A 72,089-nucleotide genomic window follows, 5' to 3' on the forward strand; every position below is an offset into this window, starting at 1 on the left:
GACCCTACGGTGTATATTACTCCCCAAGGTGCACCACTCGCCATGGTCCCTATGGATCTAATCGAGAGAGAAGTGTGCGGTGTGTGGGATGATGATGCTGAAGATATCTACCTGTCCCAAGTATCGGGCCAGGACCTCTTTACTAAAACTTGGCCCGGGAATGCTCCCATTGACACCACCCCTCAAGAGCCCGAAGTTGACAATCTCACTCGGTCCGGAAGGATATACCAACAGGATATTCGCCCACCTCCCATGGACGACATCCCAGTCAGACAGACTCCTGAAAACATGCGGCACACCACCGTTGCAGAAGTCATCGAAAATCCTATCTTGAAGCAACTAAAAAGAACCAAAGCCGAGATTACCATCTGGGATCTCATGTGCACTTCAAAGGAACATCGTGAAAAACTTATTCGCTCACTTGACCACATCTCAGTCCCTACGGACATCACACCTGACTCGTTGGTTAACCACGTCACGAGAGATGTTGAGGAAAAAGCAATAGTTTTTACTGACAACGACTTACCTAAAGAAGGAGGCGCCCACAATAAGGCTCTCTATCTAGTGGTTGGATGCAAAGGACAAAACATCCCCCTAGCACTCGTAGATAACGGTTCAGCGGTAAATGTTTGCCCATTGCGAACCGCCCATTGCTTGGGGCTAGGAAATGATGACTCCCAAACCTCCACGCAAGGGGTGCGAGCCTATGATAACTCTCGAAGGCATGTGTTGGGAAAAATCAACCTCACAATACAAACCGGGCCTGTGGCACGCACCACGGAGTTTCAGATAATTGACATCAAGCCCACTTTCAACCTCCTCTTAGGGCGCCCTTGGCTCCATGACTTAGGAGGTGTGGCTTCTACCTTGCACCAGATGGTTAAACTTAACCATAACGGGGTAATTCTGGAAATACGCGCCCCTCCTCTCGATGTCAGTTGTACTATGGTCGGAACGACCGATGCTGCAGAAGACCTTTACGGTTTTCAAATGGAAGAAGAACAACATGTTCCATCCCCCACCCAACAAAACTACTCCCTTTGGTCTAGGCTATACACCAACGGAGGAAGATATTGCTGACCACTTGTCTAGGCTACGCCTTAAGCCAGCCAAGACAAAATAAACCATCTTTCTTCCCCAATACCAAAGAACCCTTAACGGTATGTTTGTTCAAGAAGGAGAAGAACACCCATGCTGCGACTTCCCTGAACCCTTTGTTCAGAATGGCCTGCTAAAACCCGGATTTGAGATTTTCCATGACTGTCATACTATGGATGAGGCACCCCACCTCACCAAGACTGAAACAGCTGAAATATTAGACAACCAAGCTCTATGGACATTGTTTAACGAATCGAGGCCTATGGAGGACGAGACTGTAATAACCATCCTAGCCCTGCAAGATGAAGGTTTCAATCCAACCCGGTTAATCACTCCTACATCAACACCAGAAGAGACCGAGAACGGATGGGTGAAGACATATCAGTGGGTCAATGCAAAGGGAATAGAATTCAAGATGAGTACAGGCGAAGGACCAAAGTTCTACGAGACTAAACCCAAGGCTTGAGCCATAGATAGCACTATAGCAAACCGCCTAGTAGTTCTTTAGATGATAGAAAAAAAAAAGCTCTAGAGATAGTCCTAAGACCCCTTAGAACATAGGCTAATTTATTTCAGTGTGTTTTCCTTACTTTCCAAATTAATAAAGGCGTAAGATTTCTCCTAAAAAAATTGCTCTAACACTAAACAAGCGCTAATCATATTTGCAAAAATAAAATCAAAAAATGTAAGGAAGCGGCCCACTTTAGGCCCAATAGCAAGACCCACTCGGTCTTGAATCCTGACATCAAAACCAATTCTCGAAATCCATAAAATAAACCGTACCTACAAGACATAAAGGTCAACCCGTGCAATCATAAAAGTCAACCCGTGCAACCCAAAGAAACCAAAGGAAATCAAATCCAAAACAAGTGCAAATGTTGCTTAAAAAGAAAATTAATAAAACGTAACCCCACCATACCCTTCATTAACAACACGCACCTCAACCCACCCAAAAGCCCTACACAAAGATCTTCACATCTTTCGCACCCTAACTCCATTTTCAAAGCCGTTTTGAGTCACGAATAGATAAAATTAATCCGGACGAAAATGGATCTCACGCTAACAGTCCAAAAAGCTTCCGAAATATTGTCAAAATTGATTTCTGACGAATAAAAAGTAAAACGAAACAAAGAAAAAGAAATAACAACAAGAAACATGTGAAAGAAAAGAAGCAACACGCCCAAAAATCACCCCAGAAATCATTTTCAGCGCCGAAATCATTAACGCCCCAGTCTGGGCGTTGAAACTCTCTGCTTGCCGAAGTTTACCCAGAAGTGCTCGTCATTTTACCCGCACATACACGGAAAAATAACAAACACTTGGGGGGTACAGCACGTATTCACGTATTCAGATATACATACCAAAAAGAAAAACAAAACATGAAAAAACAATGCGCAAAATACATGTACTCAAAAAAAATCATAAAGAAAATTTCGACTTACGGCAAAGCAGCAGATTAAAATCAACTTCGCCTATTCTACCGTTTCAAATAATATGTTTCCATCTCAGAACATACTTATCAAATTCGGTATCCTAGAATTCATTCTAGCTAGAACTACGCGCGACCTGATTCTAAGTTAAAGTTATTTAACAAGTATACGTAGGCAATCCTATTTATGGATTCGGTCCAATAAAAAAAATATAATGTGCATAAGTGTTGGAAATGAGCGAATAAAAAAGAGAAGAAAGCGAGAACAAGAAAGCAAAGAAACCAGAAAAATAAAATTACGCCTTTATTAATATTTAAAAGTAATAAGAAGGAAAACCAAAGTGCTAAGGAATGAAAAACAAACACAACTGAAATAAATAAAGGGCACCTACACCCTAGCAAGAACTACACTACTCGAGTTCTTCCGGATCATCAAATAAAGTTTTGTAGAGGGCAATGTTCGCAGGGTCCACCCCCACGGGCTTCTGCGCTGCCCCTATGTCGATCTGCATAAGAACAGGCTCGTTGACACTAACTTCCAAGGATGCCAAGGCCTTAGAAACATCTTCAGTCTGAACAGCTATAGCCCGCTCAGCCTCAAGGGCACAAACAATAGTAGGGGAAGAATTATCGACATCAATTCGATCAGCCACTGGTTCTACTGGGGGCTGAACTTTCCTAACCCATACATTATTCCGGCGACGATCTCCGCGAGAGCTTGCATTTCTTTTGGGAACAGCAGGCCCCTTTACGTTAGGTACCTTTTTAGGCCTAGAACTGGAACGAGGAGGAATTTCCTTTCGCTTTCGATCAGGACGAGCTTTCACAGTCTTAATGCCATTTTCGCGAGGGTTAGCAGGATTACGGTTTTCATACTTAGCCCTACCTCGAGGTATCAAAAGTTCAGCCGGCTCTTCATTTCGAGCCTTAGTTCTCACATCCTTATCATCGGAACTCATCCACAACTTATAATTCTCGGAAAGACCCACAAAGCCATCTGTAGTCACGGTCCAACGCGGGAGGCCACCATAGCCCACGCTTGAACCCGTGCTCGTGAAAAGACCGCTACTTTAGGTGGTACCGTATCAGCAAATGGGATAGTCTGCCTTAAGCCGTATTGTCGCATGACTCGGTAAGGAAAGATGTAAACAACCCGAGATAATCCCAACAAAGAAATATGAACTAACGTCTCGGAACCCCCCGTCATATTAGTCAAACCCCACCACGGTACCACCCACTTAATAGAGCATATGCCATGAGTAAAATAGGAGGCCCATTCGGCCTCGTCCTGGCCTTGGTGCAAATACTTTCGGTTGCCTAAGGCTATAGGGCGATAATGTTTAGGATCGGCAGGAGCTTCTAGAAGCCTAAGTCGTTCCATGAGCCAAGTCAGCGAAAAAAAACGGGTACGATCAGAAAAATAATAAGGCATGGGATGCATTTTCAACGCCCAGAACCAGGCGCCAGAAATTCCGACGCCCAGCCCTGGGCGCTGAAAATCAGCTCCAGGCAGAGGCAAACGAAAAGAAAGAATAATTATATGCACGCAAATAAACGATCAATTACCTGCAGCAATAGGGGGCTCCCCTTAAAACTTTCAGACTTGGCATCCTTCTTTAACTCATCCGCACCCAACAAGGTCTCGGCAACAATCAACGGCATAATGGAATAACAACTCTCCATCTGACTAATCAGGGGAATCAACCTTATGTCACCAAACTCACCATTGTGTTAGGTTATGATACATATGATATTACATAAATCATGCGGAAACAACCATTAACCCAGGAATACATATTGTTTACACATAATCATATAGCATAATTTAGATGCATACTCTTTGTTGCGTGCCCTCCCTAGCTGCGCCCGAACCGAACAAGAACAAGTCTTTAGGACTCCAAGTGTCGTCCCTCCGTAGATAGTCCACAGCACGTCCGGATCCGCCTTAAGATTGACCAACTAGAATCGCCCTTAAGGTACTAGAATTTTCGGCACTTTTGAGCAAGATGTGTGATTGAATTTTTCTCTCAAAAACTCACTTTGAATACTTTGAAAACTCGTTATAAATTGTGAACCCAGGCCACATATTTATAGGGGTATGGAAAGGGAATTGAAATCCTATTCAGATACAAATTAATTAAACCTAGAATCCTACAAGAACTCTAATTAATTAATTTATCAAATAGAATTAAGAATTTAATCATTAACCGAACTCTGCATGCTTTAGGAATCGTGCATGAACACAAACACCTACGCACACACACACGGCAGCCACGATGGGCCGCCCATGCGCGTGCGTGCGAGCAGCAGCCCACGCAGCGAGGCCTACGCGAGCTACAAGCCCACGTAGCTCCTGCGCGCGCTGCGCGCGCTGTGCGCGCTGCCACGGCCTGCTGGGCCTGGCCTTGCGCTGGGCCTGGCGTGGCCTTGGCTGTTCGTGTGGCGCGCTTGGCTTGCTGGGCGATGGCCTGGCTTCGTGCTGGGCCCTCGTCCGGCAGGCCTCGTCCGATGCTTATTCGTACGATACGCTTCCGATTAAATTTCCGATTTCGGAATTCATTTCCGATACGAACAATATTTAATATTTCCGATTCCGGAATTAATTTCCGTTTCGAACAAATATTTAATATTTCCGTTTCCGGAATTATTTTCCGATTCCGATAATATTTCCGATTCTGACAATATTTCCGTTTCCGGCAATATTTCCGATTCTGGCAATATTTCCATTTCCGATAATATTTTCCGATAGGTACCATGTTTCCGTTTTCGGCAACATCTACGACTTGGATAATATTTATATTTCCGATACGATCCATATTTCCGTTAAATACTTGATCCGTTTACGTACTATTTGTGTGACCCTACGGGTTCAGTCAAGAGTAAGCTGTGGATTAATATCATTAATTCCACTTGAAGTGAAGCGGCCTCTAGCTAGGCATTCAGCTCACTTGATCTCACTGAATTATTAACTTGTTAATTAATACTGAACCGCATTTATTAGACTTATCATAGAATGCATACTTGGACCAAGGGCATTATTTCCCTCAGTCTCCCACTTGTCCTTAGGGACAAGTGTGCATTTCCTAATTCCTTTGCCGCTCGATGCTTGCTCTTGAACATAAGGTAAGAGTTGTCATCCTTATTATGTCCAGAGGTGTTCCTCGGTTTCAGAGTTCAACTGATCAAAATAAACAGATAATCATAGCCTATGATTCATCCGAGCACGACCATGCATTTCACAGTTTCTAGCTCTCCGAGTGGCCTTGTACAACTTTTAAGCATCTCATCCCGATTTATGGGAGGACAATCCCAATCTTGCGATCTTGAGATTAGACTTCGTTTGATAGGTGATTACCTGAGCGTTGCCTTTATAGCCTCCTTTTACGGTGCGACGGTTGGTCAACGTCAAAGCAACCAGTTCTCAAACAAGTAATCTCAAATCACTCAGGTATTGAGGATTTAGTGTATAATAATTTAGTGAAATTTACTTATGACAGACTTTCATCTCTTACAGTAAAGTTTCATAGGTCTTGTCCGATACTAGTCTTCCCAAAGTAAGTATCTATGCAAATGATTATGACATTGCCATGTCCACATAGTTCAAGAAACAGAACTACTAGTCATCTTGCATTCTAATCGTCTAACGTTTTCTATGCGTCCAATTTTATAGAAAACTCCGATTAGGGACCATTTTCAACCTTTGACATTCAAGTTCACTTGATAGACATTTCTTAGTCACAGGACTGGTCCTGACAGTCTATCTTGAATATATCGTCAAATTGAAGGGACTCATCATTTAATAAACCACAAATTAAATGGAAAAATGAATTCTTTTCATTTATTGTGAATGATTAACCAATAATGTTTTACAAAGATTTAAACTCTAAAACTTTAAAACATTAAACAGAGACATCAAAGCCATTCTCCAATATGCTTGATTCCCATAGCTGCAGTGTGCGAGTTGTGCTTCGCTTGCGGCAGAGGTTTAGTTAATGGATCTGATATGTTGTCATCAGTTCCAATCTTGCTTATCTCGACTTCTTTTCTTTCAACGAACTCTCGTAGAAGGTGAAATCTACGAAGTACATGCTTGACTCTCTGGTGGTGTCTAGGCTCTTTTGCCTGTGCAATAGCTCCGTTATTGTCACAATACAGGGCTATTGGTCCTTTAATGGAGGGGACTACACCAAGTTCACCTATGAACTTCCTTAGCCATATAGCTTCCTTTGCTGCTTCATGTGCAGCAATGTACTCCGCTTCAGTTGTAGAATCCGCAATGGTGCTTTGCTTAGCACTTTTCCAGCTTACTGCTCCTCCGTTGAGGCAGAAGACAAACCCAGACTGTGATCTGAAATCATCTTTGTCGGTTTGGAAACTTGCGTCCGTATAGCCTTTAACAATTAATTCATCATCTCCACCATAGACCAGGAAGTCATCTTTGTACCTTTTCAGGTACTTCAGAATATTCTTGGCAGCAGTCCAATGCGCCTCTCCTAGGTCTGACTGGTATCTGCTCGTAGCACTGAGTGCGTACGCAACATCCGGGCGTGTACATATCATAGCATACATTATTGAACCAATCAATGATGCATATGGAATCCCATTCATTCGTCTACGCTCATCAAGTGTTTTTGGGCACTGAGTCTTGCTTAGAGTCATTCCATGAGACATGGGTAGGTAGCCTCGCTTGGAGTCTGCCATCTTGAACCTATCAAGCACCTTATTGATATAAGTGCTTTGACTAAGTCCAATCATCTTTTTAGATCTATCTCTGTAAATCTTGATGCCCAATATGTACTGTGCTTCTCCTAGATCCTTCATCGAAAAATATTTCCCAAGCCAAATCTTGACAGAGTTCAACATAGGAATGTCATTTCCGATAAGTAATATGTCGTCGACATATAATACTAGGAAAGCAATTTTGCTCCCACTGACCTTCTTGTATACACAAGATTCGTCTGCGTTCTTGATGAAACCAAAGTCACTGACTGCTTCATCAAAACGTATATTCCAGCTCCTGGATGCCTGCTTCAATCCGTAGATTGATTTCTTTAGCTTGCATACCTTTTTAGCATTCTTTGGATCCTCAAAACCTTCAGACTGTGTCATAAACACAGTTTCTGTTAAAACGCCGTTTTAAGAAAGCAGTTTTGACATCCATCTGCCATATTTCGTAATCGTAATATGCAGCGATTGCTAACATTATCCGAATAGACTTTAGCATTGCAACTGGTGAAAAGGTTTCACCGTAATCCACACCGTGGACTTGCCTGTAACCTTTTGCAACCAATCTAGCTTTGAAAACTTCAAGTTTCCCATCCTTGTCCTTTTTCAGTTTGAAAACCCATTTGCTTCCAATGGCTTAGTAGCCATCTGGCAAATCGACCAAATCCCATACTTGGTTTTCAGACATGGAGTCTAATTCAGATTGCATGGCTTCTTGCCATTGCTTGGAGCTAGGGCTCGTCATAGCTTGTTTGTAAGTCGCAGGTTCATCACTTTCAAGTAATAGAACGTCATAGCTCTCGTTCGTCAAAATACCTAAGTACCTTTCCGGTTGAGATCTATATCTTTGCGATCTACGCGGGGTAACATTTCTAGATTGACCATGATTCTCACCAGATTCTTCTAAAGATCTCTGAGTTTCATCCTGAATGTCATCTTGAGCATTCTCTAGAGTTTGTTGTTCGACTCGAATTTCTTCGAGGTCTACTTTTCTCCCACTTGTCATTTTGGAAATGTGATCTTTCTCCAAAAAGACACCATCTCGAGCAACAAACACCTTGTTCTCAGATGTATTGTAGAAGTAATACCCCTTTGTTTCCTTTGGATAGCCCACAAGGATACATTTGTCAGATTTTGGATGAAGTTTGTCTGAAATTAATCGTTTGACGTATACTTCACATCCCCAAATCTTAAGAAAAGACACATTTGGAGGCTTTCCAAACCATAATTCGTATGGAGTCTTTTCGACAGCTTTAGACGGAGCTCTATTTATAGTGAGTGCAGCTGTATTTAGTGCATGTCCCCAAAATTCTAATGGAAGTTCGGCCTGACCCATCATTGACCTGACCATGTCTAGCAAGGTTCTGTTCCTCCGTTCCGACACACCGTTCCATTGTGGTGTTCCAGGAGGAGTCAACTCTGATAGAATTCCACATTCTTTCAGATGGTCATCAAATTCATAGCTCAGATATTCACCGCCTCTATCAGACCGCAGTGCCTTAATCTTCTTGCCTAATTGATTCTCTACTTCACTCTGAAATTCCTTGAATTTGTCAAAGGATTCAGACTTATGCTTCATTAGGTAGAGATAACCATACCTACTGAAGTCATCAGTGAAAGTGATAAAGTAGCTGAAACCACCTCTAGCATTTGTACTCATTGGTCCACATACATCTGTATGGATTAAACCCAATAGTTCATTTGCTCTTTCTCCAACTTTAGAGAAAGGTTGCTTTGTCATTTTGCCAAGTAAACATGATTCGCATTTACCATAATCCTCTAAGTCAAATGGTTCTAGAATTCCTTCCTTTTGAAGTCTTTCTAAGCGTTTCAAGTTTATATGGCCTAATCGACAATGGCACAGATAGGTGATATCTGAATCATCATTTTTGGCCTTTTATGTTATATACTTGTTTGTCGTGATCTAATAAATAAAGTCCATTGACTAATCTAGCAGATCCATAAAACATCTCTTTAAAATAAAACGAACAACTATTGTCTTTTATTAAAAAGGAAAATCCCTTAGCATCTAAGCAAGAAACTGAAATGATGTTTTTAGTAAGACTTGGAACATGGAAACATTCTTCCAGTTCCAAAACTAGCCCGGAGGGCAACGACAAATAGTAAGTTCCTACAGCTAATGCAGCAATCCGTGCTCCATTTCCCACTCGTAGGTCGACTTCACCCTTGCTTAACTTTCTACTTCTTCTTAGTCCCTGTGGATTGGAACATAAGTGTGAGCCACAACCTGTATCTAATACCCAAGAAGTTGAATTAGCAAGTATACAGTCTATAACGAAAATACCTGAAGATGGAACGACTGTTCCGTTCTTCTGATCTTCCTTTAGCTTCAAGCAATCTCTCTTCCAATGCCCCTTCTTCTTGCAGTAGAAGCATTCGGATTCAGAAGTGGGTTGACTGACCTTCCTCTTTACAGATTTGGCGCCAGTTTGCTTAGTTGGGCTGGCCTTGTTGCCACCTTTCTTAGCATTCCTCTTCTTTCCAGATTTCTTGAACTTGCCCCCACGCACCATAAGCACATCCTGCTTATCACTTTTGAGCGTCTTTTCAGCGGTCTTCAGCATACCGTGAAGCTCAGTGAGCGTTTTGTCCAGACTATTCATACTGTAGTTCAGTTTGAACTGATCATACCCGCTATGAAGAGAATGGAGGATGGTGTCTATAGCCATTTCCTGAGAAAATTGCTGATCCAGCCGACTCATATTCTCAATGAGTCCAATCATTTTGAGAACATGTGGACTTACGGGCTCGCCTTTCTTAAGCTTGGTCTCAAGAATTTGCCTATGAGTCTCGAATCTTTCGACTCGAGCCAGATCTTGGAACATGTTCTTCAACTCACTGATGATTGTGAAAGCATCTGAGTTGATGAACGTTTTCTGCAGATCCGCACTCATGGTGGCGAGCATTAGACATTTCACATCCTTGTTGGCATCAATCCAACGATTGAGGGCTGCCTGAGTGACCCCGTCGCCTGCAGCTTCGGGCATCGCCTCATCTAGGACATACTCCTTTTCTTCCTGCATAAGAACTATTTGCAAGTTCCTTTGCCAGTCAAGGAAGTTTTTCCCGTTCAACTTCTCCTTTTCGAGAATTGATCGAATGTTGAATGAATTGTTGTTTGCCATATTAAAAACTACAATTGAAAAGAATAAACAAATAAATAACCATTCACAGTTTCTCTTAATAACCTTAAATTCTAGCATACATGCATAATTCAATGTTTATTAAGCATTTTATTTAAGTTATGTGTTCCGGCAGGTGTGAATAAAATGATTCCAAGATCCTAAAATCATTGAAGAACTAAGCACAGTTTGTCGACTTAATCCTAGAACATCTTAGGTAAGCAAAAGCCTTTTGCTAATAGTCTAGAAACTATTCTTGGTTGATAGGTACGTCTAAGAACTTATTAGGTAAACCTATCGATTTTGCCACGACATAAAAGGAATCCTTACTTATATCGTTGAGTTTCACCAAAACTAACATGTACTCACAATTGTTTGTGTACCTTGCCCCTTTAGGACCAATAAGTAACACCTCGCTGAGCGAAAACTATTACTAGATTGATGTAAAGGATATCCAAGCAAGTGTATATTTTGGCATGGCACCTTTTAACTCAATTTTTAAGTTTGGAACTTAAGGCTCTTACTATGTTGGTTAGATTTTAAGTGAACTAAAATCCTTAATCATGCAACATAATCAAGCTTTTGATCTTCATGCATTTTAAGACATATTTAAAAGCAATAAATAACTTAAACATGCATAAGATAAATGTGATCTAGTATGGCCCGACTTCATCTTGAAGCTTTGACTTCAAAGTCCGTCTTGAAAATCTCCGTGGGAGGTACCATTTTCTTCAAATAGGATAAGCTATAACTAATTACAACTATTTGATGGTTCGCAGACCATATTTGAATTGAAAAATAACTTTGGTACTTTAGACCAATTACATTCAAATTAATGGTACGCAGACCATATTTTCTATCCTATTTGGGCCATACTAGTCACTTCATAACCTGCAAAACAGTACATATACAATATATACCATTCACCCATTCATTATCATGAATGGCCCACTTAGCTGGTTAGTAAAACACATTATGCATCACGTAAACATTTGCAGCAATTAATCAAGGGCACCAATAATCTACCAATTATTCAGTCCTTATTAATTCTAATCAAGTTGTTTTAACCTTAAGGATTTGTAGACCTAATCAAGAGTTTATGACTAAAAAGCGCTCCCACTTAAACCAATAAATTCATATGCTTTACTAATTTTAAACATAAAAATGTATTTCTAGTCTAACCGGAAACATACAAATTTAATTAAAATTTAAATCTCATATAAATTTATAATTGAATCCAAAAAGTTTAATTTAATTTCAGTCGTTATTTAAATTAATTCATGATTTTAATTTTAGTAAAATAATTAGAATAAATAACATTTATTATAATTACAATATTCAAAATTAAAATCCAAGAAAATAATTTAAATTATTAATTTTAAAATTAATTAAAATTACGTAAACTGAAAAATTTCAAATTAAACATTCAAAACGATCTAATCGTAACGCAAACACCCTACGCATTGCACGCCCATGGGCCGCACGCATACAGCCATTGCTGGCCATATGCGCGCAGCCCATGCGCTCGTCGCATAGCTGCTGCTCTACCAATCGCAAGCCATCGCACGCTGTGGTGCTCGTTGCGCGCGCGCTAGCGCTCGTCGCACGCGAGCCATCGCTCGCAGTGCGCGCGAGCCATCGCTCGCTGGGCGCGCGACATCGCTCGCTGTGCGCGCGAGCAACGCTGGGCGCAGCGCTCGTGGCACGCGAGCTTGCGCTTGCTGCGCGCGAGGCTGCGCGCTCTTGCGCGAGGCAGTGCGCGTTGTGGCGCAGCTCGCTTGCTGCCCACACGCGACTGCCTTGGCTTGCGTTTCGCCCATGCCCATTTGTTCATAGCTCGTGGCCCACGACACAAGGCAGGGCTGCTGCCTTGTGCTCGTGCACTACGCCCTTGCTCATTGCATTCGTGCCGCACGGGCGACGAGCTCCCTTGCTCGTCGTCGCATGCCCGCACTATACAACACCCCTTAAGGGTAACACGAAGCGTCCATTGCTTTGTGCGTGCAAGTTTTATGAACGAATCGCATAAAAATTTAAAATTTATATTTAAAATTAATGACAAATTAATAAATAATATTAATTTCATAATTTTAGGGCGAAAAAATCGAAAATTTATTATTCAATTGATTTCCGATTTACATGGATTCAAGTCTAGGTCATAAAAATTTAAAATTTATCATAAATTTACAATTTTTATGGTGGTTTTTAATCATAGGTTTCTAATTAAATTATAATTAATTATGAAAATCAAATTAATTCTAAATTATTCTTATTTTCAACAAATTAATCATAATTACAAATTAGATTGCATAATTAACAAGGCTAGGCATTCAAACTTGTTAAACATATACAGTAGGTCAATCAAAAATTCAAGATTTATCAACAAGAATCGCAAATATTTAATTTAACATCTTAAATTTACGAAATTTTGCATTCGAAAAACTAAAACCTTCGAAAATTCATAGTTAGGCTTCGAATTTGAGAATTCTGGGTTCGGCAGAAAAATACTATTTTTGTCAAAATTTTAGAATGCCTTTTACATGCGGAATTGACACAAAAATCAATCGATTTGGATGAGTAACGAAGAAACTGCCGAAAAACTGCGTACGTATAATTAAATAAACGCAATTTGCAATTAATTAACAATTACGAAAATTAATCACCCCTTTTAATTCTTGCAAATTTGTAATATTTAACCATGTTCATGCAAATTAGATTATGAAAATAATAAGGGGCTCGTGATACCACTGTTAGGTTATGATACATATGATATTACATAAATCATGCGGAAACAACCATTAACCCAGGAATACATATTGTTTACACATAATCATATAGCATAATTTAGATGCATACTCTTTGTTGCGTGCCCTCCCTAGCTGCGCCCGAACCGAACAAGAACAAGTCTTTAGGACTCCAAGTGTCGTCCCTCCGTAGATAGTCTACAGCACGTCCGGATCCGCCTTAAGATTGACCAACTAGAATCGCCCTTAAGGTACTAGAATTTTCGGCACTTTTGAGCAAGATGTGTGATTGAATTTTTCTCTCAAAAACTCACTTTGAATACTTTGAAAACTCGTTATAAATTGTGAACCCAGGCCACATATTTATAGGGGTATGGAAAGGGAATTGGAATCCTATTCAGATACAAATTAATTAAACCTAGAATCCTACAAGAACTCTAATTAATTAATTTATCAAATAGAATTAGGAATTTAATCATTAACCGAACTCTGCATGCTTTAGGAATCGTGCATGAACACAAACACCTACGCACACACACACGGCAGCCACGATGGGCCGCCCATGCGCGTGCGTGCGAGCAGCAGCCCACGCAGCGAGGCCTACGCGAGCTACAAGCCCACGTAGCTCCTGCGGGCGCTGCGCGCGCTGTGCGCGCTGCCACGGCCTGCTGGGCCTGGCCTTGCGCTGGGCCTGGCATGGCCTTGGCTGTTCGTGTGGCGCGCTTGGCTTGCTGGGCGATGGCCTGGCTTCGTGCTGGGCCCTCGTCCGGCAGGCCTCGTCCGATGCTTATTCGTACGATACGCTTCCGATTAAATTTCCGATTCCGGAATTCATTTCCGATACGAACAATATTTAATATTTCCGATTCCGGAATTAATTTCCGTTTCGAACAAATATTTAATATTTCTGTTTCCGGAATTATTTTCCGATTCCGATAATATTTCCGATTCTGACAATATTTCCGTTTCCGGCAATATTTCCGATTCTGGCAATATTTCCATTTCCGATAATATTTTCCGATACGTACCATGTTTCCGTTTCCGGCAACATCTACGACTTGGATAATATTTATATTTCCGATACGATCCATATTTCCGTTTCCGGTAATATCATCGTTTCCGGAGTATTCATTTCTTGCCTGTGACGATCTCAGATCCCACTGAAAACAAGATCCGTCGATTCCGAATATTCATAGATGGAGTATTTAATGCCATTAAATACTTGATCCGTTTACGTACTATTTGTGTGACCCTACGGGTTCAGTCAAGAGTAAGCTGTGGATTAATATCATTAATTCCACTTGAACTGAAGCGGCCTCTAGCTAGGCATTCAGCTCACTTGATCTCACTGAATTATTAACTTGTTAATTAATACTGAACCGCATTTATTAGACTTATCATAGAATGCATACTTGGACCAAGGGCATTATTTCCTTCACATTGTTATTCGACAGTAAATAATTGTTCAACAAGCAGAATACAAGTGCCCGGATATTCAATATCTGTTCAGTCAAATTTTTACTAGGCCTAAAGTGATGTTTTGCAAGCTTCGCCAAATTAACCTTATCACCCACGATGATCTCAGCAAGCGTGTCATCATCTAGTCCTAGGAAAGCCCCTATAGGTTGTTTACCCTCTTCAACAGTGCCAGGGGTAGCAGGAGTAGCATTGGTAGGATAACCCAGGATTGCGGCAAATTCATCTGGCAAAGGGCATACCTCATTGCCCTGAAAAACAAAAACGTGGTGATCAGAATCCCAAAAGTTTAGGGCGGCATACAGAAAGTTATAATCAATGTTAATTTGTTGTAAGCCTAAAAGTGCCTCTAAGTGGTATCCTTTCAACAAAACCTTTTCTGTGGAATTAAGGGCTCTAAGCCAGCGCCTAACAACTCGTTGGAGGGAGAAAGGAGGAATAGACATGGCAAGAGTAGAAAAAAAATAAAGCTAGATAATTGTAGGAGAGAAGAAGTTGGCAGTGGTGAAAAAGAAAGACGTACTTAACCCCCTATATATACACGAAATCATCCTAATCCCATTCGGAAACGCGTTGAGAAATCTGGAAAAATAAAAAAGGCTGCTAAGGTACCATTTTCAGCGCCCGAGGCTGGGCGCCAAAATATCTAACGCCTGTCCTGGGGCGATGAAAATGCAGTCCAAGGCCCAAATCTTTCAAAACGCAAACCAGGAAAATGCCTAAAACCGTGTTAGTAGACACGGGGCCCTGTTGTAATCAAGGTCAAGCCCAAAGCACTTGTAGAGCCCAAATAGTGAAAGCAAATGTCGAAACTTAGACTCGTCTCAAAAAATAAATGTCCATTTTTCAAAGCAATATAAAGAAAAAAAAGTATAACAATCAAGGTCATTCTTCGAAAAAAAATCATTACGTCGTTGGTTTCTCTAATTAAAAGCGTTTAATTGTCAAAAAAGATCAATCCGGGCCAAAGTAAGCTCGCTGTATTAACCATTGAAAAATTGAAGCAAACTTTGTCGCCTGGAAAATGAAGTCGCACTCCACGATTTCATCAAAGTAGCATACCAATACAAAGGTCGCTCGCACTTACGAGCACGATCTCAAACACGATCAAGGACTTTTCTTGGCAACGAGCGACCACCAAGTAAGAATGCTTGGGGGCTTGAAAGAAAGAAAATATACGATAAAAGTTGAAACAACACTTTCATGCTACGTCCCGTGCTTGGACAAATTTTTTTTTTTTTTTTAAAAAAAGAAAAAAAAACGGACTCGACCTCAAAGCAAAGGTCTCCGTTAACATTCGCATATGGTCCCACCAGTCATTCCGCAAGGACCCAAGTAATGGCATAACTAGGCCAGTTCTAAACGGTGACATACATCCTATGGGCCGCAAAGACTTGTTCAAAACCATGAAAGGCAGACGGCCACGAAACGATGGTCCCGTTTAGACACGTTGCCAACCCACATTCAGGTTACAACTAAACCCGAGCATTTCTCGAGAGAACTCGCTCTTACAAGAATGAATGAAAAAATTCTCAAAAGAAATCCCAAGGATAAATGAAATAGGTTCTGGCCCACCTCGATCAGGCAGGATTGCGTCAGAACCATGAGAGTCCCAAATCAAGAAAAACGAATTCAGGTTCGCCCACCTTCAGCGGGCGGGGTCTGTGTCACTAAAACGCGCAGGTCCTCAGTTTTCGAAAACAAAAAATAATAATAAAATGAAATCTTCAAAACATAGGCTCGCCATCTTCAGCCGGCGGGGTCTATGTCACAAACCGCGTAGGTCCTTATTTTCAAAACATCAAAGCAGATTCGTCCACTTCTATCGGACGGGGCGTCCACCCTCAGCAGGACAGGCTCGCCCACCTTCAGCGGGCGGGGTCTGCGTCACTAACCGCGCAGGTCCTTAGTCGCTGCAGGGATAACTTTCCTGGTTTATCCTTTTCCAAAAATCAAAAGGTGGTTTATCTTTTTCCAAAAATCAAAAGGTGGTTTATCTTTTTCCAAAAATAAAAAGGTGGTTTATCTTTTTCCAAAAATCAAAAGATGGTTTCCCTTTTCCAAAAATCAAAGGATTGGTTTTCCGCTTTTCCAAAAAAGAGCGATGTGCTGGATTTTCCTTCGTTTTACGTCCTATAAAAACAAGGGGGTTTTCTCGTTTAGCTAACCCTGAAAATGAGAATCTTTAAAAACATTTTTACCTCGTGATTGGGCTTGGCCAGGCCTGGTTACACTTTATAACTTTAATTTCGAAAACATCTGTAGATACTTCCAATGACAAAGTGAGGGAGTTTCTATACATCTGTAGGTACTTCCAATGACAAAGTGAGGGAGTTTCTATACTTAACAAATTCCAATGACACGTGAGGAATGTGTTAACACTTCAAGTGATGACCCTTAAGTCAAATGTTATCACTCGGGGGATCGTGAGACCCTCGTAAAACAAGTCACATACACCATGTCTTGTATGACGCACTCCTTCTGATACTTTGACCATCATCTTACTCCACGACTCAGTCAAAGTGGGGGCTAACTGTAGACACCTACTTTTGTCCCCATTCCCGAAAGGGAAAGTTCGATGATGAGAACATAAATCTCCACTTGGCAACGCATCTCCTGTAAAATAACGAATCTCAATCACCCTTTCATTTCAGCCAAAACTGCTATTTATAGAAACCTGCTAAGAATAGTAACCGCCGTAAGAAGTAGTTGTTAAAAGTGGCAAAGTCATAAAAGATAAAAATCTGTCAGAATTAGGTGTTGCACTCCAACATAACTCCTAAAAGAGATAGAATTGGCAAACGGAATTCTATTCCTGTTATAATTCGAAAATAAAAGTTACGTATTAATTAAATTCCTAACGAACCTAGAGTTCGTAACGGGCCCAGACGCATTCCGTCATAAGTTAATACGCACTAAGAAACTCGGATAAGTCTCAAAAGCTCCGTGTTTAAGAGTCCAGATCTGACAAAAGGCTCGGCCCAGATCCTATTTTCAACGCCTGGGTCTGGGCGCCGAAATCTTCGGCGCCTAGCCCTGGGCGCTGAAAATACCTGGGGCCGTGTCGTCTCCGAATTCTTTTTGGATTCGTATTCTAAAAATCTATCTTTCCACAAACTCTTTCCCTATAAATACAGCCAAAAAACCGACGTGAAAGAACACACAATTCCATAACCTGAGTATTGACTCTAGCCTTAAGCCTAGCCTCACGCTGCGAAATTGATCCGGCGTTCTGTCGCAATCGACCCAAAAGTCGAACAGAACGCATCCTGTCCCTTGTAGCTGATGAATTAAGCCTAAATACTGGAACATTGCTTGGAAATCCGAGATTCGTTAAATAAAAGGAGAAATAGCAAACTCAAGTGGTTAGTTTTCTGAGAACCGTGACGCACCTCTCAAGGGTGCGTTGTAATGTGTCCCTCATATGATTTAATCGCTTTCATCACCCTTTTATAAAATTGTTAAACTATTAACTTGATTGATCTATCACGCCTAATAAGATAATACCTTGGACAATTGAATTATCATGCTAGGTACCTTAAATCAATCTAAATAAGATAATCACGATCGATTTAGTATTATGTGTTGCATATTGCTAAAATCAATTCAGAATAGTTTAATAGTTTAAACGCATGTCCCTTCAGTTATTTATGCTGAGCTAGTAAGGATAACCTGCCTCTGGAGTTATCGATGAGCACTCCTCTCGGTAGTTACAGTCCCCCGAACTCTCAATCTCTGCCCTGCGGGTGTACGTTGAACGATCCACACACCAGGGATCACAAGGAAACCTATGGCCGTCGTGGTCGAACATAATTGCACTCCCTTTATTTCACGGCAACCGGGTTTTGTCAGTTTTTCTCATTGTCGTTAAAAACTGAATGGCGACTCCTATATTACTAGTCGATTGGGTGTAAACTCACAGGAAATCTAACTACACTTGATCTGACGATGTCAGGCCCACGAGGGACGAGGTCATGCATTAGCCTCGTGCTTTTTCGACCCCCTCACACTTGGGCCTTGGGCTTAATTCCTGACCTATCTTCTCTTCATCGCTTATCTGTTATTGTTGGTTACTTGTCGCTTAACTGTTGTCGCTGGTCTTCTGTCGCCTATACCACGTCGCCTGGTGCTACGTCCGACTTATTCATCCGACACGGTGCTACCTGCGACACGACAGTACCTGGTCGACATGACATGATCAAACGTCAAAGCAGTTATATCGACAATCCAAAAAGTGGAATAACAGTTTGCCCCCAATTGTGATTTTACGAAGGTTTGTGAAGTTAAAACAACAATTTCAAATTTCAAAAAGTAAATAGCCCAACTCTTTTGGTTGTGGGAAACCACTGTGAATTAAAGCCAATAAATAAGAATCAGAGCATGCAATTAGTTTTTCACATAGGAAGCTTCGAGAATTTTTAGATCTAAAAACAAGAGAGAGAAAGCAAGAGAAAAAGAGAAGTGGAATCGTTTTCCTGTTTAATTTCGCCCAAATTCAGGTAAATTTCGACCATTTCCTTTCGTTTTTCCTGTAGAATTTTTTAGAAACAATGGTTAGATCAAAATCAGTGGCGGTTAAAGAGAAGGGAGAAGCTGGGTCTAGCCGGGTTAAGTCACTTAATCCGTTTCATTCAACTGTTGAGAGCTCGGAGGAATTTATTAAGCTTGTTGGTTCGCCGCAGTCGGCGGAGGTGGTAATTCCTGGTCTGGAGGATGAGGCTCTTCATTTCTCCTAGGGTTATGTGGTGTTGTACGAGTACCCATTTGTGATTAGATTGGGTTTTCCTTTCACGCCTCTGGCTAGATTTTTCATTGAAGTGTTTCATTTGAGTCCTAGTCAGTTAATGCCTCAGATCTGGCGATCTTTTACTGTGATGCAAAGGATTACTTCAGATTGGCAGGTGCCGTTTGACTTGGCCGATTTGATGCATACCTATGACCTGGGGCTGAAGGAATGTTGTCGGTACACTTTGGTCACTAGGAAAGGGATAGAATTTGGGTATGGGCTTAAGTGTGAACGACAGAGGGTGGCTAAGTCATTTTGTTTTTGTGAATAAGGATTCCCTGGGTGAAGTGGGAAATTTCTTGGTTGAAGGGTGGACGACGGAAGGTAAACGTATTTTTTTTCGGTTTTTGCTATTTTACTGAACGTCTCCTTACTTGGCTTTGTTTTGCAGGTTCAAGACGTCGTTGGCTAGATTGAATTCGGATTCTCACGACAAGTATCTTAAGTTTTTGGGGTATTCTATCGACGAGAGGTCATTCCGTCGTGACGGTGGTCGCCTGGAAGGTCAAGAAGGGGATCAATCAGATGATGTCGACGAGGAGGAAGTTGAAGAGGAGTCAGAGTGTTTGACTCGTCGACGAAGGAGGTTGGATTTGCTTGAAGAGGTAGTAGCGAATTCATCTTTTACCGAAAGGGAGAAAGGTGATATGGCAAACACTTCAGGTATTTGGGCTTTTGGTTTTTTTCTTTTCGTGTTTATGTTTAATTGGTGGGAGTTTTGTGGTGACATGTTTGTGCTTTTTGGTGCAGAGCACACTTTGTCGTCCAAACCAGTGGCTAGGATGTCGCAGAATGAGGTGATGGAACGTGCGAGGAAACGGTTGAGGTCGTCTGCTGCTTCTGATGGGCAAAGCTTGTCTGTCATCCCTCGGTACTCTAAGATAGGTGCATCGCCTAAGACGCCTGTCATTATTGGTGTTGAAGGTTTTCATCCCATTGCGTCGTCTTCTGCTCCGAAGCCATCACTAGAGGAAAAAACCTCAAGTGCGGGCTCATTTTAAGGGGTTTAGTGCGGGCTTTTACATGTGCAGCACATGGCCTGCCTGCACTTGATGTTTCTCAAGTGCTGCCAATATTTGTTTCAAGTGCTGCCAATTTGGAAAATGAGCGCGCACTTGACATATTTTGTGCTGCCAATTTTAGAATATGAGCCCGCACTTGATATATTTGGTGCTGCCAATTTTGAAAATGAGCCCGCACTTGACATATTTGGTGCTGCCAATATTGAAAATGAGCCCGCACTTGACATATTTGGTGCTGCCAAATATGAAAATGAGCCCGCACTTGACATAGAAATGGCCAGCACAAGAATAAAAATGAGCCGCACTTGGCCTATAAATGGGCCGCACTTGATCAAGATTTGTTGTATAACCGATTTCCCTACTACATATTACAAATGGACCACGCCACTAATTAACCTCCATACGTCATATAAAAAGTATCAAATTATATAGATAATTAAATAGTATATAATTGTAAATATAAAAGTCGATTACATTACAATCATATGAAAAACTAGCATCCACAATTTAATATTAAGTACAAGAAAAAATATCAAAGACAATCACTTGTAATGAAGTTTGCCAACATTATTTCTCGAACTTCATCTATCTCCTCAGAGGTGAAAGGCTGCTCCTTCGAATTATTGAATACCCTAAAAAGATCGACCATCAAAAAATATATATACACTTTTGTTATATTATAAATATTGAATCGTACAATAAATTAAGACTTAATTTGTTCATAACAAAGAAATAATAACCCAATAATAATAAACTTGGTTAATTTCGGTCTCAACTTTCATCTAATGAACTTAAATAAATATTTTAAAGTCCTTCCATGTTTAATAAACTTATTTTTATGTTTCAAAGACTCATTCTCACCCATTTTGATGAAGTTATGCACATTTAAGCCTCGTTAGTTCATTATCGGTCAAATTTTGACTAAAATGGCTAATTTCGGTCCCAACTTTCAACTAATGAACTTAAATGAGTATTTTAAATTCTTTCCATGTTTAATACACTTAGTTTTATGTTTCAAAGACTCCTTATCACCCATTTTAATGAAGATATGCACATTTAAACCTCGTTAGTTCATTATCGGTCACATTTTGACTAAAATGGCTAATTTTGGCCCCAACTTTCAACTAATGAACTTAAATAAGTATTTTAAAGTCTTTCCATGTTTAAAACACTTAGTTTTATGTTTCAAAGACTCAATCTCACCCATTTCGGTGAAGTTAGGCTTATTTAAGCCTCGTTAGTTCATTATCGGTCACATTTTGACTAAAATGGCTAATTTCGGTCCCAACTTTCAACTAATGAACTTAAATAAGTATTTTTAAGTCTTTACATGTTTGATACAGTAAATTTATGTTTCAAATACTAATTCTCACCCATTTTGGTGAAGTTATGCACATTTAAGACTCGTTTGATCATTATCGGCCACATTTTGACTAAAATGGCTAATTTCGGTCCCAACTTTCAACTAATGAACTTAAATGAGTGTTTTAAAGTCTTTTCATGTGTAATACACTTATTTTTATGTTTCAAATACTCATTCTCACCCTTTTGGTGAAGTTATGCACATTAAGTCTCGTTAGTTCATTATCGGTCACATTTTGACTAAAATGGCTAATTTCGGTCACAACTTTCAACTAATGAACTTAAATGAGTGTTTTAAAGTCTTTTCATGTGTAATAAACTTATTTTTATGTTTCAAATACTCATTCTCACCCTTTTGGTGAAGTTATGCACATTAAGTCTCGTTAGTTCATTATCGGTCACATTTTGACTAAAATGGCTAATTTCGGTCACAACTTTCAACTAATGAACTTAAATGAGTATTTTAAAGTCTTTCCATGTTTGTTAAATTTAGTTTTATGTTCCAAAGACTCATTCGCACCCATTTTGGTGAAGTTATGCACAATTAAGTCTCGTTAGTTCATTATCGGTCACATTTTGACTAAAATGACTAATTTCGGTCCCAACTTTCAACTAATGAACTTAAATAAGTATTTTAAAGTTTTTACATGTTTGATACAGTTATTTTATCTTTCAAATACTAATTCTCACCCATTTTGGTGAAGTTATGCACATTTAAGACTCGTTTGATCATTATCGGCCACATTTTGACTAAAATGGCTAATTTCGGTCACAACTTTCAACTAATGAACTTAAATGAATATTTTAAAGTATTTCCATGTTTAATACACTTAGTTTTATATTTTAAAGACGCATTCTCACCTATTTTGGTGAAGTTATGCACATTTAAGTCTCGTTAGTTCATTATCGGTCACATTTTTTACTAAAATGGTTAATTTAGGTCCCAACTTTCAACTGATGAACTTAAATAAGTATTTTAAAGTCTTTCCATGCTTTATAGACTTAGTTTTATGTTTCAAATACTCATTCTCACCCATTTTGGTGATGTTATGCACATTTAAGCCTCGTTAATTCATTATCGGTCACATTTTGACTAAAATGGCTAATTTTGGCCCCAACTTTCAACTAATGAACTTAAATAAGTATTTTAAAGTCTTTCCATGTTTAAAACACTTAGTTTTATGTTTCAAAGACTCAATCTCACCCATTTTGGTGAAGTTATGCTTATTTAAGCCTCGTTAGTTCATTATCGGTCACATTTTGATTAAAATGGCTAATTTCGGTCCCAACTTTCAACTAATGAACTTAAATAAGTATTTTTAAGTCTTTACATGTTTAATACAGTTATTTTATGTTTCAAATACTAATTCTCACCCATTTTGGTGAAGTTATGCACATTTAAGACTCGTTTGATCATTATCGGCCACATTTTGACTAAAATGGCTAATTTCGGTCCCAAATTTCAACTAATGAACTTAAATGAGTATTTTAAAGTCTTTCTATGTTTAATAAACTTAGTTTTATGTTTCAAAGATTCATTCTCACCATTTTGGTGAAGTTATGCACGTTTAAGCTTCGTTAGTTCATTATCGATCACGTTTTGACTAAAATGGCTAATTTCGGTCCTAACTTTCAACTACTGAACTTAAATGAGTATTTTAAACCCTTTACATGTTCATTAGACTTATTTTAATGTTTCAAAGACGCATTCTCACCTACTTTGGTCAAGTTATACACATTTAAAGCTCGTTAGATCATTATAGGTCACATTTTGACTAAAATGGCTTATTTCGGTCCCAAATTTCAACTAATGAACCTAATGAGTATTTTAAACCCTTTACATGTTTTATATACTTATTTTAATGTTTCTAAGACTCATTATCACCTACTTTGGTCAAGTTATACACATTTAAGTCTCGTTTGTTCATTATAGTTCATATTTTGACTACAATGACTTATTTTGCTCCTAACTTTCAACTAAAGAACCTAAATAAGTATTTGAAACCCCTACATGTTTATTATACTTAAATTAATGTTTCAAGATCCATTCTCACGTATGGTCAAGTTATGCATATTTAAGGCTCGTTTGATCATTATAGGTAACATTTTGACTAAACTGAATTATTTCGGTCCCAACTTTCATTTAATGAACTTAAATAATTATTTTAAACACGTTAGATGTTTATTATTCTTAGTTTTATTATTTTAATACTCAATCTCACCTAGTTTTGTTTAGTTATGCACATTTGGGTTCTTGTCTATTTGAGTTTCTTTAACACATTTTCTTCCTATTTTTGGTCATTTTGGCAAACTTGTTACTTGTGCAATACCAAAGTTCACTTTGAGAAACATTATGTAAGAAAGTCCTATCTAACAACAAGTTCCTGTTTCCAGAATTCCTCCAATCATGAAATAATTATAATATAAAAACACTAGTTATGAGTTAAAATGTTCCTTTTAACACTTCAGAGTTGATCAAAGGTTTAAGGTCTATGCAGACTATTTAAGAACAATTTACACATTGGATTTTATTGCTAATAGGTATGTTACAATGGTTCAGACTGTTAAGTTATACGAAAGTGATGCCCCATCTTCACGTGCAGAAGAAATAAACATAAGTTAAAAACGAGAAAATGCTCAAATAACTAACCTCATAAATCTAGGTTTCAAGACCTTTTTTCTGGTAGCATTGCAAACTTGCAACTGAGTGTAAAACTTGCCATAACTAGCACTCAATGTAGTGCTTTTGGAATGGACCCCCTACAACTCTACTTGATGTAGTTGCGGTAGACGATATCTGGATTCTAGGACACTGTCATCTTTAGAGCTACCTGAAGAAGTTAATGTACATCTGAGCTTGAACATTCTCTCTATTTATGCATCAAGAAGTTGGCATAGAAACACAAAATTAGGCATATTTACTTTTGACAGGATGAGATACTCCCTCTAGTCATGTCATTTGAACATCACTAATAGAATACTTAATCTAAAATATATAGTTGTAGAATGCAGAGTGTTTCACTCCATATATACTAATAAAATATTTTCACAAATCATAGAGATCCCAAAGCATTATCCTAGCAGATATTAGTAGTTATTAATGTATAGCTAGCAATTTCATTTTGACTGAACTGAAGGCTTATAGTGGCATAGTTTGCAGAGTTTCACTCCATATACAAGCTGAACATAAAAACACAAACACCAAAAAGTAGGTATAGCAGAATAGCAGCAGGTATAGCAGAATAGCAGCACAAAGAATCCTCATCATGTCAATGATTTCAGCCTTATTGACAGGATTATTGTTAAGTTGTTAACATTAGAAATAGATAATTAACGCAACTTAGTAATCCGTACTCATATTTTGATTCCTCATTAGTTTCCCTTCAATTTTTTTCAACTTAGCATAAAATAATGATCAAACTACTTTCTATGTAAAACATAGGAACATCAAAAAAGAAAACTTACTGGGCCACTTTTGCCTCTTGCCTTGTTTATGATTAGCTCACAGAAACGAAGTTTCTGTATGAAGGAAATTAGAAATGTGAGAGACACAATCAGGGGGAAAAAGGGGGAACTTGTAACATAAAAATGAGAACAAAATAACTTACATTTGGAATTATTAGATTCTCTTTTAAATATAGTAAATTTTCCATAGAAGCAGTCTGGGCATCTTGGAATTCTAGAGCAAGCTGCTGGTGAACAACTCGTAGAAATATCACCTTTGTGCACCTGCAAAAGCCAATTTATATTCAGACTCTTCAGAGAATACAAAGGGAAGTACTGAACTACTGATGCTATAAATCATAAACTGGCTGAATTCTTTTTACTAGCCTGGATTACTCGTCGATGACTTGTTCCGTCCCAGTTAGCTACAAGTAATTTCCAGAGTTCTCACTACTTTCATCTTCTTCAGTCCATTGTTGCAAATGATACTCGAGCATTCACTAAACTCTTCCTTTTTAAAAAAAATTCTAACTGAAGGTTTGCTTCCCTGCATGACAAGATAAAAGAGAACATAAGAGGCACAACTAGAAGGAAAAGAAACCACAAAGAGTCCCTTTAAGCACACTATCTTTAATACTACTCACTCTTCCAGTAGCTTCCGCCATTCCTTTTTCACTTCCTCCATAATTTTCTTCTTAATTTTTGACCTCAACAAATTCAAAACAAGATAAATGTCATGGTAAGACAACGCGAACTTCTAAAGCTTCAAGAGATGGAAAAGATTTTTAAAAGAGACCACAAAGCTCATATACCTTCTCAACATATTCCTCACTTGTAACAACGCCTGCAATTTCTTTCTTGAATGCATCCTCTAACATCTACGACAATAACAAAAAAAATAATTAGGAACATCCACATATTCATCTTACTATAAGTAGATAGTTAGTCAATACAAAAGATTGTCATAGTTTTTTCAAACTCAATTTCGACATATTTATAAGTGAGGTCAATAGTTCACATTTGCATCCAAAAAATTTCGAATTCAAATTCAACAGATTAGCAGCAATAAAATGCAGTCAGTATAGACAACACTGAACATATAAATCATATTTCATCACTTCTCCAGAATCGCCAGAATCCATCATTCAAATTATAAAAAAATAAGTAAGAAACAATTATGTGTCTCTAACCAATATGATAGAATACAGAAAATTAGGTTCAACGAAACTTCAAAATCTAATAATCACAACAACAAAAAACCCTAAAATGATTCATTTTGATACACCACACCCTTCAATCGATAAGAACCCTATAATAATACACAAACAAAGAAAAATTGAAATCACATGGACATTAATTGCAATACTACCTTGGCATTACTGGATATCCTCCTGAACTTCTTAGTGCATCTCTTAGTGCATCTCCCATTCCCGCTAAACTTCTTCGAACAAATTTAAGAAAGCTAATGATTGATGTACGGGGTGTCCTCCTGAAAATCCAATTCCAAAACAATCAACAGAAAGCCTAAATCAGAAATTACAACACATTTGATCTTAATAGTTCCAATTTATCGGGAAGTAGAGACCTAATTCACGTAATTTCTCATAAATCTAGTCCAAAAGTAACAAAAATAAAACCTAAATCTTTCAAATTAAAAAAAAAACTAATTCATCATTACAGCAACAAGCTTATCGGAAACAAGTAATTCAATTTAAATTACGAACCTATAAGACACAAGGAGGAGCGACGTGGCGGTGTGGAACATCTGGGACGCAGCGGTGGGGGAACAACACGGTGAGCGGTGGGGGAACATCTGCGGTGATGCGGCGGTGGGGGAACAACAGTGCGGTGTGTGCAGGAAGTTTGAATTTCGCGCCCAGAGAAGAAACAGAGAGGGGAAGGAGAGAAACCAGAGAGGGGAAGTGAGAGAACCAGGAAAATGAAGTTATCTTGAACCAGAGGAGAGGAAGGAGAGAGAAGGGGAAATGAAAATTTTTGGGAAATATTTTGTGCGGGCTAGTTCGTAAAATAGCCCGCATTTGAACTCAAGTGCTGCTAATTTTCTAAAATGAGCCCGCACTTGTGAAAATATATTTTTTCTTTTTTTGTTTGTGCTCTCACGTGCTGCCAATTTATCAAATGAGCCGCACTTGAAGGGAAGCACATGACATTTTTTCCTCTAGTGCATTCACGGCGTCGCCTACTGTTGTCGCCCTTGGCAAGGCTCCTGCTACGTCGGCCAAGAAGTGTCCTACTGAAAAACGTACTGTCGACAATATGAATATCTCTCTGCCCCCAAGCTTCTTGGGCGATGGTGAGACTGCTGTCGTTTGGCCGTGTGCAGACCGTTTGATCTTGCCTTCGACGTATCAGCGCTATCGTGAGGCGACACCGATGTCTGTTCCGTCGGAAGTTGCTGAACTTAGCTTGCGGGTGAGTTTATTTTATGCTATTTACATTTGTATTATCTTCCGTCGTTTTTCAGTTTATCGTTTGTGTTTGCGCGCATGATGTTCGTGTGTCGCTGATTGTTGTGACATCTCTACGTGCAGGCATTTCAGGCCTCGATGGCTTCTTGTAAGTAATGTGCGCAGTTATGCGACGAGTTGGCTGACATTGGCAAGCTGGTCGCGGCTACAAAGAAAGCATCGACGTCTTGGGAGTTGAAATGGAAGGTTGCGGAGAAGAAGGCGATTGACCTTACTGCTGTCGTGAAGGCGAAGGACGGGATGTTGAAGGTTAAGGATGAACAGATCGCCAATGCGACGAAGGAGGTCGAGGAGGTGAGCGAGGAATTATCTTTGAAAGTGACGGAGATGGAGGGGCTAAGGAGCTTGTACGACGCATTGCAAGAGGAGTTTAAGGATTGCGAAGCGTTGGCTATATGGAGAACGAGGGCGCATATGATGTACTCGCATTTCATTGGGGAAACTAGCATTTCGCCCGCACAGAAAGAAGTGGATGAGTATTTGGCTAATGGTGGCACCATGGAGGAGCTGGCGGTGCAAGTGGTGGAAGTGAGAGATATGGATGACACTGCGAGTACGGGGGTTATTGAGGCAGCCGTCGCCCCATTGGTCGAGGATTCCCTCGTCGCCCCCACCATACAGGAAGAGGCCATGTGCCTTCATCGTCGCGCCGCAAGAGGAGATGCTAGAGACATAGACGACGGAGTTGGTGGTTGCTGTTGACACTGTGGTACCCCCTGAACAGGTGGAGGAAGCCCCCGTTTCTACCCAAGAGTGAATGTAATAGCATGTAGTTTGAACTTGTGGTTATTTTGTGGATGTTTTCACTGGTCGTTGATGGCAGCGACGAGGTGTTTGAATAATTTGTGTGTTTACGTCGCCCGTTTGGGGGTGATAACTTGGGTTTGAAAGTGGCGGCCTAAGAGGTCGCGAATTTTTCTTTGTTTATGACAAGTGTGTTTGATTATCGATCGTGTTTTATCTGTGGTCGTGTGATAACTCATTGTGTTTCGATGTTACTGTCGTGCGTAGTGCGTTAGATGTCACAAAAATAGGTACTCGGAGGATAAAGTTATGTGCACATAAAATAGTTCCTGCGTCGTCTGTAGTCGTTGTGTTTCAGAAGTGATGCGTCGTTGTTAGGATCCAATTTTGTTTAAGGGTCATGACCTTTGAGGGAGACATCGTCCATCGCGTTGTTGTCTCCTTCTGTATGTGTGCGACTTCGTTCGATTGTATTGACCTGCGAAACGAACACGGGTCGCTAGGAAAATAGACGGTTGGTGGTGCCAACGGCCCTCCAATGCTTAAGTCATTAATGATTATGAATTGAAAGAAAGCGATAAAAAATGAAAAGAATGAAAGGACGATGTAATAGCTTATAAAATTGTAACGACGAAGGTTCAAAAGTGATAAAGTTTAAGGTGGGCGGCGTTCTAGCTTCGGGGGACCGACTTTCCATCTTTGGTGACGAGTCTGTATGCCCCCTTTCCGATGATCTTGTCGATCAAGTACGGTCCTTCCCAAGCTGCTGCCAATTTACCTGCGTTTAATTCTTTTGTGTTTTGAAACACTTTGCGTAGCACCCAATCGCCTTCCTTGAACATCTTCACCTTGACGTTTTTGTTGAAGCACTTTGCGACGATCTGTTGTTGTGATCCCATCCTTATCAATGTTGCTTCCCTTAAATCCTCCGTGTTGTCGAGGTTCTCACTTAGTTCCACGTCGTACTGTTATGGCGTCTTGAGGCCGTATCGAGCACTGTGCAGTTTCACTTCTAGAGGCAGGACCGCTTCGCACCCGTAGACGAGTGAAAAGGGTGTCTGCCCCGTCGCCGTCCTAGGCGTCATCCTGTTGGCCCATAGGATGGAAGGCAGTTCTTCTGCCCACCGTCCCTTCTTGTCGTCTAGGCGCTTCTTCAGCGACCCGATTATCATCTTGTTGCTAGATTCTGCTTGGCCATTTGCTTGGGGTATCTTGGCGTCGACGCCCTTAGCTCAATGTTCCACGTTTTGAGGAAAGCTCTCGTCTTGTCACTTATGAATTGCTATCCGTTGTCGCATATGATCTCCGAGGGTACTCTGAACCTGCATATTATGTTAGTCCAAATAAACGAGCATACTTCCTTGTCTCTTACTTGTTGGAATGCACCTGCTTCTATCCACTTAGAAAAGTAATCCGTTAGTGCTAACATAAAGACCTTTTGTCTTGGGGCGACGGGTTATTTACCAACGATGTCCATACCCCATTTCATGAAAGGCCAAGGTGTCAAAGTCGGGTTTAAGAACTCGGATGGTTTATGTGTCATATCTGCGTGCCTTTGGAATTTGTCGCACTTGGCGACGTACCTGATGGCGTCTTTGAACATCGTCGGCCAGTAGTATCCATTTCTCTTGATCCTGTTTGACAAGCTTCGTCCGCCCTTGTGTCCTCCGCATTCTACCTCATGATATTGCTGGAGCAGTCCTTCCCATTCTGTCTTTTCTGTGCATCGCATCATCATTCCGTTGGCTGAGTTTTTAAATAGCACGTCCTGCAAAATAACATATCGTGACGCTTTAAAAAGGATTTTTCTGGCTTCGAGCTTGTCGTTGGGAAGGGTTTCGTGTGTTAGGTAGTCGAGAACGGGTTTGGTCCAGATGTTTGTGTTTGTGGTTGATAGGACGAGGTTGACGTTTTGCGGAATTTCTTTGTCTATAGCGGGCGACAATAGGTGTACTAAGGGTATGGTTGAGAATGGTGATTTTCTGAGTGCGGATCCTAGGTTTGCAAGTGCGTCGGCCTGTGTGTTTTGGTCTCGTGGTACTTGTTTGATGGAAAAAGGTTTGAATTTTGTGGTTAGGTTCTTGGCTTTTTCAAGGTATAAGGTCATTTTGAGGTCTTTGGCTTCGTAGTCGTCGTTGATTTGATTGACGATCAGTTGTGATTCGCTGAAGATGTCGAGTTCACTTGCACCTACTCTTCTTTGTTGTTCGTTGCTTTGAAGTCGCAGCATATGGGATGTGCTATCATGTCCCCTTGTGGTGATTTAAGCACAACGCCTAAACGCGCACCTCGAAAGTTAGAAGAACCATCGACGAAGAGAGTCCACATTTCGCCTATGTTGTTTATGTGTTTGACTTCGTCGTCTGCTATTTTCTCCAAGTCAGGGCAGAAGTCGGCCACAAAGTCTGCTAGGGGCTGCGACTTTACAGCCGTCCTGGGTTGGTATTTGATCTCGAATCCTCCCAGCGCCATTTTCCACTTTTCCATTTGACCTGTGATTTCTGGCCTACGCATCACAGACTTAATTGGGTAATTAGTCATCACCACTATTTGGTGAGTTTCAAAATAATGCCTTAGCTTTTTGGCAGCGGTGACGAGTGCTAAAATAAGTTTTTCAAGGGAGGAATACCTGGTTTCTGCCTCTAACAAAGACTTATTGATGTAGTAGAGGGGCAGTTGTTGTGTCTCGTCTTCTCGGGCTAACACCGCGCTGACTGCTGCTGTGCTGACGGCAAGGTAAAGTTGTAAGACTTCACCTTCCTTGGGATTGGACAGGAGGGGTGGCGACATCAAATATTTTTTGAGATTTTGTAAAGCTGTTTCGTGGTCGTTAGACCAGTGAAAACCTTTATTTTTTCGCAGGACGTCGTAGAATAGACGACACTTGTCTGACGACCTGGAAATGAAACGGTTTAATGCTACCACTCTTCCTGTCAAGCGCTGTACCTCTTTTATATTTCTGGGCGATTGGATGTTCATGATTGCACGCACTTGGTCGGGACTTGCCTCGATTCCTCGTTGGGTGACGATGTAGCCCAAGAATTTTCCTGCGGGCACTCCAAAGAACAATTAGTTGGGTTAAGTTTCATACCGTATTTCCACAATATTTCGAAGGATTGTCGCAGTTGCTCCACGTGATCGTCCGCTTTCTTTGATTTCACCAACATGTCGTTGATGTAGACCTCCATCGTGTCTCCGAGTTGATCCATGAACATTTTGTTAACCGGTCGTTGGTACGTCGCACCTGCATTTTTAAGACCAAAAGGCATAACTTTATAACAATAAATTCCTCTATCTGTTACAAAGGATGTTTTTTCTTGATCCTCCGGGTGCATGAGGATCTGGTTATATCCCGAGTAAGCGTCCATGAAAGTGAGTAGCTCGTGGCCTGCGGTGGTGTTGACCATGGTGTCTATGTGTGGCAGAGGGAATGGATCCTTGGGGAACGCTTTGTTGATGTCCGTGAAGTCAATGCAAACTCTCCATTTCCTTTTCTTTTTGCTGACGACGACGCCATTTGCTAACCAGTCTGGATATTTAACCTCTCTGATTTTCCCCGAGTCTATCAATTTCTGAACCTCTTCATCTATGATCTTATTCCTTTCAGGCGCAAACTTCCGTCGTTTCTGTTTTACTGGTTTGAAGTTGGGGTCGACGTTGAGTTTATGGGTGATGAAGTTCGGGCTAATTCCTGTCATATCCTCATGCGACCAGGCGAAGCAATCCAAGTTTTTTCTTAGGAACGCTACTATTTGACATCTGATGTTGTCAGGCAGCGACGCTCCGATCCTTACGGCTTGGTCTGGCTTTGTCGAGTCTAGTACGATTTTATCAATCTGTTGGTCGTCCGGTTCATCAACTGTCGACCCTAGCTGTAATTGCTAGATGGACAATTTTGACGGTTTCAGTGCGGTTTCGTAGCATTTCTTTGCATCCCTTTGCTGTCCTTTGATCTTCATGACACCCCATTTGGTTGGGAATTTGATTGACCGGTGGTATGTTGACGATACTGCTTTCATTTTGTGGATCCATGGTCGCCCTAAGATGACGTTGTATGCTGATGGGCAGTCGACTACGTTGAATTTGGTCATGATTTTGACACCTTCTGCATGTGTGGGGAATGATATCTCTCCGACTGTTCGCATCGATTCTCCCCTGAACCCTACCAAGACTGTCGATCTCCTGACAATGTTCTTTTCCTCGAGACCATTTCCTCTAGGGCCTCCAAGAACAGTATGTTTTCCGAGCTACCGTTGTCGATCAATATCCTCTTGATTAGAGCATTGCCTAATGGAGCAATATTACCAATCCATCATGATGTTCCTGCTGTGCGTCCACTGAATCTGAGTCGTCGAAGGTGATTGACATAGTTGCTAAGGATTTGTCGAGTGCGATCTCATCCTCGGTTTGCCCCTCTTTGACGGCTCCAGATTCTCCCCTGTTAATCTTTTTAGCTGCAGAAGAAGTTAGTCCAAAAATATCTGAACCACAAGAACTAACGTTTACCACTGCTCGGTCGCTGGGTTGGGTTGGGCGGGTTTTTGAAGGAAATAATGCCCTTATGCATTCAATGTTAAGTCTAATAAATGCGGTTCAGTATTAATTAACAAGTTAATAATTCAGTGAGATCAAGTGAGCTGAATGCCTAGCTAGAGGCCGCTTCAGTTCAAGTGGAATTAATGATATTAATCCACAGCTTACTCTTGACTGAACCCGTAGGGTCACACAAATAGTACGCAAACGGATCAAGTATTTAATGACATTAAATACTCTATCTATGGATATTCGGAATCGACGGATCTTGGTTTCAGTGGGAGCTGAGATCGTCACAAGCAAGAAATGAATACTCCGAAAACGATGATATTGCCGGAAACGGAAATATGGATCGTATCGGAAATATAAATATTATCCAAGTCATAAATGTTGCCGGAAACGGAAACATGGTACGTATCGGAAAATATTATCGGAAATGGAAATATTGTCGGAATCGGAAATATTGCCGGAAACGGAAATATTGTCAGAATCGGAAATATTATCGGAATCGGAAAATAATTCCGGAAACGGAAATCTTAAATATTTGTTTGAAACGGAAATTAATTCCGGAATCGGAAATATTAAATATTGTTCGTATCGGAAATAAATTCCGGATTCGGGAATTTAATCGGAAGCGTATCGTACGAATTAGCATCGGACGAGGCCCGCTAGACGAAGGCCCAGCACGAAGCCAGGCCATCACCCAGCGAGCCACACGCACCATCGCACGCCAAGCCTCGACCAGGCCCAGCGCAAGGCCAGGCCCAACCAAGGCCTAGGGCGCGCGCGCGAGAGCACATCAGCAGCGGGCCGAGCGTTGTGCGCCTAGCGTGGGCCGCAAGGCTTGCACGGGTGTACGGTGCTCGTGCAATGCTTGTGCGGGAATCCTAAAGCAATCGGGATTCGAAATATGATTAAATCCTAAAACTATTAGATAATGATTATTTAATAGAGTCCTAGCAGGATTCTAATTAAACTAATTAATATCCTAATAGGATTATAATTCCTTTTCCATACCTCTATAAATAAGTGCCTAGGGTCATAATTTATAGATACAATTGAAGTATTCAAAGGGTAAGCTTTTGAAAGAAAAATCAGCCATACACTTGCAAAGACAATAGCTGAAATTCCTAGTAACCTTAAGGGCGATTCTAGTTGGTCTAACTTGAGGCAGATCCGGACGTACTGTGGACTATCTACGGAGGGACGACATTTGGAGTCCTAAAGACTTGTTCTTGTTCGGTTCGGGCGCAGCTAGGGAGGGCACGCTACAAAGTGTATGCTCCTAAATTATGTTAAATGATTATGTGTAAATAATATGTTTCCTGGCATTAAGGTTTTTCCGCATGATTTATGTTTTGTCATATGTATCATATCCTAACAGTGGTATCACGAGCCTCTTATTATTTTCATAATCTAAATTGCATAAACATGGTTAAATATTACAAATTTGCAATAATTAAAAGGGGTGATTAATTTTCGTAATTGTTAATTAATTGCAAATTGCGTTTATTTAATTATATGTACGCAGTTTTTCGGCAGTTTCTTCGTTACTCATCCAAATCGAGTGATTTTTGTGTCAATTCCGCATGTAAAAGGCATTCTAAAATTTTGACAAACATAATATTTTTCGGCAGAACCCAGAATTCTCAAATTCGAAGCCTAACTATGAATTTTCGGAGGTTTTAGTTTTTCGAACGCAAAATTTTGTAAATTTAAGATGTTAAATTAAATATTTGCGATTCTTGTTGTTAAATCTTGAATTTTTGATTTACCTACTGTATATGTTTAACAAGTTTGAATGCCTAGGCTTGTTAATTATGCAATCTAATTTGTAATTATGATTAATTTGTTGAAAATTGGAATAATTTATAATTAATTTGATTTTCATAATTAGTTAATAATTTAATTAGATACCTATGATTAAAAACCACCATAAAAATTGTAAATTTGTGTTAAATTTTAAATTTTTATGACCTAGACTTGAATCCATGTTAATCGGAAATCAATTAATTAATAAATTTTCGATTTTTCGCCCTAAAATTATGAAATTAATATGATTTATTAATTTGTCATTAATTTTGAAAATAAATTTTTTAATTTTTATGCGATTCGCTCATATAACTTGCACGCACAAAGCAATGGACGCTACGTGTTACCCTTAAGGGGTGTTGTATAGTGCGGGCATGCGACGACGAGCAAGGGAGCTCGTCGCCCATGCGGTACGAATGCAATGAGCAAGGCTATGGTGCACGAGCACAAGGCAGCAGCCCTGCCTTGTGTCGTGTGCTGTGTGCAATGGGCGAGTGGGCAAGGGCGAGAGCAAGGCAGCGAGCAGTCGCGTGCAACGCGCACTGCCTCGCGCAGCGATCGAAACCTCGCGCGCAGCGAGCGCTGGCTCGCGTGCGACGAGTGCTACGACTGCATCGAAGCCTCGCGCGCAGCGAGCGCATGCTCGCGTGCGACGAGCGCTGGCGCGCGCCCAGCGATGGTGAGCAGCGAGCGTGCTTCGATGATGCCTTGCAATGGTGAGCAGCAGCAGATGCGACGCAGCACATAGGCTGCGCGCACATGGCCAGCGATGGCTGCGTGCGTTTGGCCTATGGCTGTGCGTTGCATGTTGAGGTTGCGTACTTTGTGTTACGATTATATTGTTTTAAAATTTTTATATGAATTTTTCAGTTTATATAATTTTAATTAATTTTAAAAATTAATAATTTAAATTATTTTCTAGGATTTTAATTTTGAATATTATAATTATAATAAATTTCATTTATTCTAATTATTTTACTAAAATTAAAATCATGAATTAATTTAAATACGACTGAAAATAAAGTAAATATGTTTATTCAGTTATAAATTTATATGAGCTTTAAATTTTAATTAAATTTGTATTTCCGGTTAGACTAGAAATACATTTTTATGTTTAAAATTAGTAAAGCATATGAATTTATTGGTTTAAGTGGGAGCCCTTTTAGTCATAAACTCTTGATTATGTCTACAAATCCTTAAGGTTAAAACAACTTGATTAGAATTAATAAGGACTGAATAATTTGTAGATTATTGGTGCCCTTGATTAATTGCTGCAAAATTTTTTGTGATGCATAACGTGTTTTACTAACCAGCTATGTGGGCCATTCATGATAATGAATGGGTGAATGGTATATATTGTATATGTACTGTTTTGCAGGTTATGAAGTGACTAGTATGGCCCAAATAGGATAGAAAATATGGTCTGCGTACCATTAATTTGAATGTAATTGGTCTAAAGTACCAAAATTGTTTTTCAATTCAAATATGGTCTGCGTACCATCAAATAGTTGTAATTAGTTTAATTATAGCTTATTCTATTTGAAGAAAATGGTGCCTCCCACGGAGATTTTCGAGACGGACTTTGAAGTTGAAGCTTCAAGATGAAGTCGGGCCATGCTAGATCACATTTATCTTATGCATGCTTTAAGTTATTTATTGCTTTAAATATGTCTTAATTATGCATGAGATTGTGGCTTGATTATGTTGCATGATTAAGGATTTTAGTTCACTTAAAATCTAACCAACATAGTAAAAGCCTTAAGTTCCAAACTTAAAAATTGAGTTAAAAGGTGCCATGCCAAAATATACACTTGCTTGTATATCCTTTACATCAATCTAGTAATAGTTTTCGCTCAGCGAGGTGTTACTTATTGGTCCTAAAGGGGCAAGGTACACAAATAATTGTGAGTACATGTTAGTTTTGGTGAAACTCAACGATATAAGTAAGGAGTCCTTTTATGTCGTGGCAAAATCGATAGGTTTACCTAATAAGTTCTTAGACGTACCTATCAACCAAGAATAGTTTCTAGACTATTAGCAAAAGGTTTTTGCTTACCTAAGATGTTTTAGGATTGAGTCGACAAACTGTGCTTAATTCTTCAATGGATTTTAGGATCTTGGAATCATTTTATTCACACCTGCCGGAACACATAACTTGAATAAAATGCTTAATGAACATTGAATTATGCATGTATGCTAGAATTTAAGTTTATTAAGAGAAACTGTGAATGGTTATTTATTTGTTTATTCTTTTCAATTGTAGTTTTAATTATGGCAAACAACAATTCATTCAACATTCGATCAATTCTCGAAAAGGAGAAGTTGAGCGGGAAAAACTTCCTTGACTGGCAAAGGAACTTGCAAATAGTTCTTATGCAGGAAGAAAAGGAGTATGTCCTGGAAGAGGCGATGCCCGAAGCCGCAGGCGACGGGGTCACTCAGGCAGCCCTCAATCGTTGGATTGATGCCAACAAGGATGTGAAATGTCTAATGCTCGCCACCATGAGTGCAGATCTGCAGAAAACGTTCATCAACTCAGATGCTTTCACGATCATCAGTGAGTTGAAGAACATGTTCCAAGATCTGGCTCGAGTCGAAAGATTCGAGACTCATAGGCAAATTCTTGAGACCAAGCTTAAGAAAGGCGAGCCCGTAAGTCCACATGTTCTCAAAATGATTGGACTCGTTGAGAATATGAGTCGGCTGGATTGGCAATCCTCTCAAGAAATGGCTATAGACACCATCCTCCATTCTCTTCATAGCGGGTATGATCAGTTCAAACTGAACTACAGTATGAATAGTCTGGACAAAACGCTCACTGAGCTTCTCGGTATGCTGAAGACCGCTGAAAAGACGCTCAAAAGTGATAAGCAAGATGTGCTTATGGTGCGTGGGGGCAAGTTCAAGAAATCTGGAAAGAAGAGGAATGCTAAGAAAGGTGGCAACAAGGCCAGCCAGACTAAGTAACCAGCTAGCGCCAAATCTGAAAAGAGGAAGGTCAGTCAACCCACTTCTGAATCCGAATGCTTCTACTGCAAGAAGAAGGGGCATTGGAAGAGAGATTGCTTGAAGCTAAAGGAAGATCAGAAGAACGGAACAATCGTTCCATCTTCAGGTATTTTCGTTATAGACTGTATACTTGCTAATTCAACTTCTTGGGTATTAGATACAGGTTGTGGCTCACACTTATGTTCCAATCCACAGGGACTAAGAAGAAGTAGAAAGTTAAGCAAGGGTGAAGTCGACCTACGAGTGGGAAATGGAGCACGGATTGCTGCATTAGCTGTAGGAACTTATTATTTGTCGTTGCCCTCTGGGCTAGTTTTGGAACTGAAAGAGTGTTTCCATGTTCCAAGTCTTACTAAAAACATCATTTCAGTTTCTTGCTTAGATGCTAAGGGATTTTCCTTTTTAATAAAAGACAATAGTTGTTCGTTTTATTTTAAAGAGATGTTTTATGGATCTGCTAGATTAGTCGATGGACTTTATTTATTAGATCACGACAAACAAGTTTATAACATAAATACCAAAAAGGCCAAAAAGGATGATTCAGATCTCACCTATCTGTTGCATTGTCGATTAGGAATTTCAGAGTGAAGTAGAAAATCAATTAGGCAAGAAGATTAAGGCACTGCGGTCTGATAGAGGCGGTGAATATCTGAGCTATGAATTTGATGACCATCTGAAAGAATGTGGAATTCTATCAGAATTGACTCCTCCTGGAACACCAAAATGGAATGGTGTGTCGGAACGGAGGAACAGAACCTTGCTAGACATGGTCAAGTCAATGATGGGTCAGACCGAACTTCCAATAGAATTTTGGGGACATGCACTAAATACAGCTGCACTCACTATAAATAGAGCTCCGTCTAAAGCTGTCGAAAAGCCTCCATATGAGTTATGGTTTGGAAAGCCTCCAAATGTGTCTTTTCTTAAGATTTGGGGATGTGAAGTATACGTCAAACGATTAATTTCAGACAAACTTCATCCGAAATCTGACAAATGTATCCTTGTGGGCTACCCAAAGGAAACAAAGGGGTATTACTTCTACAATACATCTGAGAACAAGGTGTTTGTTGCTCGAGATGGTGTCTTTTTGGAGAAAGATCACATTTCCAAAATGACAAGTGGGAGAAAAATAGACCTCGAAGAAATTCGAGTCGAACAACAAACTCTAGAGAATGATCAAGATGACATTCAGGATGAAACTCAGAGATCTTTAGAAGAATCTGGTGAGAACCATGGTCAATCTAGAAATGTTACCCCGCGTAGATCGCAAAGATATAGATCTCAATTGGAAAGGTACTTAGGTATTTTGACGAACGAGAGCTATGACGTTCTATTACTTGAAAATGATGAACCTGCGACTTACAAACAAGCTATGACGAGCCCTAGCTCCAAGCAATGGCAAGAAGCCATGCAATCTGAATTAGACTCCATGTCTGAAAACCAAGTATGGGATTTGGTCGATTTGCCAGATGGCTACCAAGCCATTGGAAGCAAATGGGTTTTCAAACTGAAAAAGGACAAGGATGGGAAACTTGAAGTTTTCAAAGCTAGATTGGTTGCAAAAGGTTACAGGCAGTTGCAATGCGATGAAACGATGAAACCTTTTCACCAGTTGCAATGCTAAAGTCTATTCGGATAATGTTAGCAATCGCTGCAAATTACGATTACGAAATATGGCAGATGGATGTCAAAACCGCTTTCTTAAACGGCATTTTAACAGAAACTGTGTTCATGACACAGCCTGAAGGTTTTGAGGATCCAAAGAATGCTAAAAAGGTATGCAAGTTAAAGAAATCAATCTACGGATTGAAGTAGGCATCAAGGAGCTGGAATATACGTTTTGATGAAGCAGTCAGTGACTTTGGTTTCATCAAGAACGCAGACGAATCTTGTGTATACAAGAAGGTCAGTGGGAGCAAAATTGCTTTTCTAGTATTATATGTCGACGACATATTACTTATCGGAAATGACATTCCTATGTTGAACTCTGTCAAGATTTGGCTTGGGAAATGTTTTTCGATGAAGGATCTAGGAGAAGCACAGTACATATTGGGCCTTAAGATTTACAGAGATAAATCTAAAAAGATGATTAGACTTAGTCAAAGCACTTATATCAATAAGGTGCTTGATAGGTTCAAGATGGCAGACTCCAAGCGAGGCTACCTACCCATGTCTCATGGAATAACTCTAAGCAAGACTCAGTGCCCAAACACACTTGATGAGCGTAGACGAATGAATGGGATTCCGTATGCATCATTGATTGGTTCAATAATGTATGCTATGATATGTACACGCCCGGATGTTGCGTACGCACTCAATACTACGAGCAGATACCAGTCAGACCAAGAAGAGGCACATTGGACTGTTGCCAAGAATATTCTGAAGTACCTGAAAAGGCACAAAGATGACTTCCTGGTCTATGGTGGAGATGATCAATTAATTGTTAAAGGCTATACGGACGTAAGTTTCCAAACCGACAAAGATGATATCAGCACCATTGCGGATTCTACAACTGAAGCGGAGTACATTGCTGCACATGAAGCAGCAAAGGAAGCTGTATGGCTAAGGAAGTTCATAGGTGAACTAGGTGTAGTCCCCTCCATTAAAGGACCAATAGCCCTGTATTGTGATAATAACGGAGCTATTGCACAGGCAAAGGAGCCTAGACACCACCAAAGAGTCAAGCATGTACTTCGTAGATTTCACCTTCTACGAGAGTTCCTTGAAAGAAAAGAAGTCGAGATAAGCAAGATTGGAACTGATGACAACATATCAGATCCATTGACTAAACCTCTGCCGCAGGCGAAGCACAACTCGCACACTGCAACCATGGGAATCAAGCATATTGGAGAATGGCTTTGATGTCCTTATTTAATGTTTTAAAGTTTTAGAGTTTAAATCTTTGTAAAACATTATTGGTTAATCATTCACAATAATTGAATAGAATTCATTTTTCCATTTAATTTGTGGTTTATTAAATGATGAGTCCCTTCAATTTGACGATATATTCAAGATAGACTGTCAGGACCAGTCCTGTGACTAAGAAATGTCTATCAAGTGAACTTGAATGTCAAAAGTTGAAAATGGTCCCTGGTCGGAGTTTTCTATAAAATTGGACGCATAGAAAACGTTAGACGACTAGAATGCAAGATGACTAGTAGTTCTGTTTCTTAAACTATGTGGACATGGCAATGTCATAATCATTTGCATAGATACTTACTTTGGGAAGACTAGTATCGGACAGACCTATGAAACTTTACTGTAAGAGATGAAAATCTGTCATAAGTAAATTTCATTAAAATTATTAGACAATAAATCCTCAATACCTGAGTGATTTGAGATTCCTTGTTTGAGAACTGGTTGCTTTGACGTTGACCAACCGTTGCACCGTAAAAGGAGGCTATAAAGGCAACGCTCAGGTAATCACCTATCAAAAGAAGTCTAATCTCAAGATCGCAAGATTGGGATTGTCCTCCCATAAATCGGGATGAGATGCTTAAAAGTTGTACAAGGCCACTCGGAGAGCTAGAAACTGTGAAATGCATGGCCGTGCTCAGATGAATCATAGGCTATGATTATCTGTTTATTTGATCAGTTGAACTCTGAAACCGAGAAACACCACTGGACATAATAAGGATGACAACTCTTATCTTATGTTCAAGAGCAAGCATCGAGCGACAAAGGAATTAGGAAATGCACACTTGTCCCTAAGGACAAGTGGGAGACTGAAGGAAATAATGCCCTTGGTCCAAGTATGCATTCAATGTTTAGTCTAATAAATGCGGTTCAGTATTAATTAACAAGTTAATAATTCAGTGAGATCAAGTGAGCTGAATGCCTAGCTAGAGGCCGCTTCAGTTCAAGTGGAACTAATGATATTAATCCACATCTTACTCTTGACTGAACCCGTAGGGTCACACAAATAGTACGTAAACGGATCAAGTATTTAATGACATTAAATACTCTATCTATGGATATTCGGAATCGACGGATCTTGGTTTCAGTGGGAGCTGAGATCGTCACAAGCAAGAAATGAATACTTCGAAAACGATGATATTGCCGAAAACGGAAATATGGATCGTATCGGAAATATAAATATTATCCAAGTCGTAGATGTTGCCGGAAACGGAAACATGGTACGTATCGGAAAATATTATCGGAAATGGAAATATTGCCGGAATCGGAAATATTGCCGGAAACGGAAATATTGTCAGAATCGGAAATATTATCGGAATCGGAAAATAATTCCGGAAACGAAAATATTAAATATTTGTTCGAAACAGAAATTAATTCCGGAATCGGAAATATTAAATATTGTTCGTATCGGAAATAAATTCCGGATTCGGGAATTTAATCGGAAGCGTATCGTACGAATTAGCATCGGACGAGGCCCGCTAGACGAAGGCCCAGCACGAAGCCAGGCCATCACCCAGCGAGCCACACGCACCATCGCACGCCAAGCCTCGACCAGGCCCAGCCAAGGCCTGGGGCGCGCGCGCGAGAGCACAGCAGCATCGGGCCAAGCGCTGTGCGCTTAGCGTGGGCCGCAAGGCTTGCGCGGGTGTACGGTGCTCGTGCAATGCTTGTGCGGGAATCCTAAAGCAATCGGGATTCGAAATATGATTAAATCCTAAAACTATTAGATAATGATTATTTAATAGAGTCCTAACAGGATTCTAATTAAACTAATTAATATCCTAATAGGATTATAATTCCTTTTCCATACCTCTATAAATAAGTGCCTAGGGTCATAATTTATAGATACAATTGAAGTATTCAAAGGGTAAGTTTTTGAAAGAAAAATCAGCCATACACTTGCAAACACAATAGCCGAAATTCCTAGTAACCTTAAGGGCAATTCTAGTTGGTCTAACTTGAGGCGGATCCAGACGTACTGTGGACTATCTACGGAGGGACGACATTTGGAGTCCTAAAGACTTGTTCTTGTTCGGTTCGGGCGCAGCTAGGGAGGGCCGCTACAAAGTGTATGCTCCTAAATTATGTACAATGATTATGTGTAAATAATATGTTTCCTGGCATTAAGGTTTTTCCGCATGATTTATGTTTTGTCATATGTATCATAACCTAACAGTTTTCCCATGTTGTATGTCTCCTTCCCTTTGTCGCTCAGCAACTCCTTCAGGTGTCCTCTCTTTAGAAGATATGCAACCTCCTTTTTAAGGGAGATGCACTCTTCTGTTTTGTGGCCGTTGTCGCGGTGGAACTCGCACCATTTGCTCATGTCTGTAATGGGATCCGGCATATCGCTCTTTTTAGGCCACATGACTGTTCCACCTACATTTTGAAGGGCGTTGACGACGCCTCTGATGTCGACGTTGAAGCCATATTCGGAGATGTCAGGGTGATCGGCCCATTCATTCCTGTAAACATTGTTAGTATCATTGTATTGATTGACATTCTGTACCTGGTTTTGGCGGTTGTATGGTTGTTGTCGCCAACTATTGTTCCTCGGGGTGTACGACCGCCTGTCGCTGCTGCCCCCTGCTGGTCGTGGTGCTGTTGACCGTGTAACTTCGTCGTCCTCTATCCGCATCTGGGCAGTGGCTCTCGATCTGATCTCCTCGAAGGTTGCGTAGGGATATTTGGTAATCTCCCGGTACAACTCCGATTTGGGGATGAGACCTCTCTTGAATGCTTCGATAACTATCTGGACATCACAATTTTTTATACTAATTTTTTCACAATTAAAACGGTTAAAATAATCGCGTACCGACTCGGTTGGTCCTTGGGCCAACCGATAGAGGTCACTCGTCTGTTTTTCTGGTTGACGACTGCTACAGAACTGTTGATAGAAGGCGTTAATGAGATCAGCAAGGCAGGATATGGATCCGGGGGTGATGTTCATGAGCCATTCCAGAGCTGCTCCGTCGAGGGTACCTCCAAAAGATTTGTGCATGACAGGTTCAACCAGGTTGTACGGGATGCCGATCTGCCACATTCGCTGCTTGTAGACGTTTACATGCCTGTAGGGGTCGGATATTCCGCCATAGAGGGTGGTCAAAATAGGGAGTCGTAGCTCGTGCGGGACTGTTACCCTGGCGATCGCCTCGCAAATTGGTGAAGCTATGTATCCGTCTGTCGCCTCAGTCTCCACTAGTGTAGGTGCTCCTGGTAGCATGGTCATCAGTTTCAACATAAACGAACACTGCTTCTTCATATGCGATTCCATCTTATTCAGGCAACGGGTCACAGGGTCAGGTGTCGCTCTATCTTACTCTTCATAGGGCTCCTCGTCGGACGAGATCATATCTTCAAACTCGTCGGGCATCTCAAATGTCAGCTTCTTTGGCTTTCCGCCGGTTTTGTAACGCGACTGGTACTTGGTGCGCTTTGCGGACTCTAGTTCTTTCTAGAGGTTTTCAACATATGCTTTGGAGGACAGGTTTTCGGATGCGAGCTGCTCGTTCTGGGCTAGGATGCGAGCGGTTTCAGCTTTCTCCCGAGCTAGCTCTGCTTGGGCCTTGTCGTAGGCCGCTTTCATCCTTGCGGGTGTCATGTCTCCGGAAGTCATTTTGGGAAAGGTGTTTTGTGAGGGGATTTTTTGTGTGAAACCTAGTTAATGTCCTCACAGACGGGGCCAAACTGTTTATGCCAAATTTCGTCTAGGGTCGACACTAACTAAGTAATGAATGCAAAAAGCGAACAAAGAGAGAGACGACACAGGGAGATGTTGACGCGGAAAATCCAGGAATAAAGTAAAAAACCGCGGATAGCTATGAGGCTATCAATGAACTAAGTATCCTAAGAAATAACTTAATAAATGTCTGTGCTTTGTAAAGGAAAATAAACGAGTACAATGATTGCTTTAATGGCTAAAATATGACGCTGTTGTATTGCTTGAGAGCTTGAGTTAACTTGTTCCTTCTAAAGTCGTTGCTCCGTCCTTATATAGGTGAAGTCCAACAGCACCATTAGTTGAGAGGATCCCTAGAAGATAGGAATTAGTTGATGACCGTTGTCTACACGTTCTTTGCTTGTCTTCAACAACTTTCGAGATCTTGGGTGGCTTCCTTGACCTACTCTGTTTGCTTGATGGCGCTATACATCTTGGGCCTTGGGCTTAATTCCTGACCTATCTTCTCTTCGTCGCTTAACTGTTGTCGTTGGTTACTTGTCGCTTAACTGTTGTCGCTGGTCATTTGTCGCCTATACCTCGTCGCTTGGTGCTACGTCTGACTTGTTCATCCGACACGGTGCTACCTGCGATACGACAGTACCTGGTCGACACGACATGATCAAACGTCAAAGCAGTTATATCGACAGTCCAAAAAGTGGGATAACGGAAACTCAGTCTTGAATTTCACCACAGGAGGCGCCATTTTCTTCAAATAGGATATGCTATAATTAAAACTAATTACAACTATTTGATGGTACGCAGACTGGTAGACACCTACTTTTGTCCTCATTCCCGAAAGGGAAAGGTTCGATGATGAAAGCGTAAATCTCCACTTGACAACGCATCTCCTATAAAATAAATGAATCTCAATTCCCCTTTTCATTTCACCTGAAACCTGCTATTTATGGAAACCTGCTAAAAATAGTAACTGCCGTAAAGGGTAGCTTCTAAAAGTGGCAAGTCATAAAAGATAGAAACCTGTCAGAATTAGGTGTTGCACTCCAACATAAATCCTAAATGAGATAGAAAACTGCGAGAATCCTATTCCTAATATGATTCGGAAATAAGAGTTACGTATTAATTAAAATCCTAACGAGCCTAGAGTTCGTAATGGGCCCAGACGCATTCCGTCATGAAATTGATACGCACTAAAAGACTCGATTAAGTCTCAAACACTACGGATTTCAGGAATCCGAATCTGACTAAGAAAACAGCCCAAACATCAATTGCAACGCCCAGCCCTGGGCGCTGAAATTGCATGGGTCCTATTTTCAACGCCCAGAGTTGGGCGCCGAAATCTTTGACGCCCAGAGCTGGGCGCTGAAAATACCTGGGACGTGTTTTTTCCTAATTCCTCGAGGATTAGAGTTCTACAATTCTATCTTTCCACGAACTCTTTTCTATAAATATAGCCCATGTTCGACGTGAAAACACACACAACACAATTATATTCTGAGTATTGACTCCAACCCTTAGCCTAAGCCTCACGCTACGAAACTGTTCACGCGTTCTGTCGCAATCGATCCATAAATCGAACAGAACGTATCCTGTCCCATAATTGAGATTCGTTAAATAAAAAGGAGAAATAGCAAAGTCAAAGTGGTTAGTTTTCTGAGAACCGTGACGCACCTCTCAAGGGTGCTTCGTAATGTGCCCCTTCTCGATGATTTAATTGCTTTCCTCGCCCTTTTTATGAACTGTTAAACTAACTAAATCTGATTGTTCTATCACGCCTAACAAATATAATATTTTCGGGAAATTGGATTATCATGCTAGGTCCCTTAATACTATTTAAATCAGATAATCATGATCGATCTAGTATTATATGTTGCATATTGCTAAAATCAACTCAGATTAGTTTAATAGTTAACGCATGTCCCTTCAATTATTTATGCTGAGCTAGTAAGGATATCCTACCTCTGGAGTTATCGACGAGCGAAGTACTCCTCTCGGTAGTTACAGTCCCCCGAACCCTCAATCTCTACCTTGCGGGTGTATGTTGAGAGATCCCCACACCAGGGATCACAAGGGAACCTACGGCCGTCATGGTCAAACATAATTTCACTCCCTTTATGTCACGATAAATGGGTTTTGTCAGTTTTTCTCATTGTCGTTAAAAACTGAATGGCGACTCCTATATTACTAGTCAATTGGGTGTAAACTCACAGGAAATCCAATTACACTTGATTTAATAAAAAGAATCGTCACACCCACGAGGGACGAGGTCACGCATTAGCCTCGTGCTTTTTCGACCCCCTCACAGTGGCGACTCCACTGGGGATAGTGAAGGAAATACTCGTGCTTGTAGGTAATCAAAATAGCCGAAGGGTGAAACGGTCCTACCCCGCGTTTATTTCCCCATCAAGTTGGGACGACCTGAAAATCAGCATATTAATGTGAACGGGCAGAACCGCATAACGAATCTCGGCTCCCTCGGGAGTTGGGACTAAGGATACCTTTTTCCGCCAATAGGGGGGTGCATACGCCGCGCATGTTTCCCACTCGGTACTTGTGCAGGTAGTACACCTATCCCGAACCCAATCGCTCGCTCATTAGGTCCCTCTCGTCTGCATGCCCCCTTGGCTTGCACTTTCGGGTTGGCCTCTTGGGCGAAATTCGTCTGTTGAAGACACTACCTCGACCGGGGCATGTGTTGGATCTACGATAGAAGCGGTACCAAGCCAGCGCAAATACTACCCATAGAAGCCTATCATAAACTACGTGACATATTTAAGTTTCAAATCCATGTTCGTAATGTAGTTATGTGTAGCGAACTATGTGACTATGTTATGATTGTGCGTACGAATAATGCTAGACAAATAATGCTAAAAAACCAACAACCTTAAAAATTGCCCAAACATTCATGAACCAATTGGCCAAAGAGTTATACCAACATACGTGTCCCGCAAGCCCGAACGGTCGCCACAAAAATAAGCGACGCTCGGGATGGCCCGTAACGAATCCCACAAACGCTGCACAGTGCGTAAAGGACGTTATAAGGCAAGCACACAAAACTAAAGTCGCAAAAACAAAAGTATACGCAAACAGAAAACGAGAACCAGCCAGGGACGCATTTTCAACGCCCCTGGCTGGGCGCCAGAATTTCTCACGCCCACTGCTGGGCGCTGAAGTTGCTGCCTGGCCTTTTGGTCAGGCACAACAGCCTCGGTGCCCGCGCATGAAGAAATATACGTAGCAAAAAAAATAAACTTCTCGTAAAAATTGCTGCAAGGGCGTATGAAAAGGCACTCGACTCTAAAAGCGACTAAAAAATAAAATAAATAAAATAACTCTTTGTGTCGTTGTTAGGCCTCCTACGACGACAATGCTCGGCACCAAAAACCGAGCATGCTAATTAAACGAACTTGAATGTCACATGGGCAAAATATTCAAAAAATAATGTTCGAATAAAGTCTTCAAGAAAAAAATAAATGTTCAAATAAATCCGAGTCTAGACTAGGCTATGCCAAAGTACAATCCAAATCCTAAGTCTTAGTTGTCTTATCCATAGAATCGGTCCTAATGCTTGGTGTCGTTCTGCAAGTTAAAAGGTTAAACCATATTGAGTCTCCCCTCCTAACATTTAAATCAATAAGCACCCATATGTAATTGTCATCCCTTGCTAAGAATCCACGGCCTCAATACTCTCTCTCACCAATAAAAAGAACATATTATTTAATTCAAGTATTTGCAAAATGGAAACAGTCATATTCTGAAAATCATTCCTCCATAGTCACACAACCCCCAAAGTGAACCTAAGGCGTCAATACCATTGGCAAAAAATAAAATTAATGGCCTCAAGGCTTATAATCACATTGGGTCACGACTATCATAGTCCTCTCGAGTCACTCGCTCCTTGAAATACTACTAAGTACGGACTAAAAGATTTTCCATGAATGCAACATGACCAACCATGAAAATACCCAAATCGGCATGCTATAAGGCTACCATTGGGGTAAAAGCAATACACACTAAGAGAGAAGCCGCACTAATGATTCTAGCCTTGCAAAAATAAAAATTCGATCTCCCCAATTAACTACCTTGCCAACATTAAGCAAAATGGCGCATGACAAATGAACACCCAAGGGTTAACTCTAAGCAAGACTCAGTGCCCAAACACACTTGATGAGCGTAGACAAATGAATGGGATTCCGTATGCATCATTGATTGGTTCAATAATGTATGCTATGATATGTACACGCCCGGATGTTGCGTACGCACTCAATGCTACGAGCAGATACCAGTCAGACCCAGGAGAGGCACATTGGACTGCTGCCAAGAATATTCTGAAGTACCTGAAAAGGCACAAAGATGACTTCCTGGTCTATGGTGGAGATGATGAATTAATTGTTAAAGGCTATACGGACGCAAGTTTCCAAACCGACAAAGATGATTTCAGCACCATTGCGGATTCTACAACTGAAGCGGAGTACATTGCTGCACATGAAGCAGCAAAGGAAGCTATATGGCTACGGAAGTTCATAGGTGAACTAGGTGTAGTCCCCTCCATTAAAGGACCAATAGCCCTGTATTGTGATAATAACGGAGCTATTGCACAGGCAAAGGAGCCTAGACACCACCAAAGAGTCAAGCATGTACTTCGTAGATTTCACCTTCTACGAGAGTTCGTTGAAAGAAAAGAAGTCGAGATAAGCAAGATTGGAACTGATGACAACATATCAGATCCATTGACTAAACCTCTGCCGCAGGCGAAGCACAACTCGCACACTGCAGCCATGGGAATCAAGCATATTGGAGAATGGCTTTGATGTCCTTATTTAATGTTTTAAAGTTTTAGAGTTTAAATCTTTGAAAACATTATTGGTTAATCATTCACAATAAATGAATAGAATTCATTTTTCCATTTAATTTGTGGTTTATTAAATGATGAGTCCCTTCAATTTGACGATATATTCAAGATAGACTGTCAGGACCAGTCCTGTGACTAAGAAATGTCTATCAAGTGAACTTGAATGTCAAAAGTTGAAAATGGTCCCTGGTCGGAGTTTTCTATAAAATTGGACGCATAGAAAACGTTAGACGACTAGAATGCAAGATGACTAGTAGTTCTGTTTCTTGAACTATGTGGACATGGCAATGTCATAATCATTTGCATAGATACTTACTTTGGGAAGACTAGTATCGGACAGACCTATGAAACTTTACTGTAAGAGATGAAAATCTGTCATAAGTAAATTTCATTAAAATTATTAGACACTAAATCCTCAATACCTGAGTGATTTGAGATTACTTGTTTGAGAACTGGTTGCTTTGACGTTGACCAACCGTCGCACCGTAAAAGGAAGCTATAAAGGCAACGCTCAGGTAATCACCTATCAAAACAAGTCTAATCTCAAGATCGCAAGATTGGGATTGTCCTCCCATAAATCGGGATGAGATGCTTAAAAGTTGTACAAGGCCACTCGGAGAGCTAGAAACTGTGAAATGCATGGTCGTGCTCAGATGAATCATAGGCTATGATTATCTGTTTATTTGATCAGTTGAACTCTGAAACCGAGAAACACCTCTGGACATAATAAGGATGACAACTCTTATCTTATGTTCAAGAGCAAGCATCGAGCGACAAAGGAATTAGGAAATGCACACTTGTCCCTAAGGACAAGTGGGAGAGTGAAGGAAATAATGCCCTTGGTCCAAGTATGCATTCAATGTTAAGTCTAATAAATGCGGTTCAGTATTAATTAACAAGTTAATAATTCAGTGAGATCAAGTGAGCTGAATGCCTAGCTAGAGGCCGCTTCAGTTCAAGTGGAATTAATGATATTAATCCACATCTTACTCTTGACTGAACCCGTAGGGTCACACAAATAGTACGTAAACGGATCAAGTATTTAATGACATTAAATACTCTATCTATGGATATTCGGAATCGACGGATCTTGGTTTCAGTGGGAGCTGAGATCGTCACAAGCAAGAAATGAATACTCCGAAAACGATGATATTGCCGGAAACGGAAATATGGATCGTATCGGAAATATAAATATTATCCAAGACGTAGATGTTGCCGGAAACGGAAACATGGTACGTATCGGAAAATATTATCGGAAATGGAAATATTGCCGGAATCGGAAATATTGCCGGAAACGAAAATATTGTCAGAATCGGAAATATTATCGGAATCGGAAAATAATTCCGGAAACGGAAATATTAAATTTTTGTTCGAAACAGAAATTAATTCCAGAATCGGAAATATTAAATATTGTTCGTATCGGAAATAAATTCCGGATTCGGGAATTTAATCGGAAGCGTATCGTACGAATTAGCATCGGACGAGGCCCGCTAGACGAAGGCCCAGCACGAAGCCAGGCCATCATCCAGCGAGCCACACGCACCATCGCACGCCAAGCCTCGACCAGGCCCAGCCAAGGCCTGGGGCGCGCGCGCGAGAGCACAGCAGCATCGGGCCAAGCGCTGTGCGCTTAGCGTGGGCCGCAAGGCTTGCGCGGGTGTACGGTGCTCGTGCAATGCTTGTGCGGGAATCCTAAAGCAATCGGGATTCGAAATATGATTAAATCCTAAAACTATTAGATAATGATTATTTAATAGAGTCCTAACAGGATTCTAATTAAACTAACTAATATCCTAATAGGATTATAATTCCTTTTCCATACCTCTATAAATAAGTGCCTAGGGTCATAATTTATAGATACAATTGAAGTATTCAAAGGGTAAGTTTTTGAAAGAAAAATCAGCCATACACTTCCAAACACAATAGCCGAAATTCCTAGTAACCTTAAGGGCAATTCTAGTTGGTCTAACTTGAGGCGGATCCAGACGTACTGTGGACTATCTACGGAGGGACGACATTTGGAGTCCTAAAGACTTGTTCTTGTTCGGTTCGGGCGCAGCTAGGGAGGGCCGCTACAAAGTGTATGCTCCTAAATTATGTTAAATGATTATGTGTAAATAATATGTTTCCTGGCATTAAGGTTTTTCCGCATGATTTATGTTTTGTCATATGTATCATAACCTAACAGTTTTCCCATGTTGTATGTCTCCTTCCCTTTGTCGCTCAGCAACTCCTTCAGGTGTCCTCTCTTTAGAAGATATGCAACCTCCTTTTTAAGGGAGATGCACTCTTCTGTTTTGTGGCCGTTGTCGCGGTGGAACTCGCACCATTTGCTCATGTCTGTAATGGGATCCGGCATATCGCTCTTTTTAGGCCACATGACTGTTCCACCTACATTTTGAAGGGCGTTGACGACGCCTCTGATGTCGACGTTGAAGCCATATTCGGAGATGTCAGGGTGATCGGCCCATTCATTCCTGTAAACATTGTTAGTATCATTGTATTGATTGACATTCTGTACCTGGTTTTGGCGGTTGTATGGTTGTTGTCGCCAACTATTGTTCCTCGGGGTGTACGACCGCCTGTCGCTGCTGCCCCCTGCTGGTCGTGGTGCTGTTGACCGTGTAACTTCGTCGTCCTCTATCCGCATCTGGGCAGTGGCTCTCGATCTGATCTCCTCGAAGGTTGCGTAGGGATATTTGGTAATCTCCCGGTACAACTCCGATTTGGGGATGAGACCTCTCTTGAATGCTTCGATAACTGTCTGGACATCACAATTTTTTATACTAATTTTTTCACAATTAAAACGGTTAAAATAATCGCGTACCGACTCGGTTGGTCCTTGGGCCAACCGATAGAGGTCACTCGTCTGTTTTTCTGGTTGACGACTGCTACAGAACTGTTGATAGAAGGCGTTAATGAGATCAGCAAGGCAGGATATGGATCCGGGGGTGATGTTCATGAGCCATTCCAGAGCTGCTCCGTCGAGGGTACCTCCAAAAGATTTGTGCATGACAGGTTCAACCAGGTTGTACGGGATGCCGATCTGCCACATTCGCTGCTTGTAGACGTTTACATGCCTGTAGGGGTCGGATATTCCGCCATAGAGGGTGGTCAAAATAGGGAGTCGTAGCTCGTGCGGGACTGTTACCCTGGCGATCGCCTCGCAAATTGGTGAAGCTATGTATCCGTCTGTCGCCTCAGTCTCCACTAGTGTAGGTGCTCCTGGTAGCATGGTCATCAGTTTCAACATAAACGAACACTGCTTCTTCATATGCGATTCCATCTTATTCAGGCAACGGGTCACAGGGTCAGGTGTCGCTCCATCTTACTCTTCATAGGGCTCCTCCTCGGACGAGATCATATCTTCAAACTCGTCGGGCATCTCAAATGTCAGCTTCTTTGGCTTTCCGCCGGTTTTGTAACGCGACTGGTACTTGGTGCACTTTGCTGACTCTAGTTCTTTCTAGAGGTTTTCAACAGATGCTTTCAAGGACAGGTTTTCGGATGCGAGCTGCTCGTTCTGGGCTAGGATGCGAGCGGTTTCAGCTTTCTCCCGAGCTAGCTCTGCTTGGGCCTTGTCGTAGGCCGCTTTCATCCTTGCGGGTGTCATGTCTCCGGAAGTCATTTTGGGAAAGGTGTTTTGTGAGGGGATTTTTTGTGTGAAACCTAGTTAATGTCCTCACAGACGGGGCCAAACTGTTTATGCCAAATTTCGTCTAGGGTCGACACTAACTAAGTAATGAATGCAAAAAACGAACAAAGAGAGAGACGACACAGGGAGATGTTGACGCGGAAAATCCAGGAATAAAGTAAAAAACCGCGGATAGCTATGAGGCTATCAATGCACTAAGTATCCTAAGAAATAACTTAATAAATGTCTGTGCTTTGTAAAGGAAAATAAACGAGTACAATGATTGCTTTAATGGCTAAAATATGACGCTGCTGTATTGCTTGAGAGCTTGAGTTAACTTGTTCCTTCTAAAGTCGTTGCTCCGTCCTTATATAGGTGAAGTCCAACAGCACCATTAGTTGAGAGGATCCCTAGAAGATAGGGATTAGTTGATGACCGTTGTCTACACGTTCTTTGCTTGTCTTCAACAACTTTCGAGATCTTGGGTGGCTTCCTTGACCTACTCTGTTTGCTTGATGGCGCTATCATCTTGGGCCTTGGGCTTAATTCCTGACCTATCTTCTCTTCGTCGCTTAACTGTTGTCGTTGGTTGCTTGTCGCTTAACTGTTGTCGCTGGTCTTCTGTCGCCTATACCTCGTCGCCTGGTGCTACATCTGACTTGTTCATCCGACATGGTGCTACCTGCGACACGACAGTACCTGGTCGACACGACATGATCAAACGTCAAAGCAGTTATATCGACAGTCCAAAAAGTGGGATAACGGAAACTCAGTCTTGAATTTCACCATAGGAGGCGCCATTTTCTTCAAATAGGATATGCTATAATTAAAACTAATTACAACTATTTGATGGTACGCAGACTGGTAGACACCTACTTTTGTCCCCATTCCCGAAAGGGAAAGGTTCGATGATGAAAGAGTAAATCTCCACTTGACAACGCATCTCCTATAAAATAAACGAATCTCAATTCCCCTTTTCATTTCACCTGAAACCTGCTATTTATGGAAACCTGCTAAAAATAGTAACTGCTGTAAAGGGTAGCTTCTAAAAGTGGCAAGTCATAAAAGATAGAAACCTGTCACAATTAGGTGTTGCACTCCAACATAAATCCTAAATGAGATAGAAAACTGCGAGAATCCTATTCCTAATATGATTCGGAAATAAGAGTTACGTATTAATTAAAATCGTAACGAGCCTAGAGTTCGTAATGGGCCCAGACGCATTCCGTCATGAAATTGATACGCACTAAAAGACTCGATTAAGTCTCAAACACTACGGATTTCAGGAATCCGAATCTGACTAAGAAAACAGCCCAAACATCAATTGCAACGCCCAGCCCTGGGCGCTGAAATTGCATGGGTCCTATTTTCAACGCCCAGAGCTGGGCGCCGAAATCTTTGACGCCCAGAGCTGGGCGCTGAAAATACCTGGGACGTGTTTTTTCCTAATTCCTCGAGGATTAGAGTTCTACAATTCTATCTTTCCACGAACTCTTTTCTATAAATATAGCCCATGTTCGACGTGAAAACACACACAACACAATTATATTCTGAGTATTGACTCTAACCCTTAGCCTAAGCCTCACGCTACGAAACTGTTCACGCGTTCTGTCGCAATCGATCCATAAATCGAACAGAACGTATCCTGTCCCATAATTGAGATTCGTTAAATAAAAAGGAGAAATAGCAAAGCCAAGTGGTTAGTTTTCTGAGAACCGTGACGCACCTCTCAAGGGTGCATCGTAATGTGCCCCTTCTCGATGATTTAATTGCTTTCCTCGCCCTTTTTATGAACTGTTAAACTAACTAAATCTGATTGTTCTATCACGCCTAACAAATATAATATTTTCGGGAAATTGGATTATCATGCTAGGTCCCTTAACACTATTTAAATCAGATAATCACGATCGATCTAGTATTATATGTTGCATATTGCTAAAATCAACTCAGATTAGTTTAATAGTTAACGCATGTCCCTTCAATTATTTATGCTGAGCTAGTAAGGATATCCTACCTCAGGAGTTATCGACGAGCAAAGTACTCCTCTCGGTAGTTACAGTCCCCAGAACCCTCAATCTCTACCTTGCGGGTGTATGTTGAGAGATCCCCACACCAGGGATCACAAGGGAACCTACGGCCGTCGTGGTCAAACATAATTGCACTCCCTTTATGTCACGATAACCGGGTTTTGTCAGTTTTTCTCATTGTCGTTAAAAACTGAATGGCGACTCCTATATTACTAGTCAATTGGGTGTAAACTCACAGGAAATCCAATTACACTTGATTGAATAAAAAGAATCGTCACACCCACGAGGGACGAGGTCACGCATTAGCCTCGTGCTTTTTCGACCCCCTCACAGTGGCGACTCCACTGGGGATAGTGAAGGAAATACTCGTGCTTGTAGGTAATCAAAATAGCCGAAGGGTGAAACGATCCTACCCCGCGTTTATTTCCCCATCAAGTTGGGACGACCTGAAAATCAGCATATTAATGTGAACGGGCAGAACCGCATAATGAATCTCGGCTCCCTCGGGAGTTGGGACTAAGGATACCTTTTTCCGCCAATAGGGGGGTACATACGCCGTGCATGTTGCCCACTCGGTACTTGTGCAGGTAGTACACCTATCCCGAACCCAATCGCTCGCTCATTAGGTCCCTCTCGCCTGCATGCCCCCTTGGCTTGCACTTTCGGGTTGGCCTCTTGGGCGAAATTCGTCTGTTGAAGACACTACCTCGACCGGGGCATGTGTTGGATCTACGATAGAAGCGGTACCAAGCCAGGCGCAAATACTACCCATAGAAGCCTATCATAAACTACGTGACATATTTAAGTTTCAAATCCATGTTCGTAATGTAGTTATGTGTAGCGAACTATGTGACTATGTTATGATGGTGCGTACGAATAATGCTAGACAAATAATGCTAAAAAACCAACGACCTTAAAAATTTCCCAAACATTCATGAACCAATTGGCCAAAGAGTTATACCAACATACGTGTCCCGCAAGCCCGAACGGTCGCCACAAAAATAAGCGACGCTCGGGATGGCCCGTAACGAATCCCACAAACGCTGCACAATGCGTAAAGGACGTTATAAGGCAAGCACACAAAACTAAAGTCGCAAAAACATAAGTATACGCAAACAGAAAACGAGAACCAGCCAGGGACGCATTTTCAACACCCATGGCTGGGCGCCAGAATTTCTCACGCCCACTGCTGGGCGCTGAAGTTGCTGCCTGGCCTTTTGGTCAGGCACAGCAGCCTCGGTGCCCGCGCATGAAGAAATATACTTAGCAAAAAAAATAAACTTCTCGTAAAAATTGCTGCAAGGGCGTATGAAAAGGCACTCGACTCTAAAAGCGACTAAAAAATAAAATAAATAAAATAACTCTTTCTATCGTTGTTAGGCCTCCTACGACGACAATGCTCGGCACCAAAAACCGAGCATGCTAATTAAACGACCTTGAATGTCACATGGGCAAAATATTCAAAAAATAATGTTCGAATAAAGTCTTCAAGAAAAAAATAAATGTTCAAATAAATCCGAGTCTAGACTAGGCTATGCCAAAGTACAATCCAAATCCTAAGTCTTAGTTGTCTTATCCATAGAATCGGACCTAATGTTTGGTCTCGTTCTGCAAGTTAAAAGGTTAAACCATATTGAGTCTCCCCTCCTAACATTTAAATCAATAAGCACCCATATGTAATTGTCATCCCTTGCTAAGAATCCACGGCCTCAATACTCTCTCTCACCAATAAAAAGAACATATTATTTAATTCAAGTATTTGCAAAATGGAAACAGTCATATTCTGAAAATCATTCCTCCATAGTCACACAACCCCCAAAGTGAACCTAAGGCGTCAATACCATTGGCAAAAAATAAAATTAATGGCCTCAAGGCTTATAATCACATTGGGTCACGACTATCATAGTCCTTTCGAGTCACTCGCTCCTTGAAATACTACTAAGTACGGACTAAAAGATTTTCCATGAATGCAACATGACCAACCATGAAAATACCCAAATCGGCATGCCATAAGGCTACCATTGGGGTAAAAGCAATACACACTAAGAGAGAAGCCGCACTAATGATTCTAGCCTTGCAAAAATAAAAATTCGATCTCCCCAATTAACTACCTTGCCAACATTAAGCAAAATGGCGCATGACAAATGAACACCCAAGGGTTAAAATCTGAAGTGTCAACCAACGAAATTTATGGTCCAATTAGCCTAAGTCTGAGAGTCGCTTGGTCAAGTGTTATAGGCTTACGCCACGTCATTATTTTGAGTCTAGGACACCTCCTTGTACTCATACACGGGTTATAATCAGAAAGATTAATGAAAGCTCGAGTCTAAATCACAACTTCCAGTTAAATCCCGGAAAACCGAAATCTGAAAAGAAGCAAAAAATTATCTTCGATGTAATTCTTTCGTTAAATTTCAATAAGGTAAAAATAACATTTTGAATCTACGCTATTTGCACATTTTAAGAAACGACTAAATACGCTTGCAAAGTAAGACAATTTAAAGGTCCACCCTAGGCCAACAAAAATTAAAGGTCCACCCTAGGCCTACTAAAATTAAAGGTCCACTATAGGCCTACCAAACGAGGCTCATTTAGTCTCGCCTCGTGACTCAAAGACCACAACCATCTACCTTTTAGCCAAATAAAAAAAATTATGTTGAGGGGGGAAATCCCGAGCAAAAAAGAAAATAGAAAGAGAAAAAGGAGAGCGAAAAGAGAAAGCCATGAAATACTTAGCCCGTAACTCCCAAAGTGCGAAATTTACACAAGTAAAACGAAGGAAGAGAATAGAGTCAACCAATCCAAATCATAAAATTCTACGATGTCTACCCTTTCCAGTCCTTATGTTCTTAGACGCCTTCGCTCTGGGGCCCCTGTTCAGCTCATTTAACCCATCCACGTTCTCATTGCCATAACCCAAGAAACCATTACCTCGACTCTTGTTCTTGAACTTATTGTCAACTGCAAACCACATAAGACCATTGACACGTGCGTCATACCCATTATTACACCACCGTTAGTGTAAGAAAACAGCCCAGACCCTATTTTCAACGCCTGGCTCTGGGCGCCGAAATCTTCGGCGCCCAGGCCTGGGCGCTGAAAATACCTGGGTACGTGTTTTTTCCTAATTCTTTATGGATTAGAACTCTGCAATTCTATCTTTCCACGAACTCTTCCCTATAAATAGGCCCCTAAATTCGACGTGAAAACACAACAACACACAATTATATTCTGAGTATTGACTCCAACCCTTAGCCTAAGCCTCTCGCTGCGAAACTGTTCACGCGTTCTGTCGCAATCGATCCATAAATCGAACATAACGTATCCTGTCCCATAATTGAGATTCGTTAAATAAAAAGGAGAAATAGCAAAGTCAAAGTGGTTAGTTTTCTGAGAACCGTGACGCACCTCTCAAGGGTGTGTCGTAATGTGTCCCCTTTCGATGATTTAACTGCTTTCCTCGCCCTTTTTATGAACTGTTAAACTAACCTAATCTGATTGTTCTATCACGCCTAACAAATATAATATTTTTTGGGAAATCGGATTATCATGCTAGGTCCCTTAATGCTATTTAAATCAGATAATCACGATCGAATTAGTATTACATGTTGCATATTGCTAAAATCAATTCAGATTAGTTTAATAGTTAACGCATGTCCCTTCAATTATTTATGCTGAGCTAGTAAGGATATCCTGCCTCTGGAGTTATCGATGAGCGAAGTACTCCTCTCGGTAGTTACAGTCCCCCGAACCCTCAATCTCTACCTTGCGGGTGTATATATATTGAGAGATCCCCACACCAGGGATCACAAGGGAACCTACGGCCGTCGTGGTCAAACATAATTGCACTCCCTTTATGTCACGATAACCGGGTTTTGTCAGTTTTTCTCATTGTCGTTAAAAACTGAATGGCGACTCCTATATTACTAGTCAATTGGGTGTATATTCACAGGAAATCCAATTACACTTGATTGAATAAAAAGCATCGTCACACCCATGAGGGACGAGGTCATGCATTAGCCTCGCGCTTTTTCGACCCCCTCACAGTGGCGACTCCACTGGGGAAAGTGAAGGAAATACTAGTGCTTGTAGGTAATCAAAATAGCCGAAGGGTGAAACGATCCTACCCCACGTTTATTTCCCCATCAAGTTGGGACGACCTGAAAATCAGCATATTAATGTGAACGGGCAGAACATCATAACGAATCTCGCTCCCTCGGGAGTTGGGACTAAGGATACCTTTTTTTTTCGCCAATAGGGGGGTGCATACGCCGCGCATGTTTCCCACTCGGTACTTGTGCAGGTAGTACACCTATCCCGAACCCAATCGCTCGCCCATTAGGTCCCTCTCGCCTGCATGCCCCCTTGGCTTGCACTTGCGGGTTGGCCTCTTGAGCGGAATTCGTCTTTTGAAGACACTACCTCGACCGGGGCATGTGTTGGATCTACGATAGAAGCGGTACCAAGCCAGGCGCAAATAAACTACCCATAGAAGCCTATCATAAACTACGTGGCATATTTAATTTTCAAATCCATGTTTGTAATGTAGTTATGTGTTGCTAAATATGTGATTGTGTGTGACAAACTATCTTAGAAAACCAACGACCTTAAAAATTGCCCAAACATTCATAGACTAATTTGCCAAAAGAGTTATACCGAAACACGTGTTCCGCAAACCCGAATGATCGCCACAAAATAAGCGACGCTCGGGATGGCCTGTAACGAATCCCACAAACGCTGCCACGCGTAAAGGACGTTATTAGGCAAGCACGCAAATCGAAGTCGCATAAACAGAAGACAAAAAACGAGAACCAGCCAGGGAAGCATTTTCAACGCCCCTGGCTGGGCGCCAGAAATTCTCACGCCCCTCGCTGGGCGCTGAAGTTGCTGCTTGGCATTCTGGTCAGGCGCATCAGCCTCGGTGCCCGCGCGAAAGGAAAATACGTAGCGCAAAAAAAATGTTCATAAAAAGAATTGCTACGAGGGCGTAAGAAAAGCACTCGATTTCAAAAAGCGACTCGTAAAAAAAATATATATATATTTTAATGACTCTTTGTGTCGTTGTTAGGCCTCCTACGACGACAATACCCGACACCAAAACCGAACGTGTTAATAACTATGAATGTCACACGTGCAAGTGTTTCGAAAATCCAAAGAATGACCAAAATAAATAAAAAACCAAAAAAGTGTACCGACAAAAGAAAGAGTGAAAAACCAATTTAGGGAGTCGAAGTCCAGACTAAGTAATGCCTGAAACTTTGGGAACCTAAAACTTTAGCTTATCTTATGCCTAGGACTGGTCCTGCCACTTGGTGCCGATCAGGGAATCAACGGTTAGTGCGTCTCGAAGATACATCGCCAACACCAGGTTTAGTAACTCCAAGCTCCGTCCGTCGTCCCTCATTTCAAGGATCTCCGCTTCCCCAACCTCGATTCGCACCTTCAAACATGTCCATCGAAGATTTGCGAGACCAGATGGTCCAAATGACCCAACTTATGGGCCAACTGAAAATGGAAAATGAAGCTTTAGCGGCTGCGCAAGCCAAAAATGACCTCGATAACGAGAAGAGGATTGAAAAAATGGTCCTACAGCAAACCATGGGGAGCAAATACTTCTCCCTCGATCCTGAACCTTTTCCTGGAAAATTACCAGAAAAGTTCAGTTCATCTGACTTACCAAAGTTCAAGGCCACGGACAACCCCCGTGATCATCTACTGAGCTTTGTGAATACCATGAACTTGAAAGGCGTGGACAAGTCCATGTACTTACCTGCCTTTCCTTTGTCCTTGGAACCTGTGCCGCTCAAATGGTACTATCACCAGGACCCCAAGCTCTTCCCCACTTGGGAAGACTTTGTCAATGTCTTCATCAAGCAATACTCGTCGAAGATGGATTTCCAAGTCACCATGCGCGAGCTGAAAGTTCTCTTCCAAAAGAAAAATGAGGGTTTCACAACCTACTTTTCTAGATGGAGGGACCAGGCGGCCCAGCTAATCAATAGGCCTCCCGAAACAGAATTGGTCCAAAAATTCATTGACAACCTGGACCCGGCTTACAGACAACACCTTAGGTACCTGGGACTCGACACTTTCAAAAGAGTTTATGATGTGGGAATAAAGATCGAGGACGACCTCGCCAAAACCATACAGAGCAAACCCACATATAAGACCAACACCTATAATCGGGGTAACACATCCCAAGCCCAAGAAGTCCATGCTGTAGAAGAGACTCCCGCCCGAAGAAACCCTGTAAGATGGGTCCGAGACCGAAAGTTTGCCCCACTCGGGTCAACTTTGGTACAAGCCTTTGAAAGACTAACCAATCAAGGAAAGTTGAGACCTATAGGCCCCACCCGTGACCCTCCTGTCAAAAGCAAATATTGGGTCGAAGGTACTTACTGCAAATTCCATCAAGGAAATGGGCATGACACTGAAAACTGCTGGAGTCTAAAACATACGATCCAGGACATGATAGAGGATGCAGTGATACCTCTCCCTAACGTTGGCAAACCCAACAACTGTTAGGTTATGATACATATGACAATTCATAAATCATGCGGAAAAACCATAAAGCCAGGAATACATATTATTTACACATAATCATTTAGCATAGTTTAAATGCATACTCTTTGTTGCGTGCCTTCCCTAGCTGCGCCCGAACCGAACAAGAACAAGTCTTTAGGACTCCAAGTGTCGTCCCTCCGTAGATAGTCCACAGCACGTCCGGATCCGCCTTAAGATTGACCAACTAGAATCGCCCTTAAGGTACTATTATTTTCGGCACTTTTAGGCAATTGTGTGACTGAATTTTTCTCTCAAAAACTCACTTTGAATACTTGAAAACTCGTGTATAAATTTATGACCCTAGGCATATATTTATAGAACCTTGGAAAGGATTTCGAATCCTGTTAGAATACTAATTAATTAATTAGAATCCTATTAGAACTCTAAATAATTAATTTAATCTTTTAGGATTAGGATTTAATCTATGCACGAATTCCAATAGCTTTAGGATTCGTATAGCACGTACACACGCACCGCACGAGCATCGCACGCCCATGCGCAAGCCTTGCGGCCCACGCTGTGCGCACGGCGCACAGGCCCACTGCCCGCAGCCCATATGTGCGCGCGCGCCAGCCTTGGCTGGGACTGGCCTTGCGCTGGGCCTGGTCGAGGCATTGGCGTGTTGTTGGATGCGTGTGGCTTCGTGCTGGGCCCTCGTCCGGCAGGCCTCGTCCGATGCTTATTCGTACGATACGCTTCCGATTAAATTCCCGGTTCCGGATTTCATTTCCGATACGAACAATATTTAACATTTCCGATTCCGGAATCCATTTCCGTTTCGAACAAATATTTAATATTTCCGTTTCCGGAATTATTTTCCGATTCCGATAATACTTCCGATTCTGACAATATTTCCGTTTCCGGCAATATTTCCATTTCCGATAATATTTTCCGATACGTACCATGTTTCCGTTTCCGGCAACATCTACGACTTGGATAATATTTATATTTCCGATACGATCCATATTTCCGTTTCCGGCAATATCATCGTTTCCGGAGTATTCATTTCTTGCCTGTGACGATCTCAGCTCCCACTGAAACCAAGATCCGTCGATTCCGAATATCCATAGATGGAGTATTTAATGCCATTAAATACTTGATCCGTTTACGTACTATTTGTGTGACCCTACGGGTTCAATCAAGAGTAAGCTGTGGATTAATATCATTAATTCCACTTGAACTGAAGCGGCCTCTAGCTAGGCATTCAGCTCACTTGATCTCACTGAATTATTAACTTGTTAATTAATACTGAACCGCATTTATTAGACTTAACATTGAATGCATACTTGGACCAAGGGCATTATTTCCTTCAACAACAACAAGAGCCCACTCGGCTCTTGTCACATCTCTCTCGACCAACCAGAGAATTTCGACCCCACGGTGTATATTACACCTCAAGGTGCGCCACTCGCTGTGGTCCCTATGGATCGAATCGAGAGGGAAGTTTGCGGTGTGTGGAACGATGATGCTAAAGATATTTACCTATCTCAAGTCTCGGGCCAGGACTTCTTCACTGAAACTTGGCCCGGGTATGCTCTCATTGACACCACCCCTCAGGAGTCCGAGGTCGACAACCTGACCCGATATGGAAGAATATACCAACCGGATATTCACCCACCTCCTATGAACGACGTCCCGGTTAGGCAAACTCCCGAGAATGGACGGCACGCTACCGTCGCGGAAGTCATTGAAAATCCTCTCCTGAAACAACTAAAAAGAACCAAGGCCGAGATTACCATCTGGGATCTTATGTGTACTTCAAAGGAACATCGCGAAAAGCTTATTCGCTCACTTGACCTCATCTCAGTACCTACAGATATCACACCTGACTCATTGGTTAGCCATGTCACGAGAGATGCCGGAGAAAAGGCCATAGTTTTCACTGATAAATACTTACCCAAAGAGGGGGTGCTCACAATAAAGCCCTTTACCTAGTGGTTGGATGCAAAGGACAAAACATCCCCCTAGCGCTCGTAGATAATGGTTCGGCGGTTAATGTCTGCCCATTGCGAACCGCCCATTGCTTGGGGCTAGGAAGCGATGACTTCCAAACCTCCACGCAAGGGGTACGAGCTTATGATAACTCCCGAAGGCCTGTATTGGGAAAAATCAACCTTACCATACAAACCGAGCCTGTGGCACGCACCACGGAGTTTCAAATAATCGACATCAAGCCCACTTTCAACCTCCTCTTGGGGCGACCTTGGCTCCATGACTTAGGAGGTGTGGCTTCTACCTTGCACCAAATGGTTAAACTTAACCATAACGGGGTAATACTAGAAATCCGCGCCCCTCCTCTCGACGTAAGTTGTACTATGGTTGGAACGGCTGAAACTGCAGACGACCTTTATGGGTTTCAAATGGAAGAAACAATCCAGTTCATCGAAGATTATGATCCAGCATTCCTAAACCCGCATGCATCCCCAGTCATCCCTAGAATGTTGTTAGCTCAAGGCTATTTTCCAGGAACCCCATTGGGCATAAGGAAGAAGGAATGCACATTCCATCCTTTTCCCGACAAATCTACTCCCTTTGGCTTAGGTTATGAACCAACGGAGGAAGATATTGCTGACCGCCTATCTAGGCTACGCCTTAACAAAACCAAACAAACCACCCTCCTTCCCCCATATCAAAGGACCCTTAACGGGATGTTCGTTCGGGAAGGAGAAGAACACCCATGCTGTGATTTCCCTGAACCCTTCGTTCAGGATGGCTTGCTAAAACCCGGATTTGAAATTTTCCATGACTGCCACACCTTGGATGAGGCACCCCACCTCACCAAGACTAAAACAGCTGAAATATTGGACAACCAGGCTCTGTGGACATTGTTTAACGAATCGAGGCCTATGGAGGACGAGACTGTGATGACTACCCTAGCTTTACAAGATGAAGGTTTCGATCCAACCCGGTTAATCTCTCCTGCATCAACACTAGAACAGGTCGAGAACGGATGGGTGAAGACATATCAGTGGGTCAACGCAAAAGGAATGGAATTCAAGATGAGTACCGGTGAAGGACCGAAGTTTTATGAGACTAAACCCCAGGCTTGAGCCACATAGAGCACCATTAGTAAAAAGCGCCTAGTAGTTCTTTAGATTGATAGAAAAAAATAATAGAGACTTTAGATGGTCCTAAGGCCCTTTAGAATATGGGTCAGTTTTATTTCAGTGTGTTTTCCTTACTTTCCGAATCAATAAAGGCGTAATATTTCTCCTAAAAATTTTATTCTAACACTAAATAAACACCAAATGTACTTGCAAAATACAAAAATAAAGAGGCGACCCACTCTAGGCCCAACAAACAAAGCCCACTCGATTTTGAAATAGTGCCATGGGAACCAATTCCCGAAACCCACAAAAAAACCACACTATCCCATTCATATCCCCAAAACCTAAAAAGCCAACCAGTGTCATCATAAGAGCCAATCCATGCAACCCAAAATCAAAGGAAATCGAAAATTTAAAACAATGCAAATGTTACAAAAAACAAAACAGATTCATAAAACATAGATTCCATCATACCCTTCACTAACAACCCACCTCCAAAGCCTACACAAAGATCTTCATAACTTCCGCACCCTAACTCCATTTTCAAAACTTTTTCAAGTCACCAATAGAAAAAATTAATCCAGACAAAAGTGCATTTCACGCTAACAGTAAAAAAAAGCCTCCAAAATAGCCTCAAAATTAACTTCAAAATTAAAGCAAAATATCAAGGCACAAAAAAAAGAAATAGAAATAAACGCAAGAACATGTGAAGCAAAGCGTCAAAAATTGACCGCCCAAGTCATTTTCAGCGCCCAGGGCTGGGCGCCGAAATTTCTGACGCCCCAGCCTGGGCGTTGAAACTCTCTGCCTGCCAAAAGTTTTCTTTTTGAAAGTGCTCGTCATTTTTTCCGCACACAACGGAAAAATAACGAACACTTGGGGGGTACAGTACGTATCCAAATAGGTTTACCAAGAATACAGCTATACAAATTAGTCGAATTTTACGCAACCTATGGCAAAAAACGGCAGATGAAAATAATGATAAATACTTCATTCATTTGACCAATTAAGTAATATGTTTCCACTTCAGGACATATCTACCGAAATCCGGCATACTAGAACTTATTCTAAAGCTAGAACTACGCGCGACCTGATTCTGACAAGATACGTATGCAATCCTTACCAAGGATTCGGTCCAAATAAAATATATATATATATATATATATATATATATATATATATATATATATATATATATATATATATATATATATATATATATATATATATATATATATATATTCTTCGCAAAAAAAGTGTTAGACATATAAAATACATAAAAAAGAGGAGAAACAAAAATGAAAACTCAAAATACGCCTTTATTAAAATATAATAAGAAGGAAAACAGAGTGCTAAAAATAAATAAAACACGACTGAAATAAATAGAGGGCACCTACACCCTAGCAAGAACTACACTACTCTAGTTCTTCTGGATCATCAAATAAAGTCTTGTAGAGGGCAATATTCGCAGGATCCACTCCCACAGTCCTCTGCGCTGCCCCAATGTCAATCTCCATAAGAACCGGCTCCTGGACACTAACTTCCAAATATGCCAAGGCTTCAGAAACGTTCTCAGTTATAGCCCGCTCAGCCTCAAGGGCACAGGCAATGATGGGAGAAGGATTATTATCATCAACTAGACTAGCCGCTGTTTCTACAGGCGGCTGAGCCTTCCTAACCCATACATTGTTCCGGCGACGATCTCCGCGAGAGCTTGCATTTCTTTTAACAACAGTAGGCCCCTTCCTATTAGGCATCTTTTTAGGCCTGAAACTGGAACGGGGAGGAACTTCCTTTCGCTTTCGATCAGGACGAGCTTTCACAGTCTTAATACTATAGGTACGAGGTCTGGCAGAATCATGACCCTCATACTTAACACGAATACGAGGTATCAAAAGCTCAGCCGGCTTCCCGTTTCGAGCCTCGGTCCTCACATCTTTGTCATCGGAGCTCATCCACAACTTGTAGTTTTCAGAAAGACCTACAAAGCCATTTGTAGGTACGGCCCGACGCGGGAGACCATCATAATACTTAGCCCACTCTAAGACCCGTGTTTGTGAAAAGGCCGCTACCTTAGGTGGTACCGTATCAGAAAAGGGGATAGTCTGCCTTAAACCATATTGACGCATGACTCGGTAAGGGAAAATATAAATGGGACGAGATAGCCCCAACAAAGAAACATAAACCGATACATCAGACCCCCCTGTCATAGTAGTCAAACCCCACCATGGTACCACCCACTTAATAGAACAAATGTCATAAGTAAAAAAGGAGGTCCACTCGGCCTCGTCCTGGCCTTGGTGCAAGTATTTTCGGTTACCCAAAGCTATAGTGCGATAATGTTTAGGATCGGCAGGAGCTTCCAAAAGTCTAAGCCGTTCCGCAAGCCAAATCTGCAAAAACAGGTACGATCGAATCAAAAGAATGAAAAGAAAGAAAAAAACGGTTCCTGGGGCGCAGTTTCAACGCCCAGGACCAGGCGCCGAAAATTCCCGCGCCCAGCCCTGGGCGCTGAAACTCAGCCCCAGGCAAAAAGAAATATATGCAAAAGGGACGTGTATGCGCGCAAAGAAAATCGATTACCTGCAGTAATAGGGGGCTTCCCTTAAAATGTTCGGATTTGGCATCCTTCTTTAGCTCATCCGCACTCAGCAAAGTCTCGGCAACAACCAACGGCATGATATAATAGCAACTTTCCATCTGGCTAATCAAGGGGATCAACCTTATGTCACAGAACTCACCATTGTTATTCGACAGCAAATAATGATTCAACAAGCAAAATACAAGGGCTCGAATATTCAATTTCTGTTCGGTCATATTTTTACTAGGCCTAAAGTGGTGTTTTACAAGTTTTGCCAAGTTAACCTTATCATCTACAACAATTTCAGCAAACATGTTATCATCTAGCCCTAGGAAAGCCCTTATGGTTGTTTTACCCTCTTCAATAGTGCCAGGGGTAACAGGAGTAGCATTAGTAGGATAACCAAGGATCGCAGCAAATTCATCAGGCAAAGGACATATTTCGTTGCCCCGAAGGGCAAAAACATGATGATCGGAGTCCCAAAAGCTTAGGGCAGCATGCAGAAAGTTATAATCAATATTAATTTGTTGTAAGCCTAAAAGTGCCTCTAAGTGGTATTCTTTTAACAAAGTTTTTTCTGTTGGAGTAAGGGCCCGTAGCCAACGCCTAACAGTCCGTTGGAGTGAGAAAGTAGGGATCGACATGGCAAAAGCAGTGAATAATTAGAGCACAGCAAAAGGAGAGAAAGAATTTGAGAGTGGTGGAAAATAAGGACGTATCTAGCCCCTATATATAGCTGAACGCACCCAATGACATCCTGATCCCATTCGGAAACGTGTTCGGAAATCCGAAAGTCAAATATTACCAGGAAAGGACTTTCAGCGCCCCCGGCTAGGCGCCGAAATGTTTAACGCCTGGCCTTGGGCGCTGGAAATGCAGCCCAAGGCCCAGATTTCCCAAAACACGGAACAGGAAAGGACTTAAGACCATGTTGCTAAACACGAGGCCCTATTGCAAGTAGGATCAAGCCCAAAGCACCTTTAGCTCCCAAATAAGCAAGAAAAAAAATTAAAAAATATAATAAAGCTTGGTCGAAACTTATACTCGTCTCAGAAAATGCTCATGTACACTTTTCAAAAAAAAAAGCAAGTTAAATATCATGGTCATTCTTCGAAACACCAAAAATATGTGTCGTCAAGTCATTGGTTTTCCAAATAAAAAATGTCTGTCTGTCAAAGGGTTAATCCGGGCCAAGCTAAAACCGGATGTCGCCTGAAAACTAAAGTCGCACTCCACGGCTTCGCTAAAGTAGCACACTACTATAGGAGGTCGCTCGCACGTACGAGCATGACCCCAAACATGATTACAAGATGCGAAAAACAACCGACGAGCCCAGTGCTTGGGGGCTCGCGAAAAAAATAGACTCCAACGAGGAGCGCGCGATCAAAATCACATTCCCAGACTGCGCCATACACCATATCATGTTTGGATATCTCAAAAAAGAACAACAAATAGGTTCGACCTCATCGAAAGGACGTCACTGACGCTTGTGCACGGTCCTCTGATCAAAGACCAAGTCGAGCCGTAAAGACTAGCTCAAAATCACGAAAGCGGACGGTCGCAAGACAAAGATCCGTCTGAACACGTTGTCAGCCCACGTTCAGGTTACAACTAAATTCGAGCACCCCTCGAAAGAATTCGCTCTTGCAAGAATGAATAAAAGAAATTCTCAAAAGAAATCACAAAGAACCAAAGAAAATAGGAACTTGCCCATCTTCAGTCGGCAAGATCGCGTCACAAACCGCGCGAGTTCCCAAATCGAAAAGAAAACGAATTTAGGGACGTCCACCCTCAATGGACAGGGATCGCCCACCCTCAGCGGGCGGGGTCTGCGTCACTAGCCGCGCAGTTCCTCGGTTTTCGAAAAATAAAGTCTTCAAAATTAAAATAGGCTCGCCATCTTCAGCCGGCGGGGTCTACGGCGCGAACCACGTAGGTCATTATTTCCAAAAAGCAAAAAAAATTTCAAAACAGATTCGTCCACTTCTATCGGACGGGGCGTCCACCCTCAGCGGACAGGCTCGCCATCTTCAGCTGGCGGGGTCTACGTCACAAACCGCGTAGGTCCTTATTTTCAAAACATCAAAACAGATTCGTCCACTTCTATCGGACGGGGCGTCCACCCTCAGCGGACAGGCTCGCCATCTTCAGCTGGCGGGGTCTACGTCACAAACCGCATAGGTCCTTATTTTCAAAACATCGAAACAGATTCGTCCACTTCTATCGGACGGGGCGTCCACCCTCAGCGGACAGGCTCGCCATCTTCAGCCGGCGGGGTCTGCGCCATTAAACCGCGCAGGTCCTTAGTCGCTGCAGCGATAACTTGTGCTGGATTTTCCTTCGTTTTACGTCCTATAAAAACAAGGGGGTTTTCTCGTTTAGCTAGCCCTGAAAATGAGAATCTTTAAAAAAAAAAAAAAAAAAAACGTTTTTACCTCGTGATTGGGCTTGGCCAGGCCCAATTACACTTTATAGCTTTGATTTCGAAAACATCTCTAGTTACTCCCAATGACAAAGTGAGGGAGTTTCTATACTATCAGTTGACAAATCCCAATGACACGTGAGGGATATGTCGACACTTCAAGTGATGACCTTAAGTCAAATGTTATCACTCGGGGGCTCGTGAGACCCTCGCAAAACAGGTCACATACACCATGGCTTGTGTGACGCACTCCGTCTAATACTTTGACCATCGTCTTACTTCAAGACTCAGTCAAAGTGGGGGCTAACTGTAGACACCTACTTTTGTCCCCGTTCCCGCAAGGGAAAGGTTCGATGATGAAAGCATAAAAACATCACTTGACAACGCATCTCCTATAAAATAAACGAATCTCGATTCCCCATTTCATTTCACCCGAAACCTGCTATTTATGGAAACCTGCTAAAAATAGTAACTGCCGTAAAAGGTAGCTTCTAAAAGTGGCAAATCATAAAAGATAGAAACCTGTCAGAATTAGGTGTTGCATTCCAACATAAATCCTAAATGAGATAGAAAACTGCGAGAATCCTATTCTTAATATGGTTCAGAAATAAGAGTTACGTATTAATTAAAATCCTAACGAGCCTAGAGTTCGTAACGGGCCCAGACGCATTCCGTCATAAAATTGATACGCGCTAAAAGACTCGAATTAATCTCAAACTCTACGGATTTCAGGAATCCGAATCTGACTAAAGAAAACAGCCCAGACCCTATTTTCAACGCCTGGCTCTGGGCGCCGAAATCTTCGGCGCCCAGGCCTGGGCGCTGAAAATACCTGGGTACGTGTTTTTTCCTAATTCTTTATGGATTAGAACTCTGCAATTCTATCTTTCCACGAACTCTTCCCTATAAATAGGCCCCTAAATTCGACGTGAAAACACAACAACACACAATTATATTCTGAGTATTGACTCCAACCCTTAGCCTAAGCCTCTCGCTGCGAAACTGTTCACGCGTTCTGTCGCAATCGATCCATAAATCGAACAGAACGTATCCTGTCCCATAATTGAGATTCGTTAAATAAAAAGGAGAAATAGCAAAGTCAAAGTGGTTAGTTTTCTGAGAACCGTGACGCACCTCTCAAGGGTGCGTCGTAATGTGTCCCCTTTCGATGATTTAACTGCTTTTCTCGCCCTTTTTATGAACTGTTAAACTAACCTAATCTGATTGTTCTATCACGCCTAACAAATATAATATTTTTTGGGAAATCGGATTATCATGCTAGGTCCCTTAATGCTATTTAAATCAGATAATCACGATCGAATTAGTATTACATGTTGCATATTGCTAAAATCAATTCAGATTAGTTTAATAGTTAACGCATGTCCCTTCAATTATTTATGCTGAGCTAGTAAGGATATCCTGCCTCTGGAGTTATCGACGAGCGAAGTACTCCTCTCAGTAGTTACAGTCCCCCGAACCCTCAATCTCTACCTTGCGGGTGTATATTGAGAGATCCCCACACCAGGGATCACAAGGGAACCTACGGCCGTCGTGGTCAAACATAATTGCACTCCCTTTATGTCAAGATAACCGGGTTTTGTCAGTTTTTCTCATTGTCGTTAAAAACTGAATGGCGACTCCTATATTACTAGTCAATTGGGTGTATACTCACAGGAAATCCAATACACTTGATTGAATAAAAAGAATCGTCACACCCATGAGGGACGAGGTCATGCATTAGCCTCGCGCTTTTTCGACCCCCTCACACTTGTTGAAATTTAATTACTTGCAATCCAAGTCGAAAGAAAAATTTAAGTCAAAGCAAGAATCCAAGTCATCAAAATGCCAAAATTAATAAGCACACATCGAAAAATAATAAGGGCACGTACCCTTGCCAGAAGGAGCACTCACACTCCTAGGCACCTAGCCAAGACTCAAAAGATCGCTTTGCCTCAATTAAGTGGGGGCTAGCGCAAGCGTCCATGACCTCTAAAGTACTCGACTTGACCCTCCCTAAAGCGAACTAACTCACTTAAAGACCTTCTTTCACCACTAGACATAGTCGTTCGCTTAAAGACCTTCTTTCACCCCTAGACACAGTCATGATCGCCAACAAGTAGTAAAGGCAGTAGGCTTGCAATAAAGAGAATTGTTCTACGGCATTGCCCCATCGTTCCTTCGAACTCAGGGCACCAGTTCATGGTAAATCAAATACTTGCGAATCCCCTTTGAAAAAAATCAGACATTGTCAATAGGACTTGGCACTTAACCAAGGCTCACCCTACTCATACATATGACACGGACATCTAAAATCGAAATTTAAAAAGCATCGTTAATGGGAAGACATAATAGCAACTGGGGGCTAAAAGATTGAAATGAAAGAGATTAGGAAGGAACTAAGTATACCTTGACCTTTTATACAGACATACACCAAGTAAATCTAAGTCAATTTGAAAACGGTTTATATTCCCGCAATTTTGGAAAAGATGGCCCTAAAAGCCTAAAACATATGCCAAACGGGCACAAGTATATCTTGACACCTGCACCCTGG

General features: G+C 41.4%; 2 protein-coding genes across 2 annotated transcripts; both read right to left on the reverse strand.

The window, feature by feature from the left end:
* Positions 1-32,343: 32,343 nt before the first annotated feature.
* On the reverse strand, positions 32,344-44,006 carry LOC130463046 (uncharacterized). Its single transcript, XM_056832063.1, has 4 exons — positions 43,548-44,006; positions 42,902-43,484; positions 32,768-32,916; positions 32,344-32,709 (listed from the first exon to the last, which is right to left on the reverse strand). The coding sequence occupies exons 1-4, from the start codon at positions 44,004-44,006 to the stop codon at positions 32,344-32,346; spliced, it is 1,557 nt and encodes a 518-aa protein (XP_056688041.1).
* A 42-nt stretch (positions 44,007-44,048) lies between these two features.
* Positions 44,049-52,549, reverse strand: LOC130463047 (uncharacterized). Its single transcript, XM_056832065.1, has 4 exons — positions 52,091-52,549; positions 51,445-52,027; positions 44,990-45,054; positions 44,049-44,186 (listed from the first exon to the last, which is right to left on the reverse strand). The coding sequence occupies exons 1-4, from the start codon at positions 52,547-52,549 to the stop codon at positions 44,049-44,051; spliced, it is 1,245 nt and encodes a 414-aa protein (XP_056688043.1).
* Between the last annotated feature and the right edge of the window lie 19,540 nt (positions 52,550-72,089).

This window comes from Spinacia oleracea, chromosome 6 (genome assembly GCF_020520425.1).
Source record: "Spinacia oleracea cultivar Varoflay chromosome 6, BTI_SOV_V1, whole genome shotgun sequence".
In the NCBI taxonomy this organism is placed as follows: Eukaryota; Viridiplantae; Streptophyta; class Magnoliopsida; order Caryophyllales; family Amaranthaceae; genus Spinacia; species Spinacia oleracea.

Bases quoted from the DNA above. Each gene is read 5' to 3' on its own strand.
- LOC130463046 (XM_056832063.1), bottom strand. From the start codon at position 44,006: ATGGAATCGCATATGAAGAAGCAGTGTTCGTTTATGTTGAAACTGATG. The intron at 43,485-43,547 runs GTACGCGATTAT...TGTGATGTCCAG, and splicing joins CCCAAGGACCAACCGAGTCG to ATAGTTATCGAAGCATTCAA. The intron at 32,710-32,767 runs GTAATATTGCTC...CGACAACGGTAG, and splicing joins AGGAACATCATGATGGATTG to CTCGGAAAACATACTGTTCT.
- LOC130463047 (XM_056832065.1), bottom strand. From the start codon at position 52,549: ATGGAATCGCATATGAAGAAGCAGTGTTCGTTTATGTTGAAACTGATG. The intron at 52,028-52,090 runs GTACGCGATTAT...TGTGATGTCCAG, and splicing joins CCCAAGGACCAACCGAGTCG to ACAGTTATCGAAGCATTCAA. The intron at 44,187-44,989 runs GTATAGGCGACA...GAAAACCTCTAG, and splicing joins ACGTAGCACCAAGCGACGAG to AAAGAACTAGAGTCCGCAAA.